Source organism: Prunus persica, chromosome G4 (assembly GCF_000346465.2).
Source record: "Prunus persica cultivar Lovell chromosome G4, Prunus_persica_NCBIv2, whole genome shotgun sequence".
NCBI classification, from domain to species: domain Eukaryota; kingdom Viridiplantae; phylum Streptophyta; class Magnoliopsida; order Rosales; family Rosaceae; genus Prunus; species Prunus persica.
Genome location: NC_034012.1, coordinates 6,092,383 through 6,148,852, shown reverse-complemented (window position 1 = coordinate 6,148,852; position 56,470 = coordinate 6,092,383). Strand labels below are relative to the sequence as shown.

Below are 56,470 nucleotides of genomic sequence, written 5' to 3'. Positions count from 1 at the left end.
TACATACCATGCTACTTAAAGGGTGTAGCCTACCTTTTCATTAAAAAAAAATTAAAAAATTGAAAAAAAAAAAAAAAACTGAGTATAGCCGCGCGGCTATACTATTTTTAATATAAAAAGGCGCCACGTGTCGACTTTTTAAAAAACACCGCGTATAGCCGTGCGGCTGTACTATTTTTTGGTCTTAAAAAAAAGGAGCCTCCAGCGATTAGGCGCCACGTGTCCCCAAAAAGTATAGCCGCCCGGCTAGACTATTTTTCAAAAAGAAAAATATAGTACAGCCGCACGGCTATACTATGTAAATATAGTATTTAATAAATAAATAAAAGAAAGAAGGACCCTCCAAGTTGCATTAGCTTGTACTTTATAGATATTAATTTGCTAGTTTAAACATATCCATATTTTTAAACTTTATACTTTTCAAAAAAAAAAAAAAACACATGAACACTTCTCCCGACGAAATTTCGTCGGCAAAGATCTATGCCGACAAAATTTGCCGGATTAGGTTTACCCCGACGAAAATATCTTTGCCGACGAAATTTCGTCGGGAAAGGTCTTAATTTTAAAAAATAAGTATAAACTTAGGATGTTAGGTTAATTAATTTTTAAAAATTTTATTTTTAGTAACTACATAATATATTTGGAGATTTAATTAGCTGAATTAGCAATTATATTTTAATTATTATTTATTTAATGACTGATTATGATTAAATATTTTAATTAACTTCATGAATTATATTACTCAATGAATAGTAATTCAATTTTCTCTTCTTCTTTTTCTCCTTTACTAATCAAAGTAATTAAAAAAGTGAAATACATACCATGCTACTTAAAAGGTGTAGCCTACCTTTTCATTAATAAAAAATTGAAAAAAAAAAAAAAAAAACTGAGTATAGCCGCGCGGCTATACTATTTTTAATATAAAAAGGCGCCACGTGTCGACTTTTTAAAAAACACCGCGTATATCCGTGCGGCTGTACTATTTTTTGGTCTTAAAAAAAAGGAGCCTCCAGCGATTAGGCGCCACGTGTCCCCAAAAAGTATAGCCGCCCGGCTAGACTATTTTTCAAAAAGAAAAATATAGTACAGCCGCACGGCTATACTATGTAAATATAGTATTTAATAAATAAATAAAAGAAAGAAGGACCCTCCAAGTTGCATTAGCTTGTACTTTATAGATATTAATTTGCTAGTTTAAACATATCCATATTTTTAAACTTTATACTTTTCAAAAAAAAAAAAAAACACATGAACACTTCTCCCGACGAAATTTCGTCGGCAAAGATCTATGCCGACAAAATTTGCCGGATTAGGTTTGCCCCGACGAAAATATCTTTGCCGACGAAATTTCGTCGGGAAAGGTCTTAATTTTAAAAAATAAGTATAAACTTAGGATGTTAGGTTAATTAATTTTTAAAAATTTTATTTTTAGTAACTACATAATATATTTGGAGATTTAATTAGCTGAATTAGCAATTATATTTTAATTATTATTTATTTAATGACTCATTATGATTAAATATTTTAATTAACTTCATGAATTATATTACTTAATGAATAGTAATTCAATTTTCTCTTCTTCTTTTTCTCCTTTACTAATCAAAGTAATTAAAAAAGTGAAATACATACCATGCTACTTAAAGGGTGTAGCCTACCTTTTCATTAAAAAAAAATTAAAAAATTAAAAGAAAAAAAAAAACTGAGTATAGCCGCCCGGCTATACTATTTTTAATATAAGAAGGCGCCACGTGTCGACTTTTTAAAAACACCGAGTATAGCCGTGCGGCTGTACTATTTTTTGGTCTTAAAAAAAAGTAGCCTCCAGCGATTAGGCGCCACGTGTCCCCAAACAGTATAGCCGCCCGGCTAGACTATTTTTCAAAAAGAAAATATAGTACAGCCGCACGGCTATACTATGTGAATATAGTATTTAATAAATAAATAAAAGAAAGAAGGACCCTCCAAGTTGCATTAGCTTGTACTTTATAGATATTAATTTGCTAGTTTAAACATATCCATATTTTTAAACTTTATACTTTTCAAAAAAAAAAAAAAACACATGAACACTTCTCCCGACGAAATTTCGTCGGCAAAGATCTATGCCGACAAAATTTGCCGGATTAGGTTTGCCCCGACGAAAATATCTTTGCCGACGAAATTTCGTCGGGAAAGGTCTTAATTTTAAAAAATAAGTATAAACTTAGGATGTTAGGTTAATTAATTTTTAAAAATTTTATTTTTAGTAACTACATAATATATTTGGAGATTTAATTAGCTGAATTAGCAATTATATTTTAATTATTATTTATTTAATGACTGATTATGATTAAATATTTTAATTAACTTCATGAATTATATTACTTAATGAATAGTAATTCAATTTTCTCTTCTTCTTTTTCTCCTTTACTAATCAAAGTAATTAAAAAAGTGAAATACATACCATGCTACTTAAAGGGTGTAGCCTACCTTTTCATTAAAAAAAAATTGAAAAAAAAAAAAAAAAAACTGAGTATAGCCGCGCGGCTATACTATTTTTAATATAAAAAGGCGCCACGTGTCGACTTTTTAAAAAACACCGCGTATAGCCGTGCGGCTGTACTATTTTTTGGTCTTAAAAAAAAGGAGCCTCCAGCGATTAGGCGCCACGTGTCCCCAAAAAGTATAGCCGCCCGGCTAGACTATTTTTCAAAAAGAAAAATATAGTACAGCCGCACGGCTATACTATGTAAATATAGTATTTAATAAATAAATAAAAGAAAGAAGGACCCTCCAAGTTGCATTAGCTTGTACTTTATAGATATTAATTTGCTAGTTTAAACATATCCATATTTTTAAACTTTATACTTTTCAAAAAAAAAAAAAAACACATGAACACTTCTCCCGACGAAATTTCGTCGGCAAAGATCTATGCCGACAAAATTTGCCGGATTAGGTTTGCCCCGACGAAAATATCTTTGCCGACGAAATTTCGTCGGGAAAGGTCTTAATTTTAAAAAATAAGTATAAACTTAGGATGTTAGGTTAATTAATTTTTAAAAATTTTATTTTTAGTATCCACATAATATATTTGGAGATTTAATTAGTTGAATTAGCAATTATATTTTAATTAGTTTATTTATTTAATGACTGATTATGATTAAATATTTTAATTAACTTCATGAATTATATTACTTAATGAATAGTAATTCAATTTTCTCTTCTTCTTTTTCTCCTTTACTAATCAAAGTAATTAAAAAAGTGAAATACATACCATGCTACTTAAAGGGTGTAGCCTACCTTTTCATTAAAAAAAAAAAAAAAAAAAAAAAATTTAAAAAAAAAAAAACTGAGTATAGCCGTGCGGCTATACTGTTTTTAATAAAAAAGGCGCCACGTGTCGACTTTTTAAAAAACACCGAGTATAGCCGTGCGGCTGTACTATTTTTTGGTCTTAAAAAAGGAGCCTCCAGCGATTAGGCGCCACGTGTCCCCAAAAAGTATAGCCGCCCGGCTAGACTATTTTTAAAAAAGAAAAATACAGTACAGCCGCACGGCTATACTGTGTAAATATAGTATTTAATAAATAAATAACAGAAAGAAGGACCCTCCAAGTTGCATTAGCTTGTACTTTATAGATATTAATTTGCTAGTTTAAACATATCCATATTTTTAAACTTTATACTTTTCAAAAAAAAAAAAAAAACACATGAACACTTCTCCCGACGAAATTTCGTCGGCAAAGATCTATGCCGACAAAATTTGCCGGATTAGGTTTGCCCCGACGAAAATATCTTTGCCGACGAAATTTCGTCGGGAAAGGTCTTAATTTTAAAAAATAAGTATAAACTTAGGATGTTAGGTTAATTAATTTTTAAAAATTTTATTTTTAGTAACTACATAATATATTTGGAGATTTAATTAGCTGAATTAGCAATTATATTTTAATTATTATTTATTTAATGACTGATTATGATTAAATATTTTAATTAACTTCATGAATTAACTTCATGAATTATATTACTTAATGAATAGTAATTCAATTTTCTCTTCTTCTTTTTCTCCTTTACTAATCAAAGTAATTAAAAAAGTGAAATACATACCATGCTACTTAAAGGGTGTAGCCTACCTTTTCATTAATAAAAAATTGAAAAAAAAAAAAAAAAAACGCGCGGCTATACTATTTTTAATATAAAAAGGCGCCACGTGTCGACTTTTTAAAAAACACCGCGTATAGCCGTGCGGCTGTACTATTTTTTGGTCTTAAAAAAAAGGAGCCTCCAGCGATTAGGCGCCACGTGTCCCCAAAAAGTATAGCCGCATAGCCGCCCGGCTAGACTATTTTTCAAAAAGAAAAATATAGTACAGCCGCACGGCTATACTATGTAAATATAGTATTTAATAAATAAATAAAAGAAAGAAGGACCCTCCAAGTTGCATTAGCTTGTACTTTATAGATATTAATTTGCTAGTTTAAACATATCCATATTTTTAAACTTTATACTTTTCAAAAAAAAAAAAAAACACATGAACACTTCTCCCGACGAAATTTCGTCGGCAAAGATCTATGCCGACAAATTTTGCCGGATTAGGTTTGCCCCGACGAAAATATCTTTGCCGACGAAATTTCGTCGGGAAAGGTCTTAATTTTAAAAAATAAGTATAAACTTAGGATGTTAGGTTAATTAATTTTTAAAAATTTTATTTTTAGTAACTACATAATATATTTGGAGATTTAATTAGCTGAATTAGCAATTATATTTTAATTATTATTTATTTAATGACTGATTATGATTAAATATTTTAATTAACTTCATGAATTATATTACTTAATGAATAGTAATTCAATTTTCTCTTCTTCTTTTTCTCCTTTACTAATCAAAGTAATTAAAAAAGTGAAATACATACCATGCTACTTAAAGGGTGTAGCCTACCTTTTCATTAAAAAAAAATTAAAAAATTGAAAAAAAAAAAAAAAAAACTGAGTATAGCCGCCCGGCTATACTATTTTTAATATAAAAAGGCGCCACGTGTCGACTTTTTAAAAAACACCGCGTATAGCCGTGCGGCTGTACTATTTTTTGGTCTTAAAAAAAAGGAGCCTCCAGCGATTAGGCGCCACGTGTCCCCAAAAAGTATAGCCGCCCGGCTAGACTATTTTTCAAAAAGAAAAATATAGTACAGCCGCACGGCTATACTATGTAAATATAGTATTTAATAAATAAATAAAAGAAAGAAGGACCCTCCAAGTTGCATTAGCTTGTACTTTATAGATATTAATTTGCTAGTTTAAACATATCCATATTTTTAAACTTTATACTTTTCAAAAAAAAAAAAAAACACATGAACACTTCTCCCGACGAAATTTCGTCGGCAAAGATCTATGCCGACAAAATTTGCCGGATTAGGTTTGCCCCGACGAAAATATCTTTGCCGACGAAATTTCGTCGGGAAAGGTCTTAATTTTAAAAAATAAGTATAAACTTAGGATGTTAGGTTAATTAATTTTTAAAAATTTTATTTTTAGTAACTACATAATATATTTGGAGATTTAATTAGCTGAATTAGCAATTATATTTTAATTATTATTTATTTAATGACTGATTATGATTAAATATTTTAATTAACTTCATGAATTATATTACTTAATGAATAGTAATTCAATTTTCTCTTCTTCTTTTTCTCCTTTACTAATCAAAGTAATTAAAAAAGTGAAATACATACCATGCTACTTAAAGGGTGTAGCCTACCTTTTCATTAAAAAAAAATTAAAAAATTAAAAGAAAAAAAAAAACTGAGTATAGCCGCCCGGCTATACAATTTTTAATATAAAAAGGCGCCGCGTGTCGACTTTTTTAAAAAACACCGCGTATAGCCGTGCGGCTGTACTATTTTTTGGTCTTAAAAAAAAGGAGCCTCCAGCGATTAGGCGCCACGTGTCCCCAAAAAGTATAGCCGCCCGGCTAGACTATTTTTCAAAAAGAAAAATATAGTACAGCCGCACGGCTATACTATGTAAATATAGTATTTAATAAATAAATAAAAGAAAGAAGGACCCTCCAAGTTGCATTAGCTTGTACTTTATAGATATTAATTTGCTAGTTTAAACATATCCATATTTTTAAACTTTATACTTTTCAAAAAAAAAAAAAAACACATGAACACTTCTCCCGACGAACTTTCGTCGGCAACGATCTATGCCGACAAAATTTGCCGGATTAGGTTTGCCCCGACGAAAATATCTTTGCCGACGAAATTTCGTCGGGAAAGGTCTTAATTTTAAAAAATAAGTATAAACTTAGGATGTTAGGTTAATTAATTTTTAAAAATTTTATTTTTAGTAACTACATAATATATTTGGAGATTTAATTAGCTGAATTAGCAATTATATTTTAATTATTATTTATTTAATGACTCATTATGATTAAATATTTTAATTAACTTCATGAATTATATTACTTAATGAATAGTAATTCAATTTTCTCTTCTTCTTTTTCTCCTTTACTAATCAAAGTAATTAAAAAAGTGAAATACATACCATGCTACTTAAAGGGTGTAGCCTACCTTTTCATTAAAAAAAAATTAAAAAATTAAAAGAAAAAAAAAACTGAGTATAGCCGCCCGGCTATACTATTTTTAATATAAGAAGGCGCCACGTGTCGACTTTTTAAAAACACCGAGTATAGCCGTGCGGCAGTACTATTTTTTGGTCTTAAAAAAAAGGACCTCCAGCGGTTAGGCGCCACGTGTCCCCAAAAAGTATAGCCGCCCGGCTAGACTATTTTTCAAAAAGAAAATATAGTACAGCCGCACGGCTATACTATGTGAATATAGTATTTAATAAATAAATAAAAGAAAGAAGGACCCTCCAAGTTGCATTAGCTTGTACTTTATAGATATTAATTTGCTAGTTTAAACATATCCATATTTTTAAACTTTATACTTTTCAAAAAAAAAAAAAAACACATGAACACTTCTCCCGACGAAATTTCGTCGGCAAAGATCTATGCCGACAAAATTTGCCGGATTAGGTTTGCCCCGACGAAAATATCTTTGCCGACGAAATTTCGTCGGGAAAGGTCTTAATTTTAAAAAATAAGTATAAACTTAGGATGTTAGGTTAATTAATTTTTAAAAATTTTATTTTTAGTAACTACATAATATATTTGGAGATTTAATTAGCTGAATTAGCAATTATATTTTAATTATTATTTATTTAATGACTGATTGTTGAACGGAAAATTTTCACAAAAAAAAAACAATTAGCCAAGAGTTTGACTTGGTTTAGAATTGAATTTGTTTTGTCCCTGCAATCTTATCAAGAAAAATATTTAAAAAATAAAATAGATGTATTGCAGTGGTTTCGAAACACCAAGAGATAAGTATCTCAGTTGAGAAGTGGTCATCAGCTGGAACTCAAACTCATCATAAGATAGCCTCTATAAGAGGCATGACACGAGGGGAAAAAAAAAGAAAAAAAAACGCAGGGAGGAGAACAGCAGGAGGACAGAAAAAGAGCAGAAAGGAGAACAGTCATAGCAGGAAGAAAAATTAGCAAGCAGCCTTGAGAAAGAAAAGAGCCATTTCAAGGTAAAAAGATTAGTTCCATGGCACCATTTTCTGATTTTTTGCTCAAGATTTCAGGTTCCATTCAACTCAAGGGTTCCTGACCATGATGATTTCTATCATCATAAAAAGGTCCACATAAATTCTTGGCTATGATGATTGAAATCATCATAACCAAGGAAGAATCTCTCCGAGGCTTGGCTCCGCTCAAAGAACTCCAGCAGTGTTTTCAGGTTTGCCTTACATGATGATTTCAATCATCATGTTTTATGGCATACTCTAGTCCATCATGCACCACCAAGTAAGCTCTTCCAGGAGCAAAGGGTTTGCTGCCTGCAAGCCAACGAAAAAAGCCAACAAACAGCCATGGAAGAATAGCCAATGACGTGGGGGTCATTATGAAATCAAAAGCTGAGGGGAAGGCAGCCATGAGGTTGCAAAGAAAAAAAGGAGAGTGCACGGCAGTGTTGAAGAAAAAAAAAAGGGCAGAGTCGTGAGGCTGTGGAAAAAAAAGCTTCTGAAACAAGGACATGGACAATGGTACAGCAACAGCAAACACAAAAAAAAAAAAAAGAGCTGGCAAGGCATGTACCACAAGTTCTCTCTTGGGTTTCTGAAGCAAAATGACAGGTGGTTTCCTCCACCAAACTCCAAAGCCTTCAAGCTGGCAGCACAGTCTCTGCATACAAAAGAGAAGACAAGAGGTCAGAGGCATGGAAACAGACAAAAGAAAAAAAATAAGAGGATGATGCATGAGGATGCTACCACGTGGAAGACAAAACAAGAGAATGAATTCTCTCTAATTGGCAGCAGAGGTCAAGCAAAGTCTATGGTTTGATAAAAAGAGTTCTTTGCCTTAGTTTACTGTGGTGCGAATGTATCTATTTAAAAAAGAGACGCATAATCCTATTCGGAAAAGGGCCTGTTCTTCTTGTGCTTTTTGTGTTTAGTTGCAAAGAGACAAAACAAAAGGAAGGCAGCCAGAAGAAAAAAAAAATTTCGCACAGCCCCTCCCTCTCTTGAATGATTCTCTTGGTCTATTTTGACTGAAAATTGAGTAAAGGAAAAGAGATTGGCAATAGGGAAATGATTGCAACAGTAGACAAAAAGAAAAGAAAAATAGGTAACCTAGATTTGTCTTTGGTTTCTGAAGCAAGAAGACAAATTGCTCTCAAAGCTCTCAATGTGGCCGACGGCAAGGCACCTCCTTAATCTTGCATATCCAAAGAGAGAAGTCAGCCGCATGGAAACAAAAAAAAACTGAAATAGAAGAAGAGAAAGAAAAGGAAGATTATGGGTTTGGGGGTTACCGTGTGAAATCTTAGAAGGAAAGAAACAATTTGTTGCTTCTTTTGATGATGCAGCAGATGTCTTGGGGAAGTCTACGGGCTGGTCTGGAAAAGCAAATATATCAGAAGCTATCGCTTTGTTTGCTGGTTCCTTCAAGTTGCGGTCCACATATACCTTTTTAAAAGAAATCCTTGTGGACTAATCCTACTCGGAAAAGGTTCTTCTTGTGCTTCTTGTCTTCAAATTCAACAAAGAATGATATGACTTATCCATACTTCACTGGATGAGCCAGCAATTCCAAATCAATAAGGAGTTTAATCCATACTTCACTTGGAGAAGGATTCCTATCCCTTGGGTGTCTTGATCAAACCAACTGGTTCGAACCACTGATGTTGCTAAAGCAATTAAAACAAAGGGGGTGTGAAGTCTGCCACTTTGCTACAAGTTTTGGGATTGCTAAATTCGTATTTGCTCCACTAAGTCACATACATGAGGCCAGGAGGAATAATGGATGATTAAGCCTTCTCTAGTATGTGCGGGCAGCTCTGAAAGCCAACTCAAATGACAAAGCAAGTAATATGATTGGTGAACAGCTATTTACAAAATAGTTTAAACACACCACCTAATATGCCATTCAAGAATTCCCAAATACAAGGCTCAGGGGGTCAATTTATTCCAATTGCTGTTGTTAGCATCTAGAAAGCTAAAAAGATGTGATGTAGGTCCGGTTCTACCAATTAACTAACTCATATTTGCTTTGCCAAGGCAAATAAAAATTGGAGAGAAAGCTCTTGCGGTGATTAATCCACCACATGAAATATCAAAAGGAAAGAAGCAGCACGGTGATTTCCTTTTGTGATACGGTATGTCTCAAAGTTTCACAGGCCCACATACTTAAGCAAGTTCGAGAAAGCCAAAACACAAGACTTCACTCCTGGAAGGGTCTCCATCTTAAGTCCGTCTACAATAGTGTAGTTCCGCTCAAATTCAAAGTTGAGTCAATCAAGGACTGCCAAATCAGTTAAAGTGGGCTTCATGGGTTTGTTGCACAAAGTGACAAAGACCACGCAACAAGTCCGGAGGTCAACGTAAAGCCTAAGTTATGCCTAGTAAAATATTGGGCTATCAAGTGAAAGCAAATGTCTCATACCCATGGGGCTTGTCTCACATCTCAAGACCAAGCGGTGAATAATTTGTGCAAAGTCTCAAGTCCACAAATTATGGAATAATGGGCTTAAATTCTAAAATGCCCATTAATTCTTAAATCAACAAATTGAAGCCGAAGTGGTACAAAACCACGTCACAAGCTTAAGTGGTACAAAACCACGCAAATTAATTTGCGAACTTGGAACTACGTCGGTTTGATCCCGTCAAGGGTACGTAGGCAGTCTAACATCTCAATAGACGCAACCGCAATCAAATCTAAATATCTGGTTTATCTTAACCAAATTTTGCCAAAACACTTTCCCAAACGTTATTGTCAATGTTTAGGAAAATTTAATGGGATAATTAAAATTACTCATTATTTTTCTTGGACATTGACAACAACGCAAGTGGTACAAAACCATCCAATTTTCCATGGGTCATCTACCCATGAAAACTCTAATGAGATTAAATCCAAGTCTCTCAAACAGAAATTCTCAATTAGTGGGCCACACTTACCCGTTAATTTCCAAATTCCGAACTACGTTGGTTTGATCCCTTTGAAAGGGTACGTAGGCAATCTAGAGATTCAATCTAGATGCAACCATCCCAAATGCAACCCCATATCGAATCCCTGGTTTATTCAGCTAAATTCACTCAAACACTTCTCAATACAATTCAAATCAAATTTCCCTCGCAATGAGTCATTTATTCATTGCGATTCTTTGAACTACGAGTGGCTTGATTCTCGCAAGGGATACGTAGGCATCCTGAGGTTGGACTTGGGAGCAGTTGCGAAATCAAACACACACGTTCTGTTTCTTTATGATGGAATCAAAGGGTGTTCCCTTGAAGCAAGGGATTGTAATTAAGAGACTTGCGTCTCGAATGGGTCGAACCTAAAATAATAAAACCCCGTTATTTAATTAGTGGTGGTGAAATTATATTAGGAGGATCACATTTTCCTTCAACACTGATTATGATTAAATATTTTAATTAACTTCATGAATTATATTACTTAATGAATAGTAATTCAATTTTCTCTTCTTCTTTTTCTCCTTTACTAATCAAAGTAATTAAAAAAGTGAAATACATACCATGCTACTTAAAGGGTGTAGCCTACCTTTTCATTAAAAAAAAATTAAAAAATTAAAAGAAAAAAAAAACTGAGTATAGCCGGCCGGCTATACTATTTTTAATATAAGAAGGCGCCACGTGTCGACTTTTTAAAAACACCGAGTATAGCCGTGCGGCTGTACTATTTTTTGGTCTTAAAAAAAAGTAGCCTCCAGCGATTAGGCGCCACGTGTCCCCAAACAGTATAGCCGCCCGGCTAGACTATTTTTCAAAAAGAAAATATAGTACAGCCGCACGGCTATACTATGTGAATATAGTATTTAATAAATAAATAAAAGAAAGAAGGACCCTCCAAGTTGCATTAGCTTGTACTTTATAGATATTAATTTGCTAGTTTAAACATATCCATATTTTTAAACTTTATACTTTTCAACAAAAAAAAAAAAACACATGAACACTTCTCCCGACGAAATTTCGTCGGCAAAGATCTATGCCGACAAAATTTGCCGGATTAGGTTTGCCCCGACGAAAATATCTTTGCCGACGAAATTTCGTCGGGAAAGGTCTTAATTTTAAAAAATAAGTATAAACTTAGGATGTTAGGTTAATTAATTTTTAAAAATTTTATTTTTAGTAACTACATAATATATTTGGAGATTTAATTAGCTGAATTAGCAATTATATTTTAATTATTATTTATTTAATGACTGATTATGATTAAATATTTTAATTAACTTCATGAATTATATTACTTAATGAATAGTAATTCAATTTTCTCTTCTTCTTTTTCTCCTTTACTAATCAAAGTAATTAAAAAAGTGAAATACATACCATGCTACTTAAAGGGTGTAGCCTACCTTTTCATTAAAAAAAAATTAAAAAATTGAAAAAAAAAAAAAAAAAAACTGAGTATAGCCGCGCGGCTATACTATTTTTAATATAAAAAGGCGCCACGTGTCGACTTTTTAAAAAACACCGCGTATAGCCGTGCGGCTGTACTATTTTTTGGTCTTAAAAAAAAGGAGCCTCCAGCGATTAGGCGCCACGTGTCCCCAAAAAGTATAGCCGCCCGGCTAGACTATTTTTCAAAAAGAAAAATATAGTACAGCCGCACGGCTATACTATGTAAATATAGTATTTAATAAATAAATAAAAGAAAGAAGGACCCTCCAAGTTGCATTAGCTTGTACTTTATAGATATTAATTTGCTAGTTTAAACATATCCATATTTTTAAACTTTATACTTTTCAAAAAAAAAAAAAAACACATGAACACTTCTCCCGACGAAATTTCGTCGGCAAAGATCTATGCCGACAAAATTTGCCGGATTAGGTTTGCCCCGACGAAAATATCTTTGCCGACGAAATTTCGTCGGGAAAGGTCTTAATTTTAAAAAATAAGTATAAACTTAGGATGTTAGGTTAATTAATTTTTAAAAATTTTATTTTTAGTAACTACATAATATATTTGGAGATTTAATTAGCTGAATTAGCAATTATATTTTAATTATTATTTATTTAATGACTGATTATGATTAAATATTTTAATTAACTTCATGAATTATATTACTTAATGAATAGTAATTCAATTTTCTCTTCTTCTTTTTCTCCTTTACTAATCAAAGTAATTAAAAAAGTGAAATACATACCATGCTACTTAAAGGGTGTAGCCTACCTTTTCATTAAAAAAAAATTAAAAAATTGAAAAAAAAAAAAAAAAAAACTGAGTATAGCCGCGCGGCTATACTATTTTTAATATAAAAAGGCGCCACGTGTCGACTTTTTAAAAAAACACCGCGTATAGCCGTGCGGCTGTACTATTTTTTGGTCTTAAAAAAAAGGAGCCTCCAGCGATTAGGCGCCACGTGTCCCCAAAAAGTATAGCCGCCCGGCTAGACTATTTTTCAAAAAGAAAAATATAGTACAGCCGCACGGCTATACTATGTAAATATAGTATTTAATAAATAAATAAAAGAAAGAAGGACCCTCCAAGTTGCATTAGCTTGTACTTTATAGATATTAATTTGCTAGTTTAAACATATCCATATTTTTAAACTTTATACTTTTCAAAAAAAAAAAAAAACACATGAACACTTCTCCCGACGAAATTTCGTCGGCAAAGATCTCTGCCGACAAAATTTGCCGGATTAGGTTTGCCCCGACGAAAATATCTTTGCCGACGAAATTTCGTCGGGAAAGGTCTTAATTTTAAAAAATAAGTATAAACTTAGGATGTTAGGTTAATTAATTTTTAAAAATTTTATTTTTAGTAACTACATAATATATTTGGAGATTTAATTAGCTGAATTAGCAATTATATTTTAATTATTATTTATTTAATGACTGATTATGATTAAATATTTTAATTAACTTCATGAATTATATTACTTAATGAATAGTAATTCAATTTTCTCTTCTTCTTTTTCTCCTTTACTAATCAAAGTAATTAAAAAAGTGAAATACATACCATGCTACTTAAAGGGTGTAGCCTACCTTTTCATTAAAAAAAAAATTAAAAAATTAAAAAAAAAAAAAAACTGAGTATAGCCGCGCGGCTATACTATTTTTAATATAAAAAGGCGCCACGTGTCGACTTTTTAAAAAACACCGCGTATCGCCGTGCGGCTGTACTATTTTTTGGTCTTAAAAAAAAGGAGCCTCCAGCGATTAGGCGCCACGTGTCCCCAAAAAGTATAGCCGCCCGGCTAGACTATTTTTCAAAAAGAAAAATATAGTACAGCCGCACGGCTATACTATGTAAATATAGTATTTAATAAATAAATAAAAGAAAGAAGGACCCTCCAAGTTGCATTAGCTTGTACTTTATAGATATTAATTTGCTAGTTTAAACATATCCATATTTTTAAACTTTATACTTTTCAAAAAAAAAAAAAAACACATGAACACTTCTCCCGACGAAATTTCGTCGGCAAAGATCTATGCCGACAAAATTTGCCGGATTAGGTTTGCCCCGACGAAAATATCTTTGCCGACGAAATTTCGTCGGGAAAGGTCTTAATTTTAAAAAATAAGTATAAACTTAGGATGTTAGGTTAATTAATTTTTAAAAATTTTATTTTTAGTAACTACATAATATATTTGGAGATTTAATTAGCTGAATTAGCAATTATATTTTAATTATTATTTATTTAATGACTGATTATGATTAAATATTTTAATTAACTTCATGAATTATATTACTTAATGAATAGTAATTCAATTTTCTCTTCTTCTTTTTCTCCTTTACTAATCAAAGTAATTAAAAAAGTGAAATACATACCATGCTACTTAAAGGGTGTAGCCTACCTTTTCATTAATAAAAAATTGAAAAAAAAAAAAAAAAAACTGAGTATAGCCGCGCGGCTATACTATTTTTAATATAAAAAGGCGCCACGTGTCGACTTTTTAAAAAACACCGCGTATAGCCGTGCGGCTGTACTATTTTTTGGTCTTAAAAAAAAGGAGCCTCCAGCGATTAGGCGCCACGTGTCCCCAAAAAGTATAGCCGCCCGGCTAGACTATTTTTCAAAAAGAAAAATATAGTACAGCCGCACGGCTATACTATGTAAATATAGTATTTAATAAATAAATAAAAGAAAGAAGGACCCTCCAAGTTGCATTAGCTTGTACTTTATAGATATTAATTTGCTAGTTTAAACATATCCATATTTTTAAACTTTATACTTTTCAAAAAAAAAAAAAAACACATGAACACTTCTCCCGACGAAATTTCGTCGGCAAAGATCTCTGCCGACAAAATTTGCCGGATTAGGTTTGCCCCGACGAAAATATCTTTGCCGACGAAATTTCGTCGGGAAAGGTCTTAATTTTAAAAAATAAGTATAAACTTAGGATGTTTAGGTTAATTAATTTTTAAACATTTTATTTTTAGTAACTACATAATATATTTGGAGGTTTAATTAGTTGAATTAGCAATTATATTTTAATTATTATTTATTTAATGACTGATTATGATTAAATATTTTAATTAACTTCATGAATTATATTACTTAATGAATAGTAATTCAATTTCTCTTCTTCTTTTTCTCCTTTACTAATCAAAGTAATTAAAAAAGTGAAATACATACCATGCTACTTAAAGGGTGTAGCCTACCTTTTCATAAAAAATAAAAAATAAAAAAAAAATTTAAAAAAAAAAATAAAAAAACAAAAACTGAGTATAGCCGTGCGGCTATACTATTTTTAATATTAAAAGGCGCCACGTGTCGACTTTTTAAAAACACCGAGTCTAGCCGTGCGGCTGTACTATTTTTTGGTCTTAAAAAAAAAGGAGCCTCCAGCGATTAGGCGCCACGTGTCCCAAAAAGTATAGCCGCCCGGCTAGACTATTTTTCAAAAAGAAAAATATAGTACAGCCGCACGGCTATACTATGTAAATGTAGTATTTAATAAATAAATTAAAGAAAGAAGGACCCCCCAAGTTGCATTAGCTTGTACTTTATAGATATTAATTTGCTAGTTTAAACATATCCATATTTTTAAAATTTATACTTTTCAAAAAAAAAAAAAACACATGAACACTTCTCCCGACGAAATTTCGTCGGCAAAGATCTATGCCGACAAAATTTGCCGGATTAGGTTTGCCCCGACGAAAATATCTTTGCCGACGAAATTTCGTCGGGAGAGGTCTTAATTTTAAAAAATAAGTATAAACTTAGGATGTTTAGGTTAATTAATTTTTAAACATTTTATTTTTAGTAACTACATAATATATTTGGAGGTTTAATTAGTTGAATTAGCAATTATATTTTAATTATTATTTATTTAATGACTGATTATGATTAAATATTTTAATTAACTTCATGAATTATATTACTTAATGAATAGTAATTCAATTTCTCTTCTTCTTTTTCTCCTTTACTAATCAAAGTAATTAAAAAAGTGAAAATACATACCATGCTACTTAAAGGGTGTAGCCTACCTTTTCATAAAAAATAAAAAATAAAAAAAAATTGAAAAAAAAATATTTGCCGACGAAATTTCGTCGGGAGAGGTCTTAATTTTAAAAAATAAGTATAAACTTAGGATGTTTAGGTTAATTAATTTTTAAACATTTTATTTTTAGTAACTACATAATATATTTGGAGGTTTAATTAGTTGAATTAGCAATTATATTTTAATTATTATTTATTTAATGACTGATTATGATTAAATATTTTAATTAACTTCATGAATTATATTACTTAATGAATAGTAATTCAATTTCTCTTCTTCTTTTTCTCCTTTACTAATCAAAGTAATTAAAAAAGTGAAATACATACCATGCTACTTAAAGGGTGTAGCCTACCTTTTCATAAAAAATAAAAAATAAAAAAAAAATTTAAAAAAAAAAATAAAAAAACAAAAACTGAGTATAGCCGTGCGGCTATACTATTTTTAATATTAAAAGGCGCCACGTGTCGACTTTTTAAAAACACCGAGTCTAGCCGTGCGGCTGTACTATTTTTTGGTCTTAAAAAAAAAGGAGCCTCCAGCGATTAGGCGCCACGTGTCCCAAAAAGTATAGCCGCCCGGCTAGACTATTTTTCAAAAAGAAAAATATAGTACAGCCGCACGGCTATACTATGTAAATGTAGTATTTAATAAATAAATTAAAGAAAGAAGGACCCCCCAAGTTGCATTAGCTTGTACTTTATAGATATTAATTTGCTAGTTTAAACATATCCATATTTTTAAAATTTATACTTTTCAAAAAAAAAAAAAACACATGAACACTTCTCCCGACGAAATTTCGTCGGCAAAGATCTATGCCGACAAAATTTGCCGGATTAGGTTTGCCCCGACGAAAATATCTTTGCCGACGAAATTTCGTCGGGAGAGGTCTTAATTTTAAAAAATAAGTATAAACTTAGGATGTTTAGGTTAATTAATTTTTAAACATTTTATTTTTAGTAACTACATAATATATTTGGAGGTTTAATTAGTTGAATTAGCAATTATATTTTAATTATTATTTATTTAATGACTGATTATGATTAAATATTTTAATTAACTTCATGAATTATATTACTTAATGAATAGTAATTCAATTTCTCTTCTTCTTTTTCTCCTTTACTAATCAAAGTAATTAAAAAAGTGAAATACATACCATGCTACTTAAAGGGTGTAGCCTACCTTTTCATAAAAAATAAAAAATAAAAAAAAAATTTAAAAAAAAAAATAAAAAAACAAAAACTGAGTATAGCCGTGCGGCTATACTATTTTTAATATTAAAAGGCGCCACGTGTCGACTTTTTAAAAACACCGAGTCTAGCCGTGCGGCTGTACTATTTTTTGGTCTTAAAAAAAAAGGAGCCTCCAGCGATTAGGCGCCACGTGTCCCAAAAAGTATAGCCGCCCGGCTAGACTATTTTTCAAAAAGAAAAATATAGTACAGCCGCACGGCTATACTATGTAAATGTAGTATTTAATCCACGTGTCACAAAATACTACCGCCGCCCGGCTATACTGTTTCGAATAAAAAAAAATCTTATTATAGCCGCCCGGCTATACTCTTTAAATACGTTTAAGAAAAAAGAGTAAATCCGCCCGGCTATACTATTTTTAAAAGAAATTAGACAAAAATTGCGGATAGCCGGTCGGCTATACTATTTACTAAAGAATAAAACGGGGCAGTTAAAAAGAATTTTAAAAAAATGAGTGCGGCTATACTATTTTTAATATTAAAAAAAGGAACCCCACCCATTTGTCGCCACGTGTCAGCACAGTTTTATTTTTTAAATAAATTAAAAGTACGGAGTACAGCCGTGCGGCGGTACTATTTTTTATAAAAAATTAAAAAAAGGACGACCTTCTTTCTCTAATGCGCCGCGTGTCACAAAATAAGTACAGCCGCTCGGCTATACTGTTTTGAATAAACAAAATTCGTAGTATAGCCGCCCGGCTATACTGTTTAAATACATTTTGTTTAAAAGGGGCCATTCCATTTAATACAAAAATTAATAAAATATAAAAGGACCCTCCTGGTTGCATTAGTTTGTCCCTTATAAATTTTAATCACAGAGCCCCAAGGCCCAAGGCCCATCTTTTGATTAATTAAATATGTTTATTAACCGTTAACTCAATTAATTAGGCATTTAACTGAACGTCATACCCACAAGCCACTCAATTGGGCCGCTTGCATAGCCAATATAAACTATTCTATTTCCAAGAGTAAGTCTTAAAAAGACCTCCAAGGAACTCTAGTATTCCAATGTGGGAGCTCAAACATGTTTGCAATACCTTGGAAAACCAACAAAACTATTATGGTAATTGCTTCACTTTTGAAACAACACTTTACATGAAGAATACTACTACCTCTCTTACTACTATATGCATACTTTCGAGGTACAAGCAGTCTTTTGGGATCAGATAATGTGTCTCATCTCTAAATCTTATTAGTTAATAAAGAGGACAATCTATAGCTCTAGCTGTATAAATAGGCACTCTCCGATCCTTAAAAAATGGTGCTAAAGATATGTCATTGTAATACTCTTGACTTAAGTGATGTGAGAGTGCCAATCATCTTAAAACTCATACACAAGTTAACTTACTTTTCCTGTAATGTAAGTCATCACACACGGTTAAAGTGTTCTGTGGAATCGAAAATGCGCAAGGATACTTTTCTTTCTGAAGCCATCACGGAAAAGGTTTGTGTTATTTGTGCAATCATTAACCATCTCTTTCTAGCACAGAGGGAGGCGGCACACTCAATGAAGGCATGCGATGAAAGTATATATAGGGAGTACCAGGCTTGCAGAGGGATATTGAAGTGTTGAAAAGTGAGCTCCTGAAATTTATTTCAGAGCATGGGCAGGAAGGATTTATGCCCATGAGAAAGCAACTTCGTTTACATGGGAGGGTAGATATCGAGAAAGCAATCATACACATGGGTGGATTCCGGAGGATTGCAACATTGATGAGCCTCTCTCTTGCTTATAAACATCGAAAACCAAAGGGCTACAGGAAGAGGTAGGCTGTAATCATAATGTGTGCTAAATCTCTTGTTATAGAAAAAAGGAAAAGAGCTCAAACTCCCTGGTTTAACAGAATTCCATTTTACATACAGATTAATCGATTTCAGAGGAGCTGGGGAATGGACCCTTCATTCATGCCCAGTAGAAAGTCATTTGAGCGTGCAGGTAAGAAATGACCAACAACATGAAGATTGTTGTATTGTATATACTACTGATTTGTTACTCCTTTTGTTTGATTTCCTTATTCTTATTTTTTCAAAATTTCATGTAACTGGACAAGATTTGAACCTAAGACTTACCTCAAACCACCAAGTCACTTTACCCTTGAGGCAAGGCCTAGGACTTGATAGAAGGAGATTATGATCTCATATTTGGTTAGATGGTTTACTGTGGCATAGCCATTGCATGTTTGAGAGGGACATAACAGTCCGCAGCTAGCCAGACCTAGTTTTTCCTTGTCTTTTTGTTTCTGCTACAATTTGTTTACTAGGAACCTAGGTTGTTTCACCTTACTAAGTAAATACTATTCTTTGTATCTTCCTATAAAACCAATTCTGTTTTCAACATTTTACAGGGCGCTACGACATTGCGCGTGCATTAGAAAAGTGGGGCGGCCTTCATGAGGTTTCACGTCTACTGTCGCTCAAGGTGCGGCACCCTAATCGACAGCCACTATATAATATTTTAATATAATATATTTAATTTTTTAAATATATATTATTTGTATTCAATAATATGTGATAATTATGTGATAATACGTGTATTAAACATGAAACATATGTACGTATATGTTCAATATGAGTATTGTATATTTGCTTTTTAAAAAAATGCGAATTTTATCGAGTTTTTAAGACATGTACAAAACCAGTATATAGCTTTTTGTTAAAAAAAATCAGAAAACACCTAGTATAGCCGCGCGGCTATACGATTTCTTCATAAAAAATTAAAAAATTGAGTATAGCCGCCCGGCTATACTATTTTAAAAAAAAAACTGAAAAACTCAGTATAGCTTTCTTTTAAAAAAAATTAGAAAAAACCAAGTATAACCGCTCGGCTATACGATTTTTTTTGAAACAAATTTGAAAAAACCCAATGCTATTCTATTTTTTTTTTACATTATCACAATATAGATAGTCTCAACAAAGAAAAGAAAAAAATCTCTTAAGGACGGCTGGGATGCGTGTGAGAGTGACTAAAGTGCATCTCAATCGTTGATATATATATGATTCAATAATTGGCATGCAAGCTTTTAGTTAGATTATCAACTTCTTTTTGATAGAGACAGATATTCTTACCGCAAAGAGCTAAAACTCCCACAAACTTGGTGAGTGTTAAATTTACAAGATTACCATATAAGTTGTGCACAATTTCCAATTAGGGTAAAATGAGGTGCGTATAACACTTCAGCATGTGCATCTAGTAGAAAAAGCACACCCAATTCTATTAGAAAATCCAACTAGATTTTGGGTCGTATGTACACATATTCATTCTAAGTTCTTCACACAGTAACCAAGTACTGTTACAGCACATCCAAAGCCTGCCAAAGAATATCCCCCTCCAAGTGGACAGTGTTGTGCACGAGCTCCTACAGCGAGTGGGCTCTCCATAAATCAAAATAGAAAATTAACAAGATCAATTTTATCTTTTTTAGCCGTGGAAAATAAAAAAATTCGTTACCGTTCTGAGAAAGCCGTAAATCTCCAAAATCTTCTTTAAAAAACAAAGAAAAGAAATGTGAAAAAAAGAGAGTCTTTGAGCTCACAGAAAGTTTCAACTATAAGACGCATAAACAGAGAGCAACAGAGAGAGAGAGGGTGGGGGTATTCACAGTCAGTGTTTGTGTTCTTCACTGATCTATGTTATTGTCTTCGAAGGTAATTATTATGTTAATCTTCTTCATTATTGTTTTTTGCGATCAGTTTTGTGTTCGTTTCACCCATTATTGTATTATTGTACTAATTTCAGCTGGATCTCTTACAAGCTATGGTCTTTTTTGTTATTTTGGGATTTTGATGTTCAATTTTGAGCTGATTTTGTGTGAATTTGAATGGGTCGGAGTTCATATGCTGAAAATCTTGCCTGATTGCTGTGAATTTTGGGTTTTTTTTGTTTTTATGTTTATGTCAACTCGAAAGGGGTTTTTTTTTTGTTTTTGTTTTTGTTTTGTTTTTTTTTTTGGGGTTTGATTCTGTGGGTTTTGGATCTTGAATCTGAGTTGCATGTCGGTGACTCAAAATCTAGCTCAAGTCTTCTTAGTCTTTCTAGTCTACCGATTTTCTGATTGAGTCAATTTCACAAGTAAATTCATGAAATTCTCCAATTTTATTGAGACAGTGTTACTAGCAGTTATTATTATTCTTCAATATTATTATGGGGAAACCGAGCTGTATGCTTGTTGAAACGGTTTGCATGCTGAGAAAATGAATGAAAAAGATGATATGGATACAAATGGGTACAATGGAAGTCATATTTATAGTTGTTGATGCAGTCGTAAGTTGATCCAAACAATGTGAATTGTGGAATATCTTTTGGATTCCAATTGGGTTGATTTATCGTCTGTTTGGTCACTGAAAATAAAGAAGGAAAAAGGACATGATATTTCAAAGCTTGTATCTGTATTGCTTTAGATCATCTCGAAAAAGTTGAAATCTCCTCTAAAGTGACTCTTTTTTACAACATTTTCATTGTTTAGAGAAGCCTGTTTCAAAGTTTATCAAGGTGCTTCAAGTATATATGTGAATATCAGTGCATTTCTGAAATTAGATAATTATGAGAGGTTGTTAGGTTAAAATGTTTGAGTCTGTAGTTTGTTCTTTAGACTTGATTATCTATATATGGATTCACTGGTTTGTTTCTCAAATCATTGATGAGTTTTGAACTCAAATTGAATAATTTGTTCAAGGTGCTTCAAGTCTTTTGGCTTCTGTCTTGTTGGAGAAGGTTGTTTTCTTATACATTGCTCATGCTTAGAGATTATCCTTCTGGTTGACTGATCTAGTGATACCTCATTTACTCCCTTAGGTTCCTAATTAAGGACTGCTTCATTGGAAGAATGTATTCTGATAGCAAAGATTGCAGTTGGCTACCCATGGGAGCATGCTCATGTGTCATATTTACTGCTTTGTGGCGTGGCTGTTTATCCAGGTGAAGTTAGACCATATGGATAGAAATTTGGGTAAAGGTACAATGGATCAACAGAAAAACTACGAGCAAGTTCGATACAGTACTGTTGAAACTAGAAATGAGGGACATGGGTCTGCCAATCAAAGGTTTTTCCCGGATCCATCAAGTAATATTAACACTAACATGCGACCTCCAGATTACAATGTTGCTGTTGGAGCCAGGCCTGTGTTGAATTACTCCATTCAGACCGGCGAGGAATTTGCTCTTGAATTTATGCGGGAGAGGGTGAACCCAAGGCAGCATTTAGTTCCACATGCTTCAGGGGATCCTAATAGCTCTCCTAACTTTATGGATCTAAAAGGCATACTGGGAATTAGCCATACAGGTTCAGAAAGTGGGTCTGATATTTCTTTGCTGAACTCAGTAGAAAAAAGTCGTGGCCAGGAATTTGAAAGAAAGGCATCTTATGCACATGAAGATAAGAGTTACTATGATTCGGTACGGTTACCACAAACCTCATCAAGGAATGACATCAATCGAGGACTCAGTCATGTCTCTTCAGGACTGTCTGATAGCTCAGTGAGAAAACTGAAGTTTCTCTGTAGCTTTGGTGGTAAAATTTTGCCTCGTCCTAGTGATGGAAGGCTTAGATATGTTGGAGGTGAAACACGTATTATCCGGGTAAACAGGGATATCTTTTGGCAGGATCTTATGCAGAAAATGTTGACAATTTATGAACAAACTCGTGCAATAAAGTATCAGCTTCCCGGTGAGGATCTTGATGCACTTGTTTCTGTTTCTTGTGATGAAGATCTGCAAAACATGATGGAGGAATGCACTGTGCTACAAGATGGGGGATCACAGAAACCTAGGATGTTCCTGTTTTCTAGTCTTGATTTGGAGGATTCTCAGTTTGGTGTAGAAAGCATAGATGGTGATCCCGAGATTCAATATGTAGTTGCTGTAAATGGTATGGACCTAGGTTCAAGAAAAAATTCTATTGCTTTGGCAAGTTCATCTGGTAACAATTTGGAAGAGTTACTCAGTCTAAATGTTGCAAGGGAGAGCACTCGAGCAGTGCCTGATACAGCTGGTGCGAGCACAGCACCGTCAGCAGCAAATGTGCCTTCCTCAACTAATCAATCTTCTCAATCAGTACTTCCAGGATCTTCAGGTGCTTATGAATCCAATTCACACCCATACCAGGGACAGAAGATGCACAGTGGAGAAGCGAGACAGCATCCACTGACAACTTTCCACGCTGTGGAGAGCTTCCCTGGGAAAGATGGACAGACTACTGTGCCCTCTTCTGCCCCATTGCAATATGATTTTGGTTCTCACCCTTCTCACTATGCAACGCCTGGAGGGAACATAGATTCAATGGCTATATATGGACAATCCACTCAACAAGGGGGTTTGATTGAAGAGCAGCTATATGGTGGCATACACGGGCAAGATTCAGAATTGCCCAGAAAAGAGGTGAAATTGAAAAGAGATAGCTCAGCACAAAAGATAAATGAACCTGAGAAAATTCAATCTTTAGAGAAGGAAGCTCCACTAAAGGAAGCAAGAATGAAGAGAGAGAGCTCTCTCCATAAGATAAATGAAAGTGATAAACTTAGGAATTTAGAAAATGAGAACGCTGTTTCTCTACCTCCATATGATGGTTCAATTCCAAATTATATTTCTAGGGATGAAGTTTCAGTTGCCAATTCAGCGGCAGAGACAGGATCATCTCTGATGGCTACAAGAAGCAACAAAAAGCTCCAGGAACCTCGACAAAATCCAATTACCTCTGAAGATGTAAATGACGGGAAAAGGAACAATGAAGATGACCAATTCCACACATCGAGTGGACCATCTAATCCTGGATATGGTGGCTCTGAGGTTGATTCCAGATATGGTGGCTCTGAGGTTGATTCTATGGACTTTAGCTACCTTGAACCGCCTGTGGCTCCCCAGCGTGTCTATCATTCTGAGCGGATCCCCAGGGAACAAGCAGAATTGAACCGTTTGTCAAAATCTGGCGATTCTTTTGGTTCTCAGTTTATGATAGGTCAGGCACGTTCTGATCACTCACAACCAATTGCGGACTCTGTTGATAAATTGCGTGATGAAAATGTTCCTTTGCAGTCTGAGCAGTCTGGCTTACCTTCAAAACTACTGCATGTTGAAGATGGACTGGCACAATTTGAAAAGTATAAGGAATTTGCTGAAAATATTAACAAAATGAATTCTGATGCTTATCCTGAGGGGCTTGAGCCAAAGGTACAAACTCCTGACTTGAGACATGTAGCTGTTAATTCTGTGGATGGCCATGAAATGGGCCGGCTAAAAGATAACTACAAAGACCCAACTATCAATGATAAAGAAGTGGCTGCGCGGACTCAACTAACTGCTGGTCAAGAAAATTCTGGTAAGCTTAAAGATTCTGCTTCAGTTCCATCAGAATTTGAATGGACTGAGGTTGCCGCCAATAAGGACCAAGGGAATAATGCTGAGGGTCATGCGCATCCATTGTCTTGGACAGAGAACCCAGCTAAAGGTGTTGCTCATGTTCAGTCTACTGCTGGGGTTGGCAACCCAGAGCAGGGAGATATTCTCATTGATATTAATGACCGATTTCCTCGTGATTTCCTGTCTGATATATTTTCCAAGGCTAGAATCTCAGGGGACCTTTCTGGCATGAGTCCACTTCCTGGGGATGGAACTGGCTTGAGCTTGAACATGGAGAATCATGAGCCTAAGCATTGGTCATATTTCCGAAATTTGGCTCAGAATGAATTTGTTAGAAAAGACGTTTCCCTTATGGATCAGGACCATCTGGGTTTCCCATCCCCACTGACCAATCTTCGAGAAGGAGTTGCAGTAGATTACAGCTATCCACCTTTGAAGCCTGATGGAGTTGTTTTCGGTCACACTGACTCCCATATAAATTTTGATGAGGATATTCGTCAAGAATCATCTGGTATAGCCAGTCCCAACACCATGAATTTAGCTTCAGAATACAATCCCTCTCCACCCAAGGGAATTGAGAGTGAGCAGCTGGATGGGGTAAATCATGGAATACGAGAATCAGAGTATGAGGTATCTCTATCTGCTCCATATTTTACTAGTAAATCACGCTATTACCATCTTGATTGCCTCTGACCAATTTTCATTTGCACTTTCTTATAGGATGGCGAGCTAAATACTCAGAACACAGGTTCTCTTGTTGATCTTTCTCGGGGAGAATTTGATATTAGTACCTTGCAGGTATGACAGTCAGTTTTTTTCTATTTGCAATATGAGAAAGTTAAAAGTAATGCTCTTCTCTGGAACCTATCCGTGAACTATACAGATTCATTTTTCATTTATTTTCTTTTCCTGGGTATAAATTTTTCCCATATCCTTGTTCAATTAAAGCCAAGGCAATGTTTGACTAAAGCTTAGTAGTACTTGGGTTGCATTTGGGAGCAATTTTTTTGCCTTTCCACCATAGAATTATGCCGCTTCAGCTTGCCTATTAGACGTGTTGACAGTCCCCCCATGTTCCTCTTTAGTGGTTCTGTTGTCATAGGAACCCCCAATCTGGAAACCACCAATCCCTCAAACATCACATGTATTGTATAATATTCCTCTACTACAATGGCACTGCCATTACTAACTTAGCTTTGAACTTCTTCATACTGTTGTTTGCACCCTGCCAAATCTAGGTTAACAACTGTTTGAATCTAAATCACTGTCTAAAAGAATATATCAAATATAACTTGTGCCCTTTGTCATATATTTTGGCTTTGTTTTGTCCATTACAAGTTTCATTGTCATACTAGTCTCGAAATGATCTAAACTTTTGCACATCAGAAGTGATTGATGAAACATCTTTGCAATGCATTCATCATATTGCATCAGACATACATTTTTTCCTTCTGATTATCATCTGTCCTCTGTTCAGTTGATGCAAATGGAAATTGTGAAATCTGTTAATTCTCTTGTTGGTCATCTATGAATTTCCTAGCAGATCATAGAGAATGAAGATCTTGAAGAGCTTAAGGAATTGGGTTCTGGCACATTTGGGACAGTTTATCATGGAAAATGGAGGGGAACAGATGTTGCCATTAAGCGTATAAAAAAGAGCTGTTTCACAGGGCGCTCATCAGAGCAAGAAAGACTGGTGAGTCGGAACAGATAGTTTTCTTGTTCAGTAATTCACTAAGCTAGAGTCGGAGTGAGTCATTTTTTCAGTCTATGGTGATGAATATCTCCAATATCATCTTATGCATAATGAAGGCAATAAAGAATCCATAAATTTAATTCTAGTTGGCTGTGATCGCCCCATTGTCTAGTCTGAGAGTTGTCCTTGTTTCAGATATTTATGATAACCTCTGGGTGCTGGCTGTTGGAGGGCAGCCTTCACCTACAGCGTTGTGCTCATTAACCAGTAATCATGTGACATATCAATAACAGTAACTGTTGATCCTCTTTTTCTTTCTTCTATTTTTTCTTTGTTTCCAGACTGTTGAGTTCTGGCGTGAAGCCGAAATTCTTTCGAAGCTTCACCATCCAAATGTGGTTGCATTTTATGGCGTTGTCCAGAATGGACCAGGAGGAACACTAGCCACCGTGACTGAGTTCATGGTGAATGGCTCTCTGAGGCATGTTTTACTTAGCAAGGAGAGGTAATATTTCTTTCTTTAGTTATGTCAAAGATGCAATCCTTTGCAGTGTACCAGAATCTCCAATCTTCTTAATCTTACTTTGGTTTTGTGAATGTCCAGACATCTTGATCGTCGTAAGCGGCTCATTATTGCTATGGATGCAGCATTTGGAATGGAATATCTGCATTCAAAAAACATAGTACACTTTGATTTGAAATGTGACAATTTGCTTGTGAACTTGAAAGACCCTTTACGACCCATTTGCAAGGTATTTGTACAATTCTTGTTGTCTTTGTAAGATTCTGTAGTTGATTAGGAATTCAAGATGGAATCTTGCTTATTAAATGGGTGATTATCGTCGTTTTTTCTTCTTTTCCGAACAGTAATTATGTTCTAAATCAAACAAGTATTTAGCAGAAAATTCTTGAATTTTGCAGGTTGGAGATTTTGGCTTGTCAAAAATCAAAAGAAACACCTTAGTTACTGGTGGTGTGAGGGGAACCCTACCCTGGATGGCTCCAGAGCTTCTTAATGGTAGCAGTAGTAAGGTTTCTGAAAAGGTAGGATACTGCAGTTCATTTCTAAATGCTTACTGGTAGAAAAAGAATATTACTAATGCATAGTTCAGCTGATTGTTGAACTTATATACTCTACGGGAAACACTAACTTAAGTGGATAATATGCAATTTAAAATCCAATGGAGGATGACTTAAATCTGTTCTTGTCTGCCTTTTAGGCAGATACAGTACTTGTGTGCGTGTTTGTTCAAAATAGTTTAAGCAATAAAAATAACTGAGGCCAAAAGGAGAAAAAAGTTATTCAGTATTCGAATACATGAAAGTTAGAGATTCTTGTGGTTTTCATTCCTGATATCATTCAGCCAATTTCTTTTTCCGTACATTGATGCATGTCATTGAGCCACTTTTTGCCTGTTGGCAGGTTGATGTATTCTCCTTTGGTATTGTCTTATGGGAGATACTAACTGGTGAGGAGCCTTATGCCAATATGCATTATGGAGCAATCATAGGTGAGTACTAGGCTCTCTCGTCATGATGTCTCACTCGGCTTCAGTCCGATGTTCAAGCACATTTAGTATCTTGTTAATTTTTGCATAACATAATGAACCAGCATCCGTAAAATTAACTCCCTCAAGAAGTTGATGCTCGAGTCCTTCCCTTGTTGATTTCATTTATTTACTTATTTTATTTAAAGTTACTTTTAAGTAGCATATTATCAGATTTGGTTGAGTTTAGGGATTTCGGTTCATTCATGTAATGAATCTTTTCAGAAAACAGATATTCAATTTTGTCATAGATTGCTAACCTTGAGCACTACAAAACCAGTCATTAATGATAAAGTTGGATCTTGAAATTCTATATGGTCTGGTTTTGCATAGAACAAGAGGAATCTAACCATTGAACTAGAATAGACTGATGAATCATGAATGAAGTAAAAGGTATTGTAGATTAATTTTAAACTTTATGAAAAATCTATTGGACGGCTAAAAAGGAGCTATCATTTAGCCTTTATATAATTAATGGAATGATGTTGAAAGCGACTTTAACCAGTGTTTACATTACATTAGTTAGATTCCTTTTAAGGAATAATATATTTAGAATTTTACTGATTATACTTCAATTTAAGTAATAAAACATAAAATATGAAACAATGTGTTTCACCAACAAATGTAGTGTAGGATTTTATCTTTCTTTTCTCAAGTTCATCCTTGACTGAAATTGGTTTTGGACTTTATGTGCACTGAGGGCTGCTCCTTACTGGGACCATTAGACAATCTGATTGCACAGGGAGTTAAAACTTATTGATCAACAAAGAGCATTTGTCCCGTTCTTAACTATGACATTGATTAGTCCTACTGGTTTTGCACATGTTCATTGCTCACCTGCTGATTTTTCATGTATGGAGAGTCAAGAGAATAGAGAGAAAGAAAGGCTGGAAATTGTACTTAACTTGGATTCCCCTTCTTTGTTTGCAGGAGGCATTGTGAATAACACATTGAGGCCACCTGTGCCAGGCTATTGTGATTCCGAGTGGAAGTTGCTAATGGAGCAATGCTGGGCTGCTGATCCCATTGCTCGCCCATCATTTACAGAAATAACCAGACGCCTGCGGGTGATGTCTGCAGCTTGCCGAACTAAACCACAAGTTCAAGGACAGAGCCAGGTACCCAAGTAGCAGGGTTTGATATGATTCACCCATGCAATCTTAGCTTAGCATGAGTTGAGCATAAGAATTTCTTTATACTCCATATAGGTTTGTATTATATGAGAAGGGAGAAGGGCTCCCGTTGTAATGGTGGAACTATAGGGTTTGGGTCTAAAACCTTACTGGACGACGGAATGATTGTGTTGTGTATTGGTGCATAAATGGGAAGAATTGGTTTATATGTAAATCTTATTTCTGTGTTCATAGTAAATACAAAATTTACTCTTCGTTGAAAGAGAAGTGGGGTTGGTTTAAAGGCCTTGCTATTATTCGTTTGAAGCCATACGCCGCATTTCCCATTCAGAAATGGTCTCTTGATTCATTTGACGCCATGCATTATCCAATCAAATGAAAGGAGTTTTATCTACTTAAAGAAATTTATAAAAAAGAAAAAAGAAAAAGAAAAAAAAAGAAGAAGAGTAGAAACGTGGTGCTAAAGCATATATCTATTTTTTGTAAGTACAAACGATAGTTTAAACTAGAGAGGAGGGGGGACATTCAAAATGTCAGAAAATGCATTTGGTTAATGCAAACATTAAGAATTGAAATTATTAATTAAATGAGGATAATATGGTAAATTCACACTTTTTCATATTAAAAAAAATTTAAATAAAAAGAAAAATCAGATAATGGATCCTATTTTTATGGAACACAATTACCCATTATCTTTTTTTAATTCTAAAGCAAATTTAAAAATTTTATAAAAAAAAAACCTCTCGTAAGTGCGGAAGCGCGTGTGAATAGGCTAGTAACAATAATCTATATCTATATATATAAAGCAAAAGGCAGATAATGGTGAAACATTCAAAATGCCCTTAGTTAATGCAAACATTAAGAATTGAAATTATTAATGAAATGAGAATAATATGGTAAATTCACATTTTTTCATATTAAAAAAATTAAAATTAAAAGAAAAATCAGATAATGAATCCTATTTTTATGGAACACAACTACCCATTATCTTTTTTAATTCTAAAATAAATTCAAAAAAAAAAAAAAAGCCTCTCACAGGCGCGGAAGCACGTACTCAGAGACTAGTAATAATAATGTGTAAAAACATGTTTCCATAATAACAATAATAATTAGGGGTGGGCATCAAAATCGGAATACCGAAATCGTGCCAAACCATGCCAATTTCATGCCATCCCATTTGGTATTAAAGTGTAAACGGGATGATACCGTGTCATCCTGCTACTGTTTGGCACGACACCGGTTCCAGATTTGTGATCTTGTTTGGTGCCATACTGTAACGAATGGTACCAGGTAAATAATAAATTCCAATTTCATATTCCTCCTCTACCACGAATATTTTGACTCTTCCAGCTTTGTTTCCTCCGTCTCCCTTCTCTTCTCCTTTCCTTCCCTCTTTTCTTCTATTTTCTTCTCCTCATCCTCCTCCTCTCCTCTCCTCTCTCTCTCTCTCTCTCTCTCTCTCTCTCTCTCTCTCTCTCTCTCTCTCTCTCTCTCTCTCTCTCTCTGTGTGTGTGTGTTCTTCTCCAAAGTGTATAAAATTGGTGGAAAAAGAAAGCCCCAAAGTCTCTTCGAGTTTTAGTGTAGAAAAATCAGGGGTCGAAGATCGTATTCTTGGTTGGTCTTGAATGAAGACTTGATTGTTTGTTTTGTTGTATTAGGCTTGATTCGTGAAAGTGAATATGAATGTATTCTATGTATCATATAATTCGGCAGGTCTTGAACAAGACTCTTGAATCTTGATTGTTTGTAAACTTTGTATCAAACTTGATTTATAAAAATTGCAAGATTTCTGAATTTTTGCAGGATTTTTTACGGTATCAACATTGATACCGAATCATACAGGTCCCGTTTGGGTCCGGTATAGTTTGAACGTGTTCTCAAAAACTCTCATCCCGTGTCATCCCATCTTAATTCTCCTATTAGGAATTGACACTGAAATGACCTCCATCCCGTGTCATCCCTTACCGTGCCCACCCCTAATAATAGTAGGAAAAATAATTGAAAACTCCAGTAACCGAACCAACTTGACAAATAAAGACGACCAAATAAGTAGATAAAATGATAATAACCAGTATTATAACTTAGGCTTATTAAATTGATGTGAGAAGGATTTATTGGAAGTTAGATACTACAAATAATTAGATAAAATGATACCTATTATTTGCGTAGGCTTACCACATTTTTATACCACATTGTATACCACATTTCTAATAGAGGTGGAGCCCACCAATACAATAGGGCCTACTTTTATTAGAGAGGTGGTATACAATGTAGTACGAAAAATGTGATAAAGCCTAACATTTTTCTTATTTATTTATTATGAAATTCGGTTTCTGTGGCTACTTGATTACCAACTTTTATTTACCAACCTATGTGGCATGTGATATGGCCTCTTATAAATTGATATTGCCAACCATGTCCTTCGGCTACTTGCAGATATTATGCCCTCTTATAAATTGATATTGACAACCATGTCCTTCCATAAGAGATGATGTGGAAGCTGTTTGCTCTGATAATAGCCGCCCACGACGTCTGAGTCTCTTACAGCACCAGTTGCGTATTATATAACGGTGCTCTTCAATCGGTGTTAACGAACTCTCAACTCTCAAAGGTAAGCTCTTTTTCTCAAGTATGCAAAAAACTGTCTACCATAATTGATAATTGGGAACTGGGTTGTGGTTAGGCAGCCCTCGTTTTCGTAGGGTACACAATATGTTTGAGGAAAAGCCTCACAGGACCCATCCAATATTAATTTGATGGTTCCTGTAAAAACAGTTCAAAAGCAATCTATCATTAAGTGAGCTTCAGCTGAATTTGGCCATTTGGGTGTGGAAGCAAAGCAACAACATTTTACATTAGCTTTGGCCTCTAACAAAGAAAAGAAAAAGTATTGCATTTGGGTGGGGATGATGTGCCGTGCTGGAAAAGATTTCCTTTTTGGTTGAATACCCATGTTCTTTCTATTTCTGATTTATATTATTGTTCATTCATTCGCAATACTGCTCAGCTATTATATATTGGCTTTGAAATGACATCATGGCTATTCACTGACTGGTTCTGTACATAAAAGATACACCATTAGCTAAAGGATTGAAACATTTTATTCATTGGTTTTCTTTTCACACTATGTTGTTTGTTGTACTTGTTTTTTTAATTTTTAATTTTTATTTTTATAACCAGGTGACTGGGTTCTGGGGATAATAACATAGATAGATGTTCCATAAGCCTCCAACAGTATCCTCTGCTTTGTGGGAACCATATCAGAAAGGTGATCTAGTCCTTTCATTTTCTATCTTCAAGCTTGTACTTTTAGAAGCAATTTTACAATGAACATGTATTGATTTTGCTTAATTCTGCAGGTGCTTGCCTCTGTACCGTTGAGTTCAAGCGAACTCAACTATCAGCTGCGAGTTCATATAGTGTCGGGTTCAAGGTTTTATTCTCTCCCTTTCATTATCCCTTCTATCCTTATTGTTTGTTAACTATTTGTATATTACAAACATGCATCGTAGTTGATTGATTTGGTTAATTATTTTTACAAGCAGCCTATCCATTTTCTCAGCAGTTGCTGTTGCCTTTTTAGCAGAGCTTGTAGCATACAAGCTCATATTAGAGCCAAATAATTCCTAAGTATATCATGGAATATTGAATGCTAATATCCATTACCAGACCCAACCAATGTTTTTTCCAATTTCTGGGCTGTTAAGAGGTAGTGAGCACCTGTCAGTTTCCATCTGCAGGATTTCATTGAGTAAATTCATCTATAAGATCTTTTAAATTCTTTGAGGACTTGATGTCATATGGGGCTATGGAAATGCCTTGACATAGGATTTGAGCATCAAAGGTATTTACCATATATCATCCACCATGATGTGGTGCATTGCATCAATACTTGGAGTCGTGGTAGATGTCTGTCTCCAGAAATGGTTAGAAATGTCTGAGTACTGTAAACTTGTTATGGAAATTTTCTTCTGGTTTTAATGAGAACAGTGCGTTGGTTTTGACAAGTGCTCCAACTTTTTTATTTTCATCCATAATAATTGGTTCCTCAAAACTTCTAAAGACTTCTTCAGTCTTTAGAGATATGCCCTTTAGGGTTATTTGGTTGGATTGGAAAGCAGCCATTTCCTAGCTATAGGTTGTGTGTGTGCTACTGGGGTTCTTTTGCTAGTAGCTTAGGGTTTTGTTCAGTCTAGCTGCTCTTTCTTTGTTTCTGTTTTTGTGTGGCCACCTTGCAATAAAATTTGTTTCCTTTTCTAAAAAACAAAATTGGTTCCTCAAATCTAAGGCAGAGTTGATTGTTTCCATGTGAGTCTGCAAATGAAATTGACAATAAAAAAATACAAGAAATAAGGGATGAAAAAGTATTAAAAAAATTCCTCGTGGAGTAGCTGGTTGAGAAGCACTGTGCTTCTCACAACTATTTAATTAGTTTCTTGCATGTGTTCCTAGCGGTGTTACACCCTGAGGCTACTGTTATTGTGATTTGTGACAGTACTGGTGCTTTGAGAATATCTTCCTCCTTAATTTGTATATTCATGCATGTAGTTGTGAGTTTGACTTTCATCCTGGAACTGGACGCTCAAGTTTTATTCAAAATGCAGTTTGAGCATGGAAAGCTTCATAAAGGAGGAAGTATTTTGGGAACTATCTTTTCTGCCAGTAGGAAGCCCAGGGTAGAACCAACCTTAAGGAAGCGAGAAACATATCCCCAAAATGTGGATCTTCCACCCGTACTACCTAAGCAAAAGAAGAAACCCTATCCTATTCCCTTCAAGAAGATCAAGCAGGTTGCAAAGAAGGACAAAAAACTTGCAGAAATGGGTATAGAGAAGCCCCTCGACCCTCCGAAAAATGGATTACTTGCCCCTGATTTAATTCCTGTTGCTTACCAAGTACTAGATGCGTGGAAAGTTTTAATTAAAGGCCTTGGCCAGCTGTTGTATGTTATTCCTGTATACGGCTGCAAGTAAGTATGTTTTTTTTATGTTCTGTATCCATTTTTCAAAACTTCTGATGCGGCTTTATATAGTTATGTACTAATCTTTTAACAATCTAGGTTAAAAATTGGAACGTTGAATTGTTTTAGCTCTTTTGCAGTGAATGCTCTGAGGTTCATGTGAGCCACTCTGGTCATCACATGCAGGACTGTCTTGGCCCAACCAATTCCAAGCGCCGAAGCTTCCATTCCTGGATTAAGGGTTCTATCAATGACATACTTGTACCCATCGAGGCATATCATCTGTATGATCCTTTTGGTCGGCGCATTAAACATGAAACTAGATTTCAATATGACAGGATTCCAGCTATCGTGGAGCTGTGCATCCAAGCTGGTGTGGAAATACCGGAGTACCCTTCACGTCGAAGAACCAAACCTATCCGAATGATTGGAAGGAAAGTAATTGATCGTGGTGGATTGGTTGAGGAGCCACAGCCATGGCGCGCTGCGAATCCATCTTCACTTGTTGATCTCGATACACATGGGGCTTGTGAGCGGTTTCCACCTCCCCTGCCATCAGACATTCCCAAGATTGCACAGGAGACAATGGATGCATATGAAACTGTGAGGTTCGGGGTCACGAAGCTGATGAAGAAATACACTGTGAAGGCATGTGGGTATTGCACAGAGGTTCATGTTGGACCTTGGGGTCACAACGCAAAGCTTTGTGGGGAATTCAAGCACCAATGGAGGGATGGGAAGCATGGTTGGCAAGACGCTACCGTGGATGAAGTTTTCCCACCAAACTATGTATGGCATGTCAAAGACCCTAAAGGGCCTCCAATGAAAGGGGGTGCACTCAAGAAGTTCTATGGGAAGGCTCCTGCGGTGGTAGAGGTATGCTTGCAGGCAGGTGCACAGATCCCTGAGAAATACAAACCCATGATGAGGCTTGACATTGTAGTCCCTGACAGTGAGGAGGCACTGTTAGTTGCTTGACGATATGACTTTGTTTTTGTGCAGCATACTGTGAAGATTGTATATTATTGTGTGCAAACTCTGAATCTTTACTGTAAATCTTTGAGGCTTGTGTGCAAACTGTGGCATCATGATCATCACTTCATCAGAAGAAAATGGCACTCTGGCCACTACTAAATCAGGTTAATAGCTGCCATTCCAAACATTTTAGCTCAAGCGTGCCCATGAATTAATCATGACCTCCAATTTAATCACCTTGTAGAGAAATGAGAATTTTGAAGAAATTGTGTTAAATTCCGACTGTCAAATCCTGATCAAGGCGTGTCAACTAATGAATTTTGAAATTGGAGTTGGACTTCCTTGATTTTGACCAAATAATGAATTGGTTCTTTAGTTCGTTTTCCATCAATTTTTTTTTTTAATCACAAATTGAAGTAACTGATAGGTTGATGATCTTATTTTCCATGTTTCTTTGGGTAATTAAAAAAAAGATGATCTTCATTTTCATTTCTTGATTAGTTACAAGTTATTGCCAGAGGGGAGATTAATTTTTAGAAACATGGTTGGAGAAATTCTTCTCTCCCTAGTAGTTGATGTCTAGGTGTAGGTGGTGTCCTACCATTCGTGCGTACTACCACCCACCTGGCAAATGCCACATGGTAATACGGTACAACATAATAATCTCTCTCTCCTTGCTAAGAACATGATAACACATAAACCCAATGGCAATGATGAACTGAACTTCATTGAAATGGATGACATGTTAAATTTAAAGTGCATAATCAAATTTGCATTGCTAGCATGCCTTCACTGTTTACAAGGTGGATGCGAATGCTACACATAGAATACCTGCCCGACATTCAAGAGGCTCTCATGAGGAACGTTGAACATCTTCCTAAGAAATGCATATAGGTAATCAATAGCTATCTTCTTCCAAAACTTTGATTCCCTCCTAGCTTCAATTACAGTGTTTCCCAGTATGTGCACCACCCTTGCATCTCTACGGTTGTTCAAGAATTCTACCTCATCATCGGTCCCAACCTGGTTGCTTGCCGGAATGGAGGAGGTAATGTTGTTTGCATGCAATGGAGAATCGTCAGGCACGATCGAGTCCCCTGACGCAATTGACCGGTTCACATTGGAATGAAGCATATTGCTGCTATTGGAATATAAATCTGGTGACGGTACTTCCTAGATGTATATACGACTTTGACTCTTGGGAAACAGCCTAGTGCAAGGGCCTGCTTGATTAATGAAAAAGTTGCAGTTATGGTGGCCTGACTTGCAACAACAGCAGCTGCAGTTGCAACAATAAACACAGGCCAATATATATTGTCTGCAAAAAAGATTAATCAGCATCTTTCAGCAATAGATTACCATGAACATGGAGTATTCATGCCACTCTGAAAATACATGTAAAGTTTAAAGAGTTTTCTTGAATAACAGGCTTCTACTTACATAAACAATGAACACCTAAGCGTAAATGTTTATGTTATATTTAAGAGATCAAACAAACCTGGAATGGAATGATAAAAAGCACCGATCACGTTATTTGAACTTTTCACGAGGTATGCAGCTTGACCACAGTAGGCCAATGGAAGGCATGGAAATACAACTAACGTGAAAGCAATCTGTACGGACGAGACTGGGAAATGGGATAGGTCAGCAAAAAGTGCTTCTGTTCCTGTAAATGTTCACAACCAGTCTTCAGGGAAAAGTCACAAACTCACTTGGATTTCATAAATGAAAATGAAAGATCATAAAAAAGGACAATGCATGCCTATAGAATATTTACCTGCTATACGAAGCATAATACCTCCGAGAGATGTCCACCCACCTTTTCCTCCCCTCTTTAAAAATCAATATGCATATACAGGTGAAAAAGCTTTTAAAATGCTACTTTCATACTTTCCAAATGTTGAACCTGCCAATTCCTCCAATTAAGAGAAACCAAAGGAGTACAATGAGTGCTAACAGCCAACCAACTTTATCTGTGCCATGGTGTTGCATGCTAAACAAAAGTACCAGTATAACAACAGCAACAAGCACAACCACCTCTGTACACCAAAGTGTAGTTATGATTAGATTTGGAAAAAATGATACATTGAGTCACAAACTTGACAAAATAAATGAAAAGAAATCTTCATATCCAAAAGCATGGAGATACCATTACTAATCTTAGAGTGGCCCACGTTGATCCCACCAACTGCTGACAGAACTGCAAAAGATAGTATGAATCGATTAAGTATCATGCATGCTTAACGAATAGAATATGATCAAGGAAGTACCTTTTATCATTTAGAAAATAAACAAAAAAGAAATGAAAAAAGAATAGTTTTCAGAAATCACGATAAAGATTGCTCCGTGTGCAAGGGTATTGCAATAACTTCCCTTATGATTTAATTCTCTAAGAACATTACGCAGGTTGAATGTGTTCGGGTTTCTGTAACAGAGGGAGAAGATAGAGGACAGAGTGGAAAAAAGCGTTCAACCTTATGTGGGTATTGTGTAAAATAAAATAACATAAATAAGCAAGTCACAGTCCTTTTACACTAAGGGAGGCTCGATAAACGATATTTCATGTTGGTATGTTAATCTGGTGCTTTTGAAGTCAGTTTGAAAAGTTAAATATAATGAAGAGATTCCAACCCATGCGTTAGCAAATGCACACTCTATTTTTTTTTTTAAATTTGTTTTTCTTTGGAGTTGAGGTGGAGTTCACACAACAGAAACACAGATGCTGATACAAGAACAAATATAAAAGCTTAAATGAGTTAGATTTTTCACTTGAGGTGGTGTAATATTTCAATTTTTTTTTTCTTGTTCTTTGGTGCGTTGGTTTTGGGTTTCCTATGCAACAGGAGGAGACAAATCTTTTTTTTTTTTTTTTTTTTTTTTTTTTCTCTCAGCAAACAAGAGGGCATGATCAAATGTCAAAATCTATAACATAAATGCAATATCCAAAGAATGAAAAGCAGTCCAACCAAGAAGAAACTAGCAAATATTAGTGAATCAGCAAAACTTATGAATTTAGCAAATAAATAACCTGAAGCCAGTTTCAAGCAGAAAAAACTTAATTGTGTAATATGAACCTGCTCAAGCCGCTGAATTTGAATCCATTGTTCTGTAACAATGTCAGCCATCTGAAAGCAAAGAGAAAGAAGCCAATGGAAAAATGAACACCACACTAACAACATCACACACTCATAGCCGTATACCAAAGATGGATTGAGTACATCAGTGCATGACCTTTTGAGACTGAGAGGCAACCGTTTCGAGTCTATCCTCGGCATCTTGTGCTTTAGAGTCTAAAAAATCGGCCTAGGCGGGCGCTAGAGGGCTAGGCGGGCGCTAGGCGGCTGGGCGGGCCTCCTAGGCAGGTTGGGTCTTTTTTGGGTGCCGAACCCGGACGACGAAGCAGCCGAAACCGAAGAAAACAAATCGAAGCTTGAGTTGATAGAGAAGCGAAACTTCGACTGCAACCTCCGTCCTCTGCGGCTAGGCGGGCGCTAGGCGGCTGGGCGGGCCTCTTAGGCGGGTTAGGTCTTTTTTCGTTGCCGAACCCGGAGGACGAAGTAGCCGAAACCGAAGAAAACAAATCGAAGTTTGATTTGATAGAGAACCGAAACTTCGACTGCAACCTCCGTCCTCTGAGGCTAGGCGGGTGCTAGGCGGCTGGGCAGGCCTCCTAGGCGGGTTGGGTCTTTTTTCGGTGCCAAACCCCGAGGACGAAGCAGCCGAAACAGAAGAAAACAAATCGAAGCTTGAGTTGAGAGAGAAGTGAAACTTCGACTGCAACCTCCGTCCTCTGCGAGTGCAAGCTTCATGTTCGTTTTGAATATATTTACAGAGTACAGCCGCGCGGCTATACTCTTAAAATATTCCAATATATTCGGCTATGCTCTTAAAATATTCGAATATATTAACATTTCAAGCGTATAGCCGAATGGCTATACTTTTAAAATATTCGAATGTATTTAGAAAGTATAGCCGACCGGCTATACGTTTAAAATATTCTAATATATTTGGCGAGTATAGATAATCTATATATATAAAGCAAAAGGCAGAGAATGGTGAAACATTCAAAATACCAGAAAATGCCCTTAGTTAATGCAAACATTAAGAATTCAAATTATTAATTAAATGAGGATGATATGGTAAATTCACACTTTTTTATATTTAAAAAAATTAAAAGAAAAAGAAAAAGCAGATAATGAATCCTATTTTTATGGAACACAACTACTCATTATCTTTTTTAGTTCTAAAATAAATTTACTTATTTTTTTTTAAAAAACCTCTCGCAAGCGCGGAAGCGTGTGCAGAGAGGCTAGTAACAGATAAAGCTCCAATTAAATCCTCTGGGTCACCAATTCCATCAGGAAATGTATTGTAGAAAACATACAAAGGAGATGTGCCTAAATCTCCATACACCACACCAAGGCTTTAAAATGCAAGCTGCAGAAGCATTAATGTCGAATATTTCTGCAAGGAAATCAGCAACAAGAGAAAAGCTACTTAACTGATCCTAAACACACAAACTTCAATTGACTGCCAGATTTTTAAAATTCAAAGCCTTCAGATTTGACATTTCTAATGATATGGGCAAGTTGGGCTTTGAAACAGTTCACTGCAGAATGGGGGAGAGAGAGAAAGATTAATACCTTTTCGTTTCTAATTCAAATGATTCTCCCTCCCTTCCACCAATTCACCTCTCCAAGTTTTTTCAATGCCCCAGTTGCTCTTTCTTGGCCTCCCTCTATATTGAAAGCTGACTGAACCTAATGCAAAACAGATATCAGTGTTGAAAATTTGAAGATTCTTCTGCTTTTGAATTGCTACCAAATTACCAGGAAAACATCCAAGCGGTAACCTAATGCAAAACATCTAAGCAGTACACAAAAAATGAACAAAAATCCAGAACTCCCTTGAAGCCATAACAACTCAAGAACACCCAGCATATACAATCTACATTAAAAAAAAATGTAAAATATGAAAGGAAAAGAAGAAAAAACGAAACCTTTAGTGGCTTTCTTACTTGGCTGTAAGTGATATTCCCAAGGTGGGTTTAGCCTTGAAGACTTCAAGTACCCATCAAGCATACCACAAGGGTGACAACGATGAACAGAGGCCATTCTTTAGAGCAAAGAGTAATTCTTTATTCCAGTTAGGGCCCTTCTCGTTATATATAACTAGCCTCTCTGCACGATCTTCTGCGCCTGCGAGAGGCTTTTTTTTTAAAAATTTAAATTTATTTTAGAATTAAAAAAGATAATGGATAGTTGTGTTCCATAAAAATAGGATTCATTATCTGAATTTTCTTTTAATTTTAATTTTTTTAATATGAAAAATTGTGAATTTACCATATTATCCTCATTTAATTAATAATTTTAATTCTTAATGTTTGCATTAACCAAGAACATTTTCTGGTATTTTGAAATGTTTCACCATTCTTTGCTTTTTACTTTATATATATAGATACAGTGAAAATATTGTTTCTTTCCTTTTTTTTAATTATAGTGTGACGTTAAAGAGTATGATCACCGTGATATAACTCGTTGAAGTGTTATTATATAAATATATATTTATTCATTTCAATCCTGAAAGAAATTTCAGTTGCAATTGTTTTTATTTTTTTCCATTTGGTAAAAGTGCCTCTTACTCTTAGCAAGTAACGGTTATGCATGCAAAGATTCTAAACGTACAAGAAAATGCCAAATATACACAGCAAATATGCCTAAGGATTGGCGCCCACATAGTTAAAAACAGGGACTGTTCACAGAAATATCAGAATATAAAAACATGACAGACACAGATGTTTATTAAGTTTTGGTTTCTGAGGGGATTTAGTCATTTCCAATTCCTCAAAAAATTCACGTGAGAATTTGCACAAATAGATCAAACGAGCATAAAATAGAATAGTCAGAGCAAGTAGAAGATAATTTTAAAAAGAAGGGGAAGTCATTCTTTTTTATTATAGTACGAAGACAAGACATGTTTGGGAAAATTTAAGGAATCTTTGACAGTGAGGGGGTCTTAATTATAATAATATTTCTGTGATTTTCAATCTCTTTAAATTATGAATCCCATGATTTAGCTTAAGTTTTTTTTGTTTCTGGGCTTTTGGTCCCCACTTCACACAAAAAAGAAAAGAAAAAAAATCCATGCGCTTGAAAATATATTAAAGCTGACGCAATATGATTTGGCCAAGACTGCATACTAACCTTAGTAAAATAGATTACGATCTAAGTACAAATGAAATACGGTGAAAAATATGCACGTGTATAATTTAATAAATGTAAGGGTGAAAAATTCAGCCATTATAAAGTAGTATTTTTATTTAATATTATGTGAAAGTTAAATGTGGAAGTTGACATTTGCAAAACAAATCGGTAATTACGAGACTAATCTTCTTATACGCCCTTATAAGCTTTCTTAACTTAATGTGACAATTCTTTACATCCTCACAACATACCCAACCACACTTGTGGTCGTGACTTGTGATCATCTTGAATGTTTCCACACTTGTGTTAAACTTGTCTCGATCAAGTTTAACTTTATGTTCTTCTGGTCTCAATCATAGTGATTCTTGAGCAAAACTTGGCATAAACTACCCCTTGAATTTTCGCTTGAGCAAAACTAGCATTGCTGAATTGTTGCATTGAAATACGGTTTTTTTTTTGGGTGCATTTTCAATGAAATCCTAGATGACAAAGGCAGGGAGTAATGAATACTGATACATAAACAAAATTAAAGAAACATGGTTGAAAAAGTTCTTGATGCCCAAGTGTCGTCCTATTATTCGTCTGTACTGCAATCCGGAAAATGCCACCTGATAATACAGTGCTACCTAATAATCTCTCCTTGCTAAGAACATGATAAAACATACCTCAGTCATTACAAGATGTGAATGCTATACATAGAAAACTTGTCCAACATTCAAGAGGCTCTCATGAGGAACGTTGAACATTACACTATTTTCCCTACATATCTTCCTAAGAAATGCATATAGGTAATCAATAGCTATCTTCTTCCAAAACTTTGATTCTCTCCTAGCTTTTACTACGGTATTTCCCAACATGTGCACCACCCCTGCATCTCTACAGTTGTTCAGGAATTCTATCTCATCAGTCTCCACCTTGCTGCTTGCCGGAACGAAGGAGGTCATGTTGTTTGAATGCAAGGGAGAATCATCAGGCACAATCGCGTCCACTGACGCAATTGACAGGTCTACATCAGAGTGAAGTATATTGCTGCTATTACAAAACAGGCCATCTTCTGATTGCTTAGTTTGTTGCTCAAGCAAGCTAGATACATCAGAGTCTGAAGACGCTTCCATCAAGGACTCAAGCCGGACAAACATGAAAAGGCTTTGAAAGAGCTTTTTCTCAAAATCATCATCCTTTTTATGGTCATCTTTATAGCCATACCTTGCAACACAACGGAACATGTGGAAATTCTTGGGTCCGATTCGCTTTACAAGGAACCTCTCTTCTTCCGGGACTGTGCAGACAGGAAGGTACTTCACGCAGACAAAGATGACAACAGAATGGATGGCAGGCAGGTTGGTGATAAAGTGAGAGAAGATACGGGGCACTCCGTTTGCTAGCTCACTGTACACAAGGCCTATCCCAGGTACACGAACCAGTCCTAAACTGGGACCAAGTCCGAGAATCCATGCCATTGAAACCTTACTATGCATCTCAATCTCAAAGCGTTTTACTGTTCCGTAATGCCAAACATACATGATGACAAAAAAGGCTGCTGCGATCACAAGAGGAACCCAGCCACCTTGATTGACCTTGAGCAGCACAGCAGAAAAGTAAGTGCCCTCCACAACCAATGATAAGCCAGTGAAAATCAGGACCAGAATCCAGTGGCAGCGCCACACTAATATCATGACTAAAATCATAAGCAATGTGGTTACCAACATTACTATACAAACTGCCGTCCCTGTTGCAACACGTAAGATTATGTTAGTTGGTGAAATAACTATTTCAACCTAGACACATATTAACACAGGAAGATATGTGTTTAAATAAGATAAGCGACATTGGTTAAACTTACCAGAGGCATTGCCAATTTGGTTTTGATTTTTAAACCCAGCTGTCACGGCAATGCAGAGAATCATAACAATCCAATTAATTTCTGGAATATATATCTGGTGACGGTACTTCCTTGATGTATGCACGACTTTGACTCTTGGGAAACAGCCTAATGCAAGGGCCTGCTTGATTAATGAAAAAGTTGCAGTTATGGTGGCCTGACTTGCAACAACAGCAGCTGCAGTAGCAACAATAAACACAGGCCAATATATGCTGTCTGCGAAAAAAGATTAATTGGTATATTTCAGCAATAAATTACCATAAATATGGGGTATTCATGCCAATCTGAAAAGATATGTAAAGTTTAAAGAGTTTTCTTGAATAACAGGCTTCTACTTACATAAACAAAAAACACCTAAGCTTAAATGTTTATGTTGTATTTAAGAGATCAAACAAACCTGGAATGGAATGATAAAAAGCACCGATCACGTTATTTGAATTTTTCATGAGGTATGCAGCTTGACCACAGTAGGCTAATAGAAGGCATGGAAATACAACTGACGTGAAAGCAATCTGTATTGACGGGACTGGGAAATGGGATAGGTCAGCAAAAAGTGCTTCTGTTCCTGGAAATGTTCACAACCAATCTTCAGGGAGTAAGTCACAAAATCACTTGACTTTCATAAATGAAAAGTTAAGATCATAAAAAAAGATTAGACATGCATAGAACTTTACCTGTTATACTAAGCATAATACCTCCGAGAGATGTCCACCCATCTTTTCCTCCCCTCTTAAAAAATCGATATACATATACAGGTGAAAAAGCTTTTAAAATGCTACGATCATACTTCCAAATGTTAAACATGCCAATTCCTCCAATTACGAGAAACCAAAGGAGTACAACTGGTGCAAACAGCCAACCCACTTTATCTGTACCATGGCGTTGCATGGTAAACAAAAGTACCAGTATAACAACAGCAACAAGCACGACTACCCCTGTATACCCAAAGTGTGGTTATAATTAGATTTGGAAAGATTGATACATTGAGTCACAAACTTAACAAAGCAAATGAAACGATATCTTTATATCAAAAGCATGGAGATACCATTACTAATCTTAGGGTGGCCCACATTGATCCCACCAACTGCTGACAGAACTGCAAAATATAGTATGGTTAGGTATTGCGTATACGTATTGAATAGAATATGGCTAATCAGCTTCCAATAAAACTGATAAAGGATCATACTCACCTCAGCAGGAGTTATCAGAGAATATTTGTAGAAAATTACAACACTCACACTTAGTAAAATGTTTCAAGGAAGTACCTTTAGCATTTAGAAATGAAAAAAAGAATGGATTTCATGATAAAGATTGGTCTGGGTGCAAGGGCATTCAATAGCTTCCCTTATTATTTACTTCCATAGGAACAATTTACGCATGTTGAATGTGTTAGGGTTTTGGTAATAGATGGAGAAGAAAGAGGAGATAGTGGAAAAGAGCGTTTGTGGGTATGTGTAATACAAAGTTACACAATAAGCAGATTAGTTATGAAGATAGCAGACAGAAGAACTATTCTACAATATCAACCATGAAGATGCGTACCTGATATGGCTGGAGTCAGAATCCCATCCCCAATCACCATGCAAGAGCCAACGAGGACAAGAATAAGAAGTGTGCTCTGCATTAATGCATGTCCCTCCAACCATCTCTTGGTTCTTGCAGCAAATGATTGCTCACCAAAAGTAGAACGACTATATGTTGTTAGTGCCTCATCTGTTTGGTCTTGGTTAGGAATAGCCTTTATCTTTGCATGTCGACAGAGTAGTGAATAAAGAGCAAATGTTCCACCTGCAGCCATTAGGAGGATAAGTTTGCAGGAACGTGTGGACAAAATCAGATAGGGAAATTTGCCTCATTGAGAGGGAAGATACAGCCATAATGCATGCTACTGTGTACTAGCATTAGAATACATAACGAAAATCATTTAATATATAGCAAAGAATTCTGACATTCATTACTTTTAAAATGTCACTCTTTCACTTAATTTGCGATCTTCCATAAATCACTATCAACCATAAACTCATTGTGTACATCTGCATGATTGATGAGTATAAAGCACTACAAACCTCTCGCTTTGAAGGGGTGTGTGTAAGATCACAATCGTGTTTACCTTCTCAACAAAGCTGGAGCTAATCCAAACTGTTTTTATTATGTGGATACCTTGTACATGTTCACCTATTGTTATCCACTATCATTTCATATGTGTCCTGTCCCTTACCAATTTTGTTCTTTTCCCTTTAATAGTTTTCTATCATCAGACGGAATCATCAGGAAGAAACTCTGTCATCAACTTTCCCATAGCAAAGCAGAAATAAGGACAGTCATCAATCAACCTTAAAAGAATGAAAAGGGAAGAACAAATGAATTGCACTCCTGGAACTACATCAGAAAAAGGCCATAACAGCGTCCATATTTTCGATGTAATTGTCTCTTATTGAGAAATAAAATACAGATACATTAGATTAATTATCTGAGCACAGAATTCAAGGTAATGCCTAATATTACAAAGGTGGAGAGAGAGAAAAAGAAGCTTATATATGGATGATATAGAACTAGAATAAAGTAACATCATTGGTTAAGATCAATTACCTTGACCATTGTCATTTGCTCTACAGACAATAAAAACGTACTTGAGGAGTGGAATAAGAGTGAGGGAATATATAATAACAGATAAAGCTCCAATTAAATCCTCTGGGTCACCAATTCCATCAGGAAATGTATTGTAGAAAACATACAAAGGAGATGTGCCTAAATCTCCATACACCACACCAAGGCTTTGAAATGCAAGCTGCAGAAGCATTAATGTCGAATATTTCTGCAAGGAAATCAGCAACAAGAGAAAAGCTATTTTAGAAATAGCACAATATCTGAAAATATGTGTCAAATCCATGCCAGGTATAGGCAGGCTACATTCGTTGTATATATATCATGCAATTATTTCAACCATATAGTATAAAGAGTTGCAATCAATAAACAATGCCAGACTACATCCAAAGGAATGCATTCCTTTGCACAATTCATTTTCCTTCTCTTTTCTCCAAATAAACTGATCATAAAAAAACAAAAGCAAAACTTCAAATGACTGCCAGATTTTAAAAACTCAAAGCCTTCAGCATTGCCATTACTAATTATATGGGTATTTTAGGCTTTGAAACAGTTCACTACAGAATGGAGGAGAGAGAGAGAGAGAGAGAGAGAGAAATAATACCTTTTCCTTGTACATATTTCTAAGCCTCTTAGCCTCCTCATCCATGGGCTGATCAAGCTGCTGATCCAAAGCCCAGACGCTACCTTTGTTATCAGTGTTTTCATCAGCAGACATTCTTCTAGCCATCTGCATCTCAATCATTCAAATGATTCTCCTTCACCAATTCACCTCTCCAGTATAATTTTTTCAATCCCCCAGTTGTTCTTTCTTACTCTCCCTCTAAATTGAAAGCTGCAACCCCATATGCTTTAGTCCTGACTGAACCAAAACCAAAACAGATATCAGTGTTTACAATCTGAAAATTCTTCTGCTTTTGAATTGCTAGCAAATTACCAGGAAAAAAAATCTCAGCAACAACTAAAAATCAACATTACTTCCCCAATTAAGAAGCTTTCTCAAGTATGAAACATTAAAAGATCATTCAAGTGAATCAAATCCACTACCCAGAAATCCAACACAGAAAATGAACAAGTTGAACGGTCAACAAAACCCAGAGCATGCATTTTAGTACCTCAATTGAACGGAGATAAACTGCTACACAAAAAATGAACAAAACCCGGCACTCCATTGAAGCCGTGACAATCCAACAACACACCAGCAAATGATTTACATAGAAAAATGTAAAGGAAAAAAGGAAAAACAAAACAAAATTTAAAACTTTCAGTGTCTTTACTCGGTTGTAAGAGTGATATTCCCACGTGGGTTTAGCCTTGAAGACTTCAGGTACCCATCAAAGCATACCACAAGAGTGACAGAGATGAACAAACGCCATTCTTCAGAGCAAAAGGAGTAACAGAGAGAGGGTGGTGCTCCTAGTTCATTTAGCCATTCCTTATCCTAGTTAAATTATAGTACACGGTAAATAATAAATATTGTTTCCCCCCAACCTTTTCTGGTTAATTATCCACGTACTTATCAGTAAGCTTGTGTTTTGGCGACAACCCAAATACGATCTTTGTTAAAACTACAACTGTAAAAGCAAACAATCTAGCTTGAAGAGATGAAAAGTAAAACAGTTGAATAAAAATTGGACAAAAAAGTATATTGCTTTAAAAACTGGAAGAAATTTAAATTGTGTTTTTTTTTTCCTTTCTGATTTGGTAAAAATGCGTCTTGCTGTTAGCAAGTAATGTTTATGGGTTTCTTTGTGTTAACATGCAAGGTTCTTAATGTAGAAAATACCAAAAATACTCATGGCCTAAGAGCAACTTCACCCATTTGCTCCTTGCCATGGCAAGGGGGGAAGCTAAGGCGGTGAATAGTGGTTGCCTTTGCAAATAGTATTGTGTGTTACCACCCGTTGCCATGACAAAGGGCAATTACTATTCTTTTTTTGTTTTTTTTCAAAAATTTGTTTACCTAAACAATTAATTTGGATAATATTTTCGGATAAGATTTTTTGGTTCGTATGTGTCAATATTTATTATAAAATTCATATCTCAATCGTATAAAATTTTGGTATTTATAGAAGAGAAAAAATCATTAATTTTTTAGTATTTTTTTTAAAAAAATTCGATTTTTTTTCTTTTTTTTATTGCACAAAAATTGGCTGCCGTTGGATTGGAGAAAAAAATCTGATCGGAGCGCCCAAAGAGCAACACGTGGACTTTAGCGGCACTGTAGCAAGTGAGCATTGTAGCACTGACGTCATCACCAAAATGAAGGCTAGAGCTCGGGCCAGCCCAGGTTGCTGGGACCCACTCCCAGCTCGAGCTTGGGCTCCTCACTGGAAACAGATTTTGGCAAAATTTTCGCCCAGCTCGAGACTCGGTGGAACCGCTGAAGTTGCTCTAAGATTTAGAGCTCGCGTTTCTTATGTACGAAATCCAATAAGGATTTGCGTTGCGTCCACATAGTTAAGGGAATATTTGTAGAAGAAAATTAATACAAAATGAAGGGCAAGCACATTCTTTTCATTAAGCATCGAGTGACGACAAGCACACATGTTTGGGAAAACAAAAATAAAGGCAACTGTGAATGTGAGGAGGTCCTAATTATATTAATAATCTATATTTTGTGATCAGTAATTCTGTGGTACATTCAACGTACCCGTGGTACCGGTACATCGTTATAAATGATTAAATTAATTTTTTAAATGAATAACTAAAAGAATGAAAGGACTCATTTGTGATATCTTTATTAACAGAGCATGGTTATGTGATCTTTATTAAGAGATTGGTGTGGCTAGCTAGGCCACGTAGTAATGTTTTAGCTTAATTTAAGATATTTGTTTTTGGGTTTTTGGCCCTCACTTTACCCAAAAATAGAAGGAAAAAAAATCCAATGAAAAGTAGTGCTTGAAAATATCACAAGCTGAGACATTATGATTTGGACAAGACTGCATACCAACAATAGGTGGACGTTAAGTCAAAACATGGGAGTTTTGTTGGATCCAACCGAGTCACAATTCCTTTTTTGGTAATTTGAGTCAATTGCTGGTTTATACTACCAAAAAGTGTTTATACATAGAAAATCTGTCCAACACTCAAGAGACTCTCATGAGGAACATTGAAGAGTACACTGTTTCCTCTACATATCTTCCTAAGAAATGCATAAAGGTAATCAACAGCCATCTTTTTAAAACAATTTGAGTCCCTCCTAGCTCTCACTACAGTATTTCCCAGTATGTGCACCACCCCTGCATCTCTACACCTGTTCAAGAATTCTATTTCGTCGATCTCCACCAGCTGGCTGCTTGTAGGAATGGAGCACGTCAGAGGCTGGCTCACGTATATTGGAGAATCAGCAAGCTCAATTGAGTCCACTGATGTAATTGACACGTCTGCACTGGAGTAAGGTATACTTCTGTTGTTGTTATTGTTCCACATGGCATCTCTTGATTGGATTGTTTGCTGGTTAAGTATACTGGATACATCAGAGCCTGGAGATCCTTCCATCAGGGACTCAAGCCGGACAAACGTGAAAAGGTTGTCAAAGAGCTTCTCCTCAAAGTCATCATCCTTTTTGTGGTCGTCTTTGTAGCCATATCTTACAACACAACGGAACATGTGGAAGTTATTGGGTCCAATCCGCTTTACCAGGAACCGTTCTTCTTCTGGGACTGTGCAGACAGGAAGGTACTTCACGCAGACAAAGACTACAACAGAATGGATGGCGGGAAGGTTGGTGATAAAGTGAGAGAAGATGTGGGGCACTCCAGTGGCTATCTCAGAGTACACAAGTCCTATCCCAGGTACCCGAACCAGTCCTAAACTGGGACCGAGTCCAAGAATCCATGCCATCGATACCTTACTGTGCATCTCAATGTCAAAGCGTATTACTGTACCGTAATGCCAGCCATACATAACGATAAAGAAGGCTACTGCAATCACAAGAGGAACCCACCCACCTTGATTGACCTTAAGGAGTACAGCAGAAAAGTAAGTGCCCTCCACTACCAATGTTAAGCAAGCGAAAAAGAGTACAAGAGTCCAATGGCAGCGCCACACTAATATCATGACTAAAATCATAAGAAATGTGGTTACCAACATGACTATGACAACAGCCGTCCCTGTTGCAACATGTACGATTGTGTTAGTTGTTGCAAGTTCAACCAGCGAGCTTGGAAAGGGATACGACAAGTAATAGTCAGAGCGCAAGTTTAAGAAGAGAAATGCGAACAAGATTTGTCTAAAATTTCACCCAGTAATCACTACTCGGGATGAAATTCATTGGCTCATTCAAAAGTTTATAGCTTATTCCATGACATGTTACTATAGGGATATTATGCAGAATCAGAAGGTGTGATATGAGGGGAACAGGAGGATAAACTCACCAGCAGCGTTCCCAATTTGGCTTTGATTTTTAAATCCAGCTGTCACGGAAATGCATAGAATCATAAGAATCCAATTAATGTCTGGAATATATATCTGGTGATGGCTCCTTGATGTATATACAACTTTGACTCTTGGGAAACAGCCAAGCGCAAGGGCCTGCTTGATTAATGAAAAAGTTGCAGTTATGGTGGCCTGACTTGCAACAATAGCAGCTGCAGTTGCAACACTGAACACAGGCCAATATATGCTTTCTGCAAAAATGATTAATCGGCATCTTTCAGCAACAAATTACCATCAACATGGGGCATTCACTCTACTCTGAAAATGTATGAAAGTTTAAGAGAATTTTCTTGAATAACAGACTTCAAATGAAAATTGCCATGTATAATTTCCTAGTTATTTATGAAATTCTTCTTGAAGTGTAAATTCCTAGTTCCTACAACACTCTTACTCACGTAACAGACCAACTCCTAAAAGCCATTTTTTCCTTTTGATGTCCAAACTGGTCTTCAAGAATGAGAGCAACTCCATTGTTAGGAAAGTGCTAACGATGATCATTATACCCATAACTAAATCACCCTTCCAAGTACTAGTATTTTATTTTTGAACTGCTTCAGTTTCAGTATCATGATATCTCTCATAAATATTGAGTTAATGCTCAGACAAGAAATGTGTTATGTTCATGTGTTATGTTCATATCTTGTTGACAAGTTCCACACATGTTGCAGGGAAAATACCTTACAGGGACATTCCTCACAACACACACACACACACACACACACACACATATCAGCATTATGACCAGATGACGACAAGTATTTTAATTTAAAATTTTACTTTGTATTAGTTTTGGCACTACCAAACGCTTATGCTATATTTTAAAGTTGAGAGATCAAACAAACCTGGAATAGAGTAATAAAATGCCCCGAACACATGATGTGGATATTTCATAAGGTAGGCAGCTTGACCAGAGTAGGCTAAAAGAAGGCAAGGAAATGCAACTAATGTGAAAGCAATCTGTACGGACAGGACTGGGAAATGGGATACGTCAGCAAAAAGAGTTTCTGTTCCTGTAAATGGTGCACAACCAGTATTCAGAGAGTAAAGTCACAAAATTCAGATCAGAAACAAGAGAAGAGATCAAATTCAATAATAGCATACAGAAATTTTACCGTTTATACAAAGCATGATACCTCCGAGAGATGCCCACCCATGTGTACCACCCTTTCGAAAAAATGCTATCACATACACAGGTGAAAAAGCTCTCAAAATGCTAGTATCATATTTCCAAATGTTGAAGATGCCAATTCCTCCAATTAAGAGAAACCAAAGGAGCACAATTGGTGCAAACAGCCAACCGAATTTCTGTGTACCAAATTGTTGCATGATAAACAAAATTACCAGTATAACAACAGCAACAACCACGACTATGTCTGTATAAAGAATGTGTAACTACAATTAGATAAGATTTAGAAAATTGATAGATTCAGTTGCAGAAATGACAAAGCAAATAAAAGAACTTCACATCCAGGAGCATGGAGATACCATTACTAGTATGAAACCGGCAACAATTGATCCCACCAACTGCTGACAGAACTGCGAAAGATAGTATGGTTAAAGTATTACTTATACTTATCGAAAAGAACATGGCTAAGCAGCTTCCAATGGAACTGAGAAAGAATCATTGTCACCGCATCAGCATTAAAGAAACATTAATTATTTTCAAAAGGAGCTCTCAGATGTGGTGTATGTAAAATCCTTTGAATCATAGGCAATTTTCCTTCTAGAATAATGTCCTCTATTACATAAGTCCAAACTATACAATCAGTTCAAACTGAACAGCCAAAATCAAGCCCCTAATTGGAGGCTTCAAAAGGAATAATATGATGCAATAATATAAGATGGATTAGACTAAAAGAAAAACCCCTGAAGATGTCCATAGAGAAGTTAGAAATCTAATTCTATCTCAAAGTATACCCGCATCCCATCAAACGACCTATTATTTTTTTCCAACCAAATAATCCTCAAAGAAGTCAATACCACACACTGCAAAAGGGTAATCTCCTTTTTATCGGCCCCAATACCCGAATAACCTTCCACCAATGACAAGTAACAGTTTGTAGGCAAAGCCACACCACCCCAGACACATTCGAATATTAACCCATATTTGCATTGTAAAAGGGCAATGTTAAAATTTATTACCACTCTTCCACTCCCATTTGCACCAAGCATTTTCATGATCCTATGTACGTTTCTATCCACTATATAATTCTTCACTAACTGACAGAAAGTCAAAAACATACATTCTTGGTCAAACGAAGCCCGAAGAAGTTTTTCAAAGCTCACCACCCAAAGACATTTCACTTCATAAATTACAAGATCCTATCCAAGAGATGTAAATCATGTGACATGGTTTAACCTTAGGCATCAATGCATCAATTTGTAACATTTCTGGAGTTATGAATAACTCGCGTGTAAAGAAAAAGTGACAGCAGCATGCATGCAGATAGTTCAGAAAGTGGACTACATATTCAACTTAAGAGTATAGCATCCATATGCTCAATATAATGGCAACATGAGTACCATTGGAGACAACAAGTTCTCTTCCTTTTTGTCGTCTAATTACTAAAGATATTATTTTTCAAGTGTTATTATGTTTCTATTCCAAAAGTAAGAAAGCTATTCCAAGAAGTAACCAATATATCGAAAAATAATTTTTATAATCCTTGCAGCATCTCCATAATTGTCACCAGTTGGTTCCTTTGACCCTATCACCTTGCCCAATCTCCAACAGTGGCAGTGCAACATTATTCTACTAGATGCTGAAATCTGTTTAACAACTTTTCTTGTTTAAAGGTTTCCTCATTTAACAAAGGTAACTGCTAAACCTGGCTTATCCAGGCACTTGTTAAACTCATATACTATTTGGCTGATCTCATTTACCTTTTTGTGTAACCTACTCACATACATATGTTGAAATAGATCTGCATCTGTAGAGATTATTTATGAACATATAGACAGAAAAATGATCCTACTACATGAATATATATACCTGATATGGCTGGCGTCAGAATCCCATCCCCTATCACCATGCAAGAGCCAATCAGGACAAGAATAAGAAGTACGTTCTGAATCAATGCATGTCCCTCCAACCATCTCTTAGTGCTTGCAGCAAATGATTGCTCACCAAATGTAGAACGGCTATATGTTGTTAGCTCCTCATCACTTTGGTCTTGGTTAGGAACAGTCTTTATTTTTGCATGTCGACAGAGTAATGAATAAAGAGCAAATGTTCCACCTGAAACCATGAGGAGGATAAGCTTACAGGAACCAAGTGTCAGAGGAATCAAACATGGAAATTTGCCTCATTCAGAGGGAACATATTGGGATACTGTATCTCATGGTATACTAGCATCAGAAGTACATATAGCAAAGGATGCATGATATTAGTTAAAAAAAGAATACATAAAAGAGTCTGAATCACCCCTTGCATCTGATCTCATGAGTTTTTATGTTAACGTAAATATTTGCTTTAGCAATGATTTTTTTTTTAGGCTATACCTGAGATGAAAATAAATCAGGAAAAATTGTGGCGTAAAGCAGCAATATTGATATATACGAGGCCATCACCCAGTGTTATTTCCACATTGACCAGGTATTTTAAGGACCTGAAAACTGGAAGTGGGTTTCCAGAGTTTCACAAGGAACAGCTACTCTGATAAAGGAATCGTCCAAGGCTCAAACTTGTGCTCTGCCATCCCAAGATGTTGCGGTTCAATCATGACTCGCCCCGATTTTTCACACTTTACACTTTATATGAAACTCCCTTTAAATAAAGATTCACTTTTTGTGTGACTTCATACTTTCAAACATGTATTTCCCTCCCTCTCGTTGTATTTTATGCAGTCTTATGGTAAATCATTAAGACAACCCTCCAATATTTTTAAAAGAATTCTGGCATCAATTAATTTCAGAATACTTATTCTTGCACTCACTTTACAATTTTCCATAAGTTCTTATCAACCATGGACTCATTCTGTACATCTTCATGATTGATCCACACAAAGTGTTACAAGGTGACTATAATAAATCAAAATTATGTTTACCTTCTCAAAGAAGCGAGAATTTAATTAAAAAAATATCTGTTATGTGGGTGTCTTGCACATGTTTACATAATGTTTCTACACCAAATTTTCATCTGTTCCCCTCTCCCTCACAAAATTTATTCTTCCCCCTTTTCTAATTCATGGAATCATCAGGAAGAAAACCTTCCATCAATTCTTCCAAAGGGAAAGCGAAATAAGAACCACCAATCAATTAAGAGAATGAGGGAAATAAATAAATGAACTGCACTGTTGGCGATACGTGAAACAAAAGGCTCAAAAAACCATCCATAATGTAATCCTACCTGCTAGTAAACAATCAATATAGATAAACTAAAATTAATTATCTGGGAACTGCATTACTAGTAGAAAGATGGGCAGGGGGAGCCTATATGATTAGAATAAAGTAACTTTATTGGCTAAGATCAATTACCTTGACCATTGTCATTTGCTCTACAGACAATAAGAACATACTTCACGAGTGCAATAAGAGTGAGGGAATATATAACAACCGATAAAGCTCCAAGTAAATCATCTGGCTCGTCAATTCCATAAGGAAATGTATTATAGAAAACATACAAAGGAGATGTGCCCAAATCTCCATAGACCACACCAAGGCTTTGAAATGCAAGCTGCAGAACCGTTATTGATGAACATTTCTGGAGGAAACAAAAAGCAATCAGAAACAGGAGAAAAGTTAGTCCTAAAATACCACAGTATCTTAAATATCTGTTAATTGCATTCAGGTCATGCCTGGAATGGGCAGGCTACATTCAGTGCAACCATATAGCATAAAAGAGTCACAATCAATAACGAAAGTCTGACTTCATCTAATTGAATGCATTCATTTTCACAATTTCAATTCACTTATCTCTATCTTAACTGAGCATAAACAAGAGAGAGGAAAAAAAACAATTGGGTACGAGATACAAAAATTAAAGACTTCAAAAATGACATTCCCAATTTTGGTGAACTGGGCTTTGAAGCAGTTTACTGCAAAATGAGAAGGGGATGAGAGAGAGAGAGAGACAGAGAGAGACAGAGAACCTTGTCCTCGGACATGTTACTGAACTTATTAGCCTCCTCATCCATGGGCTGGTCCAGCTGTTGATCCAAAGCCCAGACACCACCTTTTTTCTCAGGGTCTTCATTTTCTGTCATTCTGGTGGCAATTTGCAACTCAATAATTCAAATGGTTCTTCTTCCCCTGCAAGAATTCACCTTTCTGGCAACATTTTTCCAATTTCTCAGTTGGGTTTTTTTCTTCTTCTTCTTCTTAGCTTTCTTCTCTTACCCCAGATTTTCCTTGGTGTTTGCTGGTGGGTTGGGACAACAGTTTGTGGAGGATGAGGGGCAGGAATTTTTGTAAGTCTCATGTTTTTCGGGAGGGCAATAGTAAGGTGGTTGATGCTTTGCCTATTTATGGTGCGCATATCATGTGCCATTTATAGATTTTCATAGTATTGCTTCTCTCTCGTTTGCTTGTCTTCTCTTGTTTGTGTGTAACTTTGTGCCAAATCTCAAATCAGTGGAAACAGACTGCTACACCAAAACTGAAGAACAACCCAGAACTCCACTGAACCCGTACACCCCAACGCCGCCCAACTTGTGATTTACGTGTAATAAAAAAAAGTGCTATAGAAATGTTTTGATATCAAGAAGGGAAATTCTATATCAACCCGTTATTTGCTCTTTACACTCCATAATCTCTTTACACCCTATTAAACTTTAATAAAATTTCAAATTACTTACCATATCCTATTTTTCTTCCTAAATTGCTCTCATGAACCTCATTCCCTAACTTACTGTGTACATCTCATCTCATATCATATATCACCCATCAAAAACCCCCTTCCTTTTCAGACACACCTCAAAAAACCCCTTCCTTTTCAGACACACCTCATCTGATATCAAACCTCACCCCATGCCATATCAAGCCTCACCCCATCGAAAATTCCCTCCTCATGTAGACACACCCCATCAGATTTACAACAAGCTCCACCGCACACCTCATCCCTTTTGAAACAGAGCCATCTCACAACCCATCTCTGCAAACCTGAACCCATCTCTAAAATAGAGTCATCACACCCCACAGCTAACCCCAAACGCCTCACCCCGTCGTAAACCACCATCGCCTCAGCCATCACCAATCTGTCAAGTTTTCACAAATCCTTCGAAGAGCTAAGGTTTGATTTCAATTTTGATTTCTATATTTACGTTTCTAAGTGTTGATTAAGCCTAGGTTTGATTTCACTTTTGAAAAGCCAAAGTTTGATTTTAATTATTGATTTCAACTTTGTGGGTGTATTGTTCGAACCTTGTTTTACGAAACTGAATTTTAATTTCGGTGGATTACCAACGAAATGGTTACATTGCTTCA

General features: G+C 35.6%; 4 protein-coding genes and 1 pseudogene across 9 annotated transcripts; 2 read left to right on the top strand and 3 right to left on the bottom strand.

The window, feature by feature from the left end:
* On the top strand, positions 20,746–29,266 carry LOC18781339. Its single transcript, XM_007213669.2, has 9 exons — positions 20,746–20,901; positions 22,049–25,237; positions 25,328–25,405; positions 26,151–26,303; positions 26,645–26,808; positions 26,908–27,055; positions 27,225–27,347; positions 27,727–27,814; positions 28,781–29,266. Exons 2-9 carry the CDS (start codon positions 22,124–22,126, stop codon positions 28,978–28,980), a joined length of 4,068 nt encoding a protein of 1,355 aa, XP_007213731.2. The 5' UTR covers positions 20,746–20,901; positions 22,049–22,123; the 3' UTR covers positions 28,981–29,266.
* LOC18780472 (APO protein 1, chloroplastic) lies at positions 31,408–35,081 on the top strand. Its single transcript, XM_007211569.2, has 5 exons — positions 31,408–31,594; positions 32,164–32,251; positions 32,343–32,416; positions 33,588–33,952; positions 34,084–35,081. The coding sequence occupies exons 2-5, from the start codon at positions 32,197–32,199 to the stop codon at positions 34,919–34,921; spliced, it is 1,332 nt and encodes a 443-aa protein (XP_007211631.1). The 5' UTR covers positions 31,408–31,594; positions 32,164–32,196; the 3' UTR covers positions 34,922–35,081.
* LOC109948527 lies at positions 35,762–40,032 on the bottom strand (annotated as a pseudogene).
* LOC18778420 (potassium transporter 10) lies at positions 41,649–47,044 on the bottom strand. Of its 6 annotated transcripts, none has more exons than XM_020562053.1 (10): positions 46,885–47,044; positions 46,723–46,742; positions 46,212–46,469; positions 45,593–45,818; positions 44,546–44,791; positions 44,049–44,099; positions 43,678–43,938; positions 43,401–43,568; positions 42,965–43,219; positions 41,649–42,850 (listed from the first exon to the last, which is right to left on the bottom strand). In XM_020562053.1, the coding sequence occupies exons 3-10, from the start codon at positions 46,350–46,352 to the stop codon at positions 41,811–41,813; spliced, it is 2,388 nt and encodes a 795-aa protein (XP_020417642.1). In that variant the 5' UTR covers positions 46,353–46,469; positions 46,723–46,742; positions 46,885–47,044; the 3' UTR covers positions 41,649–41,810. The 6 variants fall into 6 exon arrangements, with proteins under 6 accessions (XP_020417642.1, XP_020417644.1, XP_020417640.1 ...); XM_020562055.1 differs by having other exon boundaries at positions 46,212–46,465; XM_020562051.1 differs by having other exon boundaries at positions 46,723–47,044.
* On the bottom strand, positions 48,539–55,707 carry LOC18780390 (potassium transporter 10). The gene is made up of 8 exons (XM_007212369.2): positions 55,138–55,707; positions 54,524–54,749; positions 53,040–53,285; positions 51,533–51,583; positions 51,160–51,420; positions 50,890–51,057; positions 49,987–50,238; positions 48,539–49,722 (listed from the first exon to the last, which is right to left on the bottom strand). Exons 1-8 carry the CDS (start codon positions 55,249–55,251, stop codon positions 48,671–48,673), a joined length of 2,370 nt encoding a protein of 789 aa, XP_007212431.1. The 5' UTR covers positions 55,252–55,707; the 3' UTR covers positions 48,539–48,670.

Coding starts and splice junctions, on each gene's coding strand:
- LOC18778420 (XM_020562051.1), bottom strand. CDS start 46,352: ATGATTGAGATGCAGATGGCTAGAAGAATGTCTGCTGATGAAAACACT. Junction 45,819..46,211: donor GAAATATGTACAAGGAAAAG/GTATTATTTCTC, acceptor ATTTCCTTGCAG/AAATATTCGACATTAATGCT. Junction 43,220..43,400: donor TTTTTATCATTCCATTCCAG/GTTTGTTTGATC, acceptor CTTTTTTCGCAG/ACAGCATATATTGGCCTGTG.
- LOC18780472 (XM_007211569.2), top strand. CDS start 32,197: ATGTTCCATAAGCCTCCAACAGTATCCTCTGCTTTGTGGGAACCATAT. Junction 32,252..32,342: donor GTGGGAACCATATCAGAAAG/GTGATCTAGTCC, acceptor TTAATTCTGCAG/GTGCTTGCCTCTGTACCGTT. Junction 33,953..34,083: donor ATTCCTGTATACGGCTGCAA/GTAAGTATGTTT, acceptor GCTCTTTTGCAG/TGAATGCTCTGAGGTTCATG.
- LOC18780390 (XM_007212369.2), bottom strand. CDS start 55,251: ATGACAGAAAATGAAGACCCTGAGAAAAAAGGTGGTGTCTGGGCTTTG. Junction 54,750..55,137: donor GTAACATGTCCGAGGACAAG/GTTCTCTGTCTC, acceptor TGTTTCCTCCAG/AAATGTTCATCAATAACGGT. Junction 50,239..50,889: donor ATTTTATTACTCTATTCCAG/GTTTGTTTGATC, acceptor TCATTTTTGCAG/AAAGCATATATTGGCCTGTG.
- LOC18781339 (XM_007213669.2), top strand. CDS start 22,124: ATGCTCATGTGTCATATTTACTGCTTTGTGGCGTGGCTGTTTATCCAG. Junction 26,809..26,907: donor GTTTTACTTAGCAAGGAGAG/GTAATATTTCTT, acceptor GTGAATGTCCAG/ACATCTTGATCGTCGTAAGC. Junction 27,815..28,780: donor GCATTATGGAGCAATCATAG/GTGAGTACTAGG, acceptor CTTTGTTTGCAG/GAGGCATTGTGAATAACACA.